The 72,089-nt window shown below is 39.7% G+C and overlaps 2 protein-coding genes across 5 annotated transcripts in view; both read right to left on the bottom strand.

The window, feature by feature from the left end:
- Nucleotides 1-9,784, bottom strand: part of PRKAR2B (protein kinase cAMP-dependent type II regulatory subunit beta) — a 75,129-nt gene extending 65,345 nt beyond the window's left edge. Inside the window, exon 1 of the mRNA XM_041405370.1 lies at nt 9,311-9,784. Coding sequence (XP_041261304.1) covers nt 9,311-9,638 — 328 coding nt within the window. The 5' untranslated portion in view covers nt 9,639-9,784. The remainder of the gene's footprint in view (nt 1-9,310) is intronic.
- A 22,023-nt stretch (nt 9,785-31,807) lies between these two features.
- Nucleotides 31,808-60,727, bottom strand: PIK3CG (phosphatidylinositol-4,5-bisphosphate 3-kinase catalytic subunit gamma). 4 transcript variants are annotated; one of them, XM_041405475.1, is made up of 12 exons: nt 60,490-60,636; nt 57,298-59,313; nt 53,101-53,166; nt 52,770-52,995; nt 48,751-48,854; nt 46,409-46,555; nt 45,139-45,229; nt 41,908-42,038; nt 41,158-41,269; nt 39,107-39,264; nt 34,108-34,425; nt 31,808-31,868 (listed from the first exon to the last, which is right to left on the bottom strand). In XM_041405475.1, the coding sequence occupies exons 2-11, from the start codon at nt 59,299-59,301 to the stop codon at nt 34,144-34,146; spliced, it is 3,321 nt and encodes a 1,106-aa protein (XP_041261409.1). In that variant the 5' UTR covers nt 59,302-59,313; nt 60,490-60,636; the 3' UTR covers nt 31,808-31,868; nt 34,108-34,143. The 4 variants fall into 4 exon arrangements, with proteins under 4 accessions (XP_041261409.1, XP_041261408.1, XP_041261406.1 ...); XM_041405474.1 differs by lacking the exons at nt 31,808-31,868; nt 60,490-60,636 and adding an exon at nt 60,656-60,727 and having other exon boundaries at nt 32,433-34,425; XM_041405472.1 differs by lacking the exon at nt 31,808-31,868 and having other exon boundaries at nt 32,433-34,425.
- Between the last annotated feature and the right edge of the window lie 11,362 nt (nt 60,728-72,089).

Below are 72,089 nucleotides of genomic sequence, written 5' to 3'. Positions count from 1 at the left end.
GAACAAAATGGCTGGAGAGAAAAAGCACTGTGAGTTCAGAACTGAAAAATAAAAACCTCAAAAATAGAACTAAAGATAAAATGATGACTGGGTCTAGTACTAAAGAGACTCATGAAAAAACAGATCGATAAAGCTACCGGATCCTAACTTCTCAATTTGAGTAGAAATTAGGCATAACTGGGGACAAAAAATAAACCTCTCCCTCCATGCTTAATATCATCAGCTATTAAGAATATGCAACTTTCAAAACTCATTCATGATGAAAAAATGGATTTATTACAATAGTAGAAAACACTTTGTTTGAAGTCTTAATAAAATTTTGATAGAGGTCTATAGCACATATTATAATTGTTTCTGACTGCAAGTGTGATGAGTATCACAAACAGTATTGTTTTGGAAGAGAACAAGAAATCTCAGGACAATTCCAGCCCTCTATTAGACAGACTTTTTCTCATGTTAACCCTTGTTAAAACAGGAGGAATACTTAAACATATTTACTAGATTTTAGACATTTATTTCCAAGATATTAAATAGCAAAAATTCTTAATAAAGGACTTAATTTCAAGGACTTGTGGTATTAATCTGAATTTTTTAGCAAAGGCAATTACTGGCCCAAAGATGGAGTTCTCCAGCATCAATGATAAGTGTGATAGCTTCAGAGAGAGGATCTAAAAGGGAACTATTTCAGTGGTAAAAATAATGGGAAACAAATTGGAAGGACCAGATCAGTGCAGTGACAATATATATTCATATGTGAGGTCACCCAAAAAAGGCCAGAGCAAAGCTGTCATGGACAGCTTGAGTTCAACTGAACCCATCTCCTGCAACACTTACAAATGCCTTACAACCCATGGCATTGAATTTTGGTTTTCACACTAGCATTACAAACTATCATTACAGTCAGATTGGGAAAACACACCAAGAATTTCAGCCTGTGTGCCTGGGCAGGCAAGTCTGGATGCTTACGCTTGGTTCCAGCTTGTATTCATCCCAACACCAAGAATTCAGTACATCTTTTATTTATAGTCTACACTGAGGCTTTGCAAGGAATGTTTTCTTTCCAGTGTTGGGCAAGGATTTATTTTCTTCCTATCTGGTATGCTTTACAATGGACATCTCTGCTAAAAAGGTACAATATGAAAACACTACCACTATTTATAAAAACATGTTTGACATCTGCATCACAGGGATTCAGAAGGGATTGACGCTGTTATAAAAATCTTTATACAAGCAGGATGGTAACTGGAATGATTGAGCAGGAAAGATCATGTTACTTCTCCTTTCAAAATCTATTTTCTACAACAATTTTCTAGACCTTCCACTCAGGAAGTCTTCATAATATTTACTAATTGTCCCTTTTAGCCCAGCTTTACAGAAACCACTTCAGTCACATAACTGAAACTGTATGTGTAAAACATCCATTCTCATTATCAGCCTGTACCTGCTCAAGCTCTCAGCTTCAAGTTCTTGCCCTGATGATTTTTTTCTTAACCTCATTAAGCAATTTAAGAGTCAAACACATAAGTGAAAAACACTTTCTGTTGTTACAGCATGCTTTTTACAACTCTACCTTCCATTATCCACAGTGTTATAGCACAATAAGGCAAGGCTGATTAAATTAAAATTTGGATTTTTTTTAGTTGTTCTATTCTTTATAATTTCCTTATTTTATCTGTGGTCCACAAATTACTTTTCTGAGCGACAATGCTAAAAGGATGCTGTTTATGGAAAGGGTGGCAAACTGCCATATGGCTGTGGTACAGTTCATTCTGAGGATACCTTGCACCTACAATCTGCATTTTACTCCTATGCACTTCAGGCACCCTTGCCTGTCTCCATCCCCCTTCATTTCAGACCTCTCCCGCTTTTGTATGACATGGTATCATTGGAAATGCTGGACATTTGATTACCATAATCTTTTTTACCTAACCCCAAAACTGTGTGTCTTCTGGGTTACTTGCTGCATTGATATAAATCTGGATTTGTCTACTACACTGCCTAGAAACTGCAAATAGAAATTCTCTGTGTGTACTTCTGCTATTTTTATCACTAAATGCACAAAAAATTGAAACAGAGCTCCTCATATTTTTTAATGAAAAACTAAATTGACAAACATGACACTTTTCTGCAAGGAAAAGTGTAATAACACCAGTCAATTAGAAACGTAAAAAATGAAGAGAAAACAAAGCACACTCAAAGCCAAATTTCACCCTCTTCAACAAAGTCTTGTTTAGTACTATGAGTGAAAACTGATCCACAGACCAAAAAATGTATTCAATAAAGACAAAGATTAAATAAACCCCAAGTTTCTAATTACATATCATGATCAAAATATCCTGTTCAGTTCCATGCAGGAAATGGGTGATCATTCCTACCCAGCATGTGGAAGGGTTAGCCTAAAAGGGTTCCCTGGAAGGATAAGGGGTTTCAGTAATAAACCCCATATAAAGCTATCCAGACATACCAGTATCATCATCCAATGTCCCAAAGAAAAGGGGGAAAAAAGTGTGTATTTTCTTTAGAATTCTCATAAGATTACTTTCAAACAATACCCTAATTGATGGATGTTTATGTTAATATATACTTATAGACAAGCTTATTTCTTTTGACAGGTTTATCCAGCATCTAGTAATTCACGTATACACAGAGTTCATCTTTTATGCACCCACATCCATAAAACAAGCAACAATATCAAACAGACTATGTGATAAATGTATCATGCCTGGTAAAATCACCTCTTCTTCCAATTTATGTATATCAAGACCTCTTCCAGAAGCAGAGAACATTGAGCCATTTTTAACGGCTCTTTTTCTCAAATTTTTCTCCCTCCTTCATTCACTTTTTAAAAATTGCTAACCTTTTTAAAGCACAGAACTATTGTATAATTACATTCACTTGAAGCTCATCATAGGATTTCAAACCTAGGTTGGTAATAGTTACACTACAGCGTGACTTTAAGGCATTTCCATTAAAATAACCACTTGAAATAACCACTGTGACTTGTATTAAGCATTAAAAGTAGGGACATTTCACCCTGTCTGTTATGTACTGTGCAACATTTCATTTCTTCATCAGCACCATCTTGGCTCTCTTAGCCATGAAGGTGGCAGCTGTACCCATGTGCCCGCTGACTTTCTTCATAATGACCACTGCTATGATTTTTGTAAAACAGAAAGTCATTGAAACTATTCTGGATCCTACATAAAAAAACCTGAGTTGAAACTTTAATGAAAATGCAAGTGTTACAAGGCTTTGGACATGGTAATATGAGAGATGACCATGTCAAAACATTTAACAGATCTCTCAGCATCAGATGACCAAATTCCCATCCATACCATCCATTGACCACTGGTTTTAGTTAAGCTCTGTTTATGCTCTTCTGAATTATATTTATAAGCCAAACAAAATTTCAGTAGAAAATTCAGGACATAAATTTGGAACAGCAATAGCTGGGTAGAAAAATAAGCTATAGCTGGGTAGAAAAATAAGGGTGGAGAATTTCATGTGCTTCCTCACATGTGCTGTCGATTCTTTTATCTTTCCCCCCTTATCTCAGCTCTGTATCTCCTCCTTCCTCTTGTTTTTATCTTTGTATTTTCCTTACCACACACTGACTCCTTTTCTTCCTCCAGGTCCTGCCTTCCACCTTGCCTTCTTGTTTCTTTCATCACTGTCCCAACAAATGAAATTTCCCAATCTAGAGGTCATCTTTGATATTTGAAAACCAGAAGTGCAGCAGCAAGCCTGTACCTTGACTAATCTGTACCTTGTGACCTAAATGTGTCATTTCCAAACCATATGTTCCAGATTTACAGGAGCAGCTAAGGCCAATAAGTCTGCAGAGATTTGACTGTTTAGGTACATTTCACACAGACTGAGGGAACTGGACAGAACCAGAGAACACAACGCAATACTTTTGCATAACAGACTTGGAATAAACCATGAGATATACAGGTAGTAAATCAAGCTTCACTTCCTGACAGATGCACGGAGCACCTCTGTGCAGGTCACAAGCACTAGGTCATTATGCTGTAGGAGTGCTTTCTAAAAACACACACTCTCTTAATGTCCAGAGATTAATCTTTATTCTCTTATCAAGCAGGGAAATAAATTGGTTTTTTACATTCACCTAAATGCATAAACAAGAGTAAACAAGGGAACAAAAAATATAAGGTTTCTTTGGGAAACTGAAATGAAGTCAGCAAGTGAAACAATATTCCTAGAGTTCCTGTGGAAGCAAGTTTTCCTTTGAAACAGATGTGATACAAGCAAGAAACTGAGCGTTGCTGTGTAAATGTTAGTACTGACATTGCTTATGGCTTATAATTCATAATGCAATCACTACAAACCCATGCCAGAAAAATTTTATGTCTTCCTATACATCCTGAATTAATGCTCTTCTCTTTTCCCAAGCTGAACAGTCAGCCAAAATTACCTCCACGTTTTTTCTTTAGCGAAAAAGAACCTGAAGACAAATTCAAATACTTTTGGTATAGTTCTACTACTTTTCTGTCCATAGGTCTTTGGAATTGTCTCCTGCTTCTCTTCAACACACTTTAACAATCTTCAACAAAATATTAGCTAGCAGAGACACCTCCACTCATGCATGCTTAGTTTTGAGCAGGGATACATAAATAGTTTTGAGTGGAGGCTGCTATCATTTCACCTAAATTATTAATATAAACATACTTATTTTTTAAAAAATGGTTGTGTCAAAAGTACTCCTTTTATCTCCAATCACAAGTGGATACACATCTGATACATTAGGCTACTAAATGGTACATATTATGACTTCATATTTCTAGTTGCTTATAATTTTGTCAAACTGAGTTTTTTGATGACAAACCTCTCAACTTGACTAAAACACCTGTGTCAGATTAAGGAATTAAAAAAAAAAAACAACATACAAACCACAAACAACTTCCAACTTGCTTGGGTTTACTCTCTAAAATAACTGTTAGCAGAAAGAAAATATTTTCGTTTGCTCCTGTCAAAAATACTGGAAACAATTATTTCAAAAATCTGAACTTTTTTTTTAAGATTTACAGCAAGGATAGAAAGCTCTGTGGTTTTGTGACTGTGTATACTAATAGAGAAGAGCAGCCAGTAACCAACCCCTGACCAAAGCCCACTGGACCAGCAAGGCAGTGAATTCTTGCAGCTGGAATTCTTTTCCCTCACAGAATCCATCTTCTTCCCAAACACCCATCCTGAACACTTAATTTACACATGTTATACTCTGAAGGACAGCAGGTATAGTCTAGAAAATTGCAAGGAGATCTGTCTCAAAGCCTTGCCAAGGAGTGCTCCAGCAATGCCATGCTCCCCAGGGACTGGTCTGTGGCTGGAAACTCGTCTCTCCCAAATTGCATCCACAGAAAGGCTGCCCCAGCCTGGCTCCAATTGGGTTTGTCCTTATAACCAGATCAACAATGCTTTATTTCTTTCTGCATTTCAAAAGATTGACCTGTAAAAATTATTAAAACTTCATTTCTAAGGTTGGCTAAGTACATATCAGATGGTAGCAATTTCAGCCGTTATCCACCATACTGCAGATTTTAGTTTGAATATATACACTTATAAGAAATTCATATGCTTTTCTAAACAGCCCCTGATTTAAGGATATCCTACAGCAACTTGTATGTATTTTTATATTGCTCCTTTGTCCTTACTAACCCCTTCACTGCTCTCATCTACCCATTACCTACACGTGACACAATTGTAGTTCTGTGCAGTTTTTTCTGGTTTCTACAGTTACCTATTTTTCAAAATTTCTATGAACAGTACATCTGTAAAGCACTTCAGACTGAATAAATGAACTAAAATAAAGACACGCCTTTAAAATTGGTATTGTAATGTAGAAGACGTATGTTTTACCTAAATGGTGATCTCATATTATTTAGGCACAATCAGAGGATTAAGCTGAGATAGAGACTTGCAATTTCTAGCTGGAGTTTTCAAAGAAGGAACTCAAAGCAACCAACACACCAACAGAAGCACACGGGGGAGGAGAGGGACAGCTGTAGTATTTTCCTGTTAAAATACACCACTATCTGAGAAAGACACCAAAACAAACGGAAGTAAAACAAAACAAAAGAAAAACACAGTAAACAGAGGCGATGTCTCGCCAAATGATACATACAGCCCCATTTTTTAGCTTAAAGAAAAGCAATGTTACCTCAAAAACTCCTCTACTAATTCATATTAAGGCTAGATGAAATACTTATTTCTATCTACGGAAAATATTTTAAAACAACTGTTACAAATTGCATAGGTTATTGCCCATCAAAATAAGTTGCAAACCAACATGTAAGTGGTAAAGTCAGAAGAAAAGTATAGTCACTGTAAAAAGAATAAATAATTTAATGAGCATTTTCAAATTTTGCTGACACAGTATAATAAATGTTAATATGCACTTCAGACCTGCTAAAAGTCAGACAAATTTTCTAAAATAGGGGTGATTTTTATGTATATTTCCTATTCAATTTAGTGTCTGCTATTTGTTTTAATACGAATTAGTTGTAACTGATTAATGCCAATACACCCATGTAGGACAATTAATTTTTTTTTTTTAAAAAAAAACAAACAAATTAATCAACTAGAAAACCTGAAAAGCATTCCCAAATTAAACCGTGTGCTCCAAAAGACATAATCTAAATGCTCTGAACATAAAGGATGTCATTTCTGAGGTCACTTAACTCCAGGTGCCAATTCAAAACCATGACACCAATACAACGAAGTTCTCCCTCCAGACAAGGTAACTGCTTTTACCTTTATGTGATTTGTGCAGCTGAGGTGATGGACACAGCAGAGACCCCAACAGAGTTTAATTCAAGGTTCACATATAACCCTTAATCCTGAGTACAGGGTTTTTTTCTTTTTAACACAGCTTATGCCTCAGCTCATCATTTCTGAAACAGGATAATGCTCATGTACCTTCCAAAATACATTTCAAGGACAAAACTAATACCGACAAAGAGTTCAACTGTAGTGCTTGTAGGTATTTATAAACATTTGGTAGGGAAAAAAATAGGTTTGGAGCATTTACAGTGAGAGCTCAACAATGCTCTGATTGAATTAATTAAGGAATACTGTCAGTTTGATATTTCAAATGTACGGCTTTAGCAAAGGAAAGATACCACCACCAGGTCTGACCTCCTTCACAGAGGTTTTCATTTTACATTTGATTATCAACTTTCCAAATTTATAGCCCTCTCCTAAGGATGCAAACAGGGCAAATTTGCCATACAGAAGAAGTTTAATAATTCATAAAGGCAAAAAAAAATTAAAACTTTCCCCCAAACATCAGTTCTTAATAATTGCTACTTCTAGAAACAGAAAGCAAAAGCATAGAAGAAAAATGCTTTTAAACTGGTATCTAAACCCATTAAACAAATATTTGAGTACAAGCCTTTATGCCTCCAGTTATTAACAAAAGGCTGAGGGGATGCATTGTTATGTTACCTTAGAAGAATATAATCAGGGCAGACATAAAATTTGAATTTAAACTACACACTCCTGCACAATGCACACATACACAAGCAAACTATTAGCAATCATTTACCATGAGTTTCTTCTTATTACCCTTCACATGGCTTCACAAATATTTTCACTTTTTGTTTCTTTTCATTAATAATTATTTGAACTGACAGGATTTACAAACCATAATACAATTAAATGTTCAAAATATGTTAGGCTTAAAAATGTGGTATTTTAAAGGGTTTTGGTCAAACAAGTAAATCAATTCATCACACTAAGAGATTCTAGCATGTCCCTTAATGAGAATATTGACAATAATGGCTTTCTCTCTTCACAATCACAACAAAAAGACTGTCAAAAGGATCTTGATTACTGGCATTCATTCAAAAAGCTTAGAAAGCTTCTCAGAGCACCCTGTAAAGTTACAGGTATGTAACACATACACATTAATAAATAAAACTACTTTTCTGCACTTCCCTCCATACAACATTCCAGTTTTCCATTTACCAATGAGATTGTTTGGTGTTAGAATAATTAATGTTTGAAAGACCACATCCAGTGTTAGTGAATTAAGATAATAATTTTTTCTTCCACATTATGATCAATTCAGGTTTTTAAGACAGTAAATTTTCAAATTTCTACTAATCTCATATAATCAGCATTAGAGTTTAAAATTGCCACATAAATCTGCAAAACCTGATTGACAGATTCCATTTCTCATTAAATACACGTGGGTATAGCTGCAAAGAACAGATGAAAAGAATGGCGACTGTCTTATGGCGTAACATGAAGCATTTTGAAAACTTACCCACTTCTTAAACGCCTACTTGTTTATCTACATTTCCTGATGAAACACACATAACACATCATTAAAAAACCCGCACTGAAACTCTTCTAGCAAAGAACTGCCTTCTGTACTCTGCTAAGTAAATCTACCTCCAGCACGACTTGGAGGGATGACTGCTTTGATGATCTGATGAGATACAATTCAAGGTATCCTCAAAAAAAAATAAGATAAAGATGCTTGGACGCTTTCCTCTTCTCCATCTAAGCTTACTGACTGACCCAGCAGTCAGCCTGCTCAAGACACAAAGCACTGTGCACCCTTCAGGCAGCTCCTACCCGTCCCATAACCCACACCAGCAGATGGATTGACAGTGTCTCTAAATTAAACCTGTCAGCCACACAAAGATAAGGTGTCATTAGCTGCGTGTAGAGAGGTGTTACCTCCAAACACAAAGATACCGCAAATGTTCTTTGCTGTCACAGCAACACTTGTTCCACAGGCCTTTCTAAATGCAGAAAAACTCACTCTGGCTTTCAGGAAAAAATTACGTTTTAAATTGTGCTCTACTTTCTAAAACACACATAAGTACATCTACGCAAAACGCTTAATCAAGCGCGTGAATACAGTAACATGCCCATGAGAGGTGGTTTCTGAGGTTTTCATTCCCTTGCACTAATTACGGAATGCACATTTGCTCCTATCAAAAGGAAACATATAGATAGACCTTCGTTAGACTATTACAGGCTCACACGCTACAAGCGATGCAGCTGCTGATACCTGTACGCCAAACACCCAGCACCGCGAACACCGGGGGAAAGCCGGGGAGGCTGAAGTTTGCCGCGGGCTCCGGGAAGCCTCCCGCGGGCTCCGCTCTTTGGCGTCAGCGCGGGCGGTCCGTGCCCGCGGTGCCGCCGCTGCCCTGCCCGCGTCCGCGCCCCGCCGCGCCCGGGCTCCGCACCCCGCGGGCCGGGACCGCATCCCCGCCGGCCGCGGGAGCCGCCCCGCGCCCCCATCCCCGGGCCCGGCGAGGCGGGGGAGCCTTACCCGGGAACTGCTGCGGTGGCGGCGGCGGCGGCGGCTGCTCGTCCTCGCCGCTCTCGGAGTCGGTCTGCATGGGCTCCTCGGCGAAGTTGACCCCGCGGGCGTCGGGGGGGCCCCGGCGCGGCGGCTGAGTGCCCCTGTCATGGCCGGTGCCCGCTCTGCGGCCGCTCGGCTCCTTCTCCGCCGCCTCCTTGGCCGTCGCCGCCTCCTCCTTGAGGCGCCCGAAGTACTGGAGGGCAAACTCCAGCAGGTCCCCGGGCTGGCTCCGCAGCACCTCTACCGTGAAGCCCTGCAGCAGCTCCGTCAGCCCCGCCGGGATGGAGATGCTCATGCCGGGGCCGGCCGGGGGGGCGCAGCCCGGCCAGGAAAGGGGGAGGGTGAGGGGAAGGGGAGAGGAGAAGGAGGAGAAGGAGGAGGAGGAGAAGGGGGGAGAGCCCGGGGCCGGGGGTCGGCGGCCCGGGGGACGAGGCGCGCCCGGCGGATCGCCCGTGGGCAGCGGCAAGGGGCGGGCGGCGGCGCAGGTGGGAGCGGGCGGGGGGCGGGCCCGCGGGGGGCAGCGGCTCTGGCAGCCTCGGCGGCGGCGCCTCCTCCCCCCGCGCCGGGGGAACCTCGCGCACATGTGACCCGGGAAACCATGACAACCTCCCGCCGGGGACTGCGGCCGCCGCGCCCCGCCCGCCCCGGCGCGGGAGCCCGCGGGGCGGCGCGGAGGGCACGGCGGGCACGGCACGGTATGGCATGGCATGGCATGGCATCTCTGCCCCCCGCACGGCCCGGCCTGCCGGGGCACGGCCCCGCCCGGCACCGGGCCCCCCGCCACCCCCGCGCTGCGGGGACCCAAGCCTTGAGCGCCTTCTCCCTGCGGGGGTATCCAGGCATCCGCCCTGGCGACCAGCGGGGATTCCCGATGAGCGGACACGTCCCCGCGCAGGGGAGGACCGCAGTGCATGTAGCGTGTCATAGCTGGTTACTGCTGTGCTTTTTCACGGCCATGCACCACCTTAAAGCTCTTCTGCTCATCATTCATACGCATGGAAGTGCTGTCGATTTGTATTCATCTATATTATTTAGGATGGGAGGGGTGATGTGGTGCTAGCAAGAACACCCTCTTTGTCAGCTGGTTGTTTAAGGTCCACGAAAAATTTAGCTGGAGAAAGAAACAATTGCTTAAAAATGGGGGAAGAAGTCCAATTTAAACACTGCTGAGTGCCAACGCTCAGCATAGACGCTCTTCCAAGCCATGCTGCAGAGACTACTTAGCACAGTGGTAAGTGGGTGCTGCTTGTCATCACCAGGAAGCTTAAATGTTTTAAGTAGAGTAAGTAGCAATTACGGGTGCCATGTTTTTCAATGCTTCACTAAACGCTTTTTGAAAGTGAAGTCCGTGGAATGCATGAAAACTGCATCGCCGCCTGGTTTGTTATCACCTCTGAACATTGGCCAGCGTTTTGGGGTTCCAGAAAGGTCTGTTGGAGTCTTATTTTTATGCATCAAGCTAATTAACTGCTAAAACGTCTAAGGCTGCAACAACACGGCTGTTTGATAATTGATTTCATTAAACATTCAGCATTGCTCAAATGGCCTTGCAATGAGCTTCATAAGGGCTTAGGGTAAGATAAGCAGTCAAATGTGAGTTTGTAGTAGCAAGATACTGAAAGACCTGACCTCGAAAAAATAAGGTGGCAGCAAAATTCAGCAATCTCTGTGACACTTTTCACACAGATAGGGATATCAAAGCCAGTTTTAAATTTAATTAATTTCCAAATGGAACCCAGTTCTGGTTGTGTATGTATTTTCAAATGGAGCTTGGTTCACAAGTTGGATCTTCAAAGTGTTACAGACCAGGTAAATCAGTGAAGTGAGTAAACCATGCCTGCGTGGGTGATATTGCTCCCCTGTAACAGGCAGGAGACACCTCTGCTAGTGGAGCTGTGGAATACCTTCAAGCAACATCTTGTGGCTTCATTTTATGCTGCAGGCCATTATAAGTACTTTTTTGAATTTAAATTCACTGTTGTTTAGCATTGTCCTGCTTGAGGAACACCTTCAAAGTCAAGCTAAGTCATCTGGGGGCAGACCACGAGTTCTCTCTGGGCTGCAGAAGGTGGTCCTGTCGTCAGGCTCTAAGAACCGCTGCAGTGTCCGGGGGGCTGCCAGCACAGCCCCACTTGTGCCGTGCCGCAGTGCTGGCATGCCCTGACCACAGCTGCCTGCTGGAAGCCCTGCTGGTGCAGCAGGCAGCCACATCCATGAAAACGGCTGAGAATCAAGTCCAGCAGGACAGCTGACACCTGTACATCACGGACCGATGCATAGCTTAGTCGCTCTGGAGGGTGGTTAGCTAGAAATGCCAGACTGGCTCATTCACAAGTTCGGGAGCTTAAAAACCTTCTCACACCACTGATAGGATTGGTCTGTTTGTGACCAGCCTGAGACATATCTAAACTTTGAGGAAGCCCCCAGGCAGAAAAGTGTTAGTAATTAGTGCCTTCCAGGCACTAGGTGTCCTGTGAGCATATAATATGCCATTTAATGGAATCTTCCAGGATTACAAGAGTTTTCATCCCTGGGGTTTTCTCGTACCCAGACAAGGCAGTCTTTTTTTTCTAGGAATTTACCAGCAGCATAGTGTCTTTTGCCATCTAATCAAGGACTCCCCTAGTTTGTCAGAGACTCTCATCCTCCCAGACTTAAAATGAGATCACTTCTCTGAAGACATCCTCAAGAGCCAGCCTTTGATGTTTTTATGCAAAACTCAGATAATTTGAATAAGAGATTCCTAAGTGGCAGAACTCTAAAAAATGCTTCTTTCTAAAAAAAGTTTCAAAACAGCCCAAAACATTTGTGTCTAGTGAAACTTACCTTGAGGTTTGTGTATCTCAAAGGATGGCAGCAAACTTTGTAGTTCAAGTTGGTGTCATCTGGTTTCCTTAGATGCTTTCTGTTCCAAAGACTTTGTGTTGATATTTAAATTGCTTTTAAATCCTCATAAGGAGGACAGCTGTCGAAAATATGTGTTATGTCTAGCAGAGTGAACAGTTAGATAGTGAGAGTATTGATTCACACCTCTCCAATGAGTTTCATTAGTTACTACTAATTTTTGTGTGCCATTCTAGTTCAGCTGTAAATATCTTCTTTAAAAGAAAGAGAATATACAACCTACAGAAATCCTTCTGGACTGAAAAACGATTAGGCAGAATATTTGCCTCACAATTCACAAGGAAATAAGCTAAAGACTTTATCTCCTTTCCTCCTAGCCAACAGATGCAGTTTTCATAACACTTTGCTTACCTGCTTTGCATGTCGTTCTTGTCCCTTCACCGGATTTGCAGCAGTGAAAAACAAGGTGATTAGAACTAACAGGTGAGAAATAGCAATTGTCTCCCACAGGACAATTCCAGACAGCATGCTTCAGACAGTGGTTGGGAATACTTTGTTAGAGCTCAGAGAATGAGACATTTTCTGATGACATGGAGGACAATGAACAGAGTGCAGAACAGATGAATGTCAGACTTACAAGCCTTGTCTTTACCAGGGTCAATGCAAATTTAGTAAATTTAGTAAACTTGACCTAACAAAGTCCATCCAACATCCAACTACAAGCTTGGGGGTTTTTTTCTGCCAGCTTTCAATGTTTTGCCTGATCAGAATATTTTTCTCCAGTCCTTCCCAAGACCTGCCCTTGAACCATGTCCCAGTGAACCCTGCTGAGCCTGCAGTGCTGCAGGTGGCGTACAGAGGGGCAGAAGTGTGCACTTAACATCAGGGGTGTGTTCCAGGGTAAAGCCCTTTCTACCCTGAGGAAAGTGACCTTAGCAAGCACACTGGTGGAGTACCAGCTTTTAAATCCTGCCCTTTGTTATCCCGTGTCAGGCGAGAGAGACTGTCGTTACTGTGTCCTTGCACTGGCTGGACAGCCAGCCCAGAAAGGAGAGACCCTGATCTCATCATCTGTAACAGTCTCTCTCAATTTGGCAGCCTAGCAATTTCCACAGTGGTTCTCCATGGCAAGAGTTCATATTGTACTGGAGAAACACATGGCAAAGCCAGGCCCTCTGCCTAATGCAGGAAAAGACTCAAGTTTGTGTTTGGAAGATGTTACTCCCTAAATTTCCTGTGTTTAAAAGAGCATTGATTTGTCTTATCTCAAATCTTTTGTCCAGGCTTTTGAAATTTTAGGTAAAGATATACTTTGCATAGTGCGCGCCATAAAAAGCTGCTCAGAAGGCATTTTCAAATCCCAACTTGTTTTATATTTACTTCAACATCTCTTCTGCTATACAGTAATGGTTTTTCTTCCTGGCTTTTGACTGAGCGATAGGTGGTTTGTAAGTTTAGAACAACCACAGTTCACAAGAATAACCATGTACCAATTTCTGATCATCCAAAATACCTTTGAAATTGACTTTATATTGACTTTCTTTTTTTTCCTTCTTGGGTCCTTCTGGCTTAGTAGGCAAATCTTGCTCACAGAATTTTTTAACTAACTGTTTTTAATGGCAATCATTCAGCAATTAATTTTCCAGCAATAATAAAACTTGCAGTTGTGTAGATCTATAGTTTCACACTTTTCTGTCCTCATTAGAATGATATGTCACCATTATTGTATTACAAAATCCATTTCCAAACCCAAACCTATTTATCAGAAAAATGTTCAGTTCTACAAGAAATATAAGAAACTTGTGCCTGTAATGCATGAATCAAGTTCTAACATATTCCCCATGATTCTTCCTCAGTTGAATCTCCTCCATCTCATACCCTTTATTCTGCCTGTGCTTATTGTTCTGTGGACCCAAACCCTTTAACTCCCCCACTGCCTACTGTAAATCTAGAATGGCAAGAACTAAGTAGCTATTTACATACTCAAGTAAAATTGTTATTTATGCCAATGAGGGTTTTCCCTGAGCAAACAGAAAGGCCAAGTTCAAAACTTGGATGGAAGGAATCCACTTGAAGAAACAGAATAGCAGCAAAGGAGTGTAAATGAAACAGCCCCTGCCACTTTCAGAATCAATTCACCATCAGTTTAACCAGATACACAGTTTGAGGAGTTTCCTAACACAAAATGGCACCTGCTAACCCAGGAACAAGTGTTCATTTCCTCTCCCGTGTATCACCTTTTAGGCACTTGTAGTGCTATGTAGTCAGTGAAATTAAATGCCTGATTAGAGCTGAGATGAATCATCATGCTGGCAGGGGCAAGAGAGCAGAAGTCATGGCTCCAGAAGGGGAGTGTCAGATTATCAGCAATTCAGATTCTAGTTGGCTTCTGTTGGTCCTGAATCCGAGTGTTCTGTCCACCTCATCTACTGAGATAATATGTTCAAAAGAAATGCAGAATATCTTATATTCTAACCTCAAGTCCCTTGCTTTTTCACTCACCCTAGTCCTTTTTAACCCCAAACTGTATTTTCCAGGGAGTATGAGCTTTGGGACTTATTACAAGTTCTGTTTACAAGTGTTGCTATTCAGTAAATGAACAGCTGTTGATTTCCATTGAAATCTGTTTTTTGTTGTCCTTGATATTCAGAAACTAGAGGATGCTGTCTCTCAGAAAAGTTCTCCTTTTTATGTGCCTCAATTTGGGTTCTCATAATCACCTGTAATTTCAGAAAAATGTGACTAGAGTTTCTAAAGTCAATATAGTGAGTGCTGAATTTGTCATTAAAAGTAAACCTCATTTTAAAAGCAATGAAATAAAATGACAGTGTGGATGTAGTAAACTTCATCTGTTTTGAGGATCTTATTTCATTTGATGCCCTACACTTTTTATAAAAATGGCACTATACACTGTTAAGACAACCTGTTAAATGGCTAACAGAGACATCTCTCCAAATAGCTAACAACGGAAAATCATCATCAGATGGAGAAGTTCCCCAGGAATTGGCAGTAGGCTGCTTCTGTTCAACACCTCCTGCAATCACATGGGAGCAAGTGTAAATGTGGCTGATACAACTTCCAGATGACACAAAACCCAGATGAACGGTGATGTCACTGAGCTCAGGGAAGCATGGAATGATCTGCATGACTTGTGCATTTAAAGAAAATCCTACTCTACAAGCTCCTTATTAAGTCATTGACTTCGGAGGAAAGAGGTTTCTACAGAATGGAAGGGCTTTAACTTGGAAGGCAGTGCTTCTAGAAGAATTTGGTGATCAGAATGAAAACATTGCTTTACTCCAATTTCTGGTGTAATTCTGCAGACAAAGGGGCTAGTGAGATTTTCACTTGATCTCAAGAGGGAGATCAAGAATAGGAGTGGGAGACCTTCCCTCTATAAAACACTCCTGAGACCAGTAAAAAAAAGTACAGATTTAGTGTTCATATATTCAAAAGAATATGGAGAAATGGAGATGTGCAGAAAAGAGACATAGGAATTATTTATAAGCTGAAGGAAATGTCTTGAGGTAAAAAGACTGGGAGAATTCTCAACATTTATCTAAGCACTTGTTACCATGCTCAGTAGAAGAGGTTTATATGATCTAAGAGATTAATGATATCAGTCTGTATAGTCTAGTAGCACCTTTATGGAAAAGAATGGCATCAGTCTTGCTTATCTGAGATGGCTCAACATCTTCTTTTGGAAAATCAAACTCTTTCATGTCACTAGAGGAACACACAAATACCCAAGGATACAGTAATTCTTAGGTCTTCTGAAATAGGAAGCACCAGTGAAAAAATCATAACATATATGTGCTTTTGAAAACCTGCAGTCACTGCCGTAGATGCTTGGGTTTTATTTAAATTAAAAAGACTGATCATGACTGAATAGTTTTGCATAATTTTCCTTGAGGGAGCTGGGAAATCTGATAATTTTTGAAAAATGAACTTTCTCCCTGCAAATCTTCTTCTATTAGTCCTGAGCTTAGATCTGAAGTCTTCAGATCATCTACTTTGGGGAAAAAACTGGGAGAAAATGAGTAGAAATAGCTGTTGGATAGAGAACAACACTACAATTCCCATGCCTTGAGTTTCTTATTAACTGTCAGTGGTCCTAAAAATAGTCATTAAGAGAATTAACTTCAGTTTCTTGGGAGCTAATTTCCAGAAGGAGGGAGTCAGAGCTGTGGAGTCTGGAAGTGATATCTTCTAGGGAAGAAGCAACTTTTTCAGTGAACATGAACTGTTGGGCTTTTGGTTTGGGTTATTTTTTGGTTTTGTGAGTTTATTTTTTGGATTTTATTGTATGGGATTGTTCCAGTTGGTCTATTTTGTTGTTTTGTTTTGTTTTTTCTCTGATAGATTTAATTGTTACTCATTATATTCTTGAGGAAATTATTAGTTTTCTTGGCAAGAAGAATAAAGCTTCTGTACAAGTATTGGTTAAAGAGGGCACCAGCTGAAATATTTCCTTTGGTTTGAGCCCTGATGTAGTGGTAATGTTCCTGCAGACTTCTGTCCTGCTGAAAACTGAAAATAGCATTAGTGAGTAAAACCACACTCTGACCCTAACATGTTTCTCAGTTTGGGTGTCTCTGCACACCTGCACACAGCTGGGCTTGGTAGGTACTGCTGGGCTGTATGACAGGCTCTTTAGTGTCCCAAAGGCATCAGCCAAGATGGGTTCAGGTGCCTTACGGCCTCGTCTGTAAGGAAAGACATGTGCCTGTAGTTGGAACAGTGACATTTGAGAGAAAAACCTTAATTCAAACTAGCAGATCTTAAAGGACAAATGTGAATGTGTCAGAGCTGTGCACTGGAGTGCCAAGCCTCCAGTTTGTCTCAGGACAGTTTGTTTATACAAACTTGTGGCTGTGCATTTGATTAAAAAATAATGAAAATGTAATGACCTTTAGAGATTCTGTGTTTTTATCTCTCTCCATAAGTGTATGTGTGTGCATGTACAAATAAACACACATGCATTTGTCTCTATATGACATTACTGGTTTTATTCTGGCAGAATCTGAATATCCCATCATATTAATCTGTCTATGAATGCAGTGTAAGTATCTTAACTCAGCTGACTTGCAGTGAATTGAGATTGGCTATTTAGCGTAGACTTATGGATAATCAAAGAAAGTATGTGATTATTTTTTATACTTTTATAAGAAACAGAAATATTTACATTTTTAAAGTAAAATTCCTAATTGCACCACATTTTCAATATTCCAACTTTAGCCCCAGGAGTGGAATATAAACTGTGCCAGACATGCATTCCCATGAGTTTTTTATCGTTGTTTTCGACACAATCTATTTTTATTCAGTTCTATGGGAAATGCACACACTTTGTGCAGTTGCCAGAATGTAATTTCCCAATGCCCCTTATTTATTTCAAAGTATGCTTTTTTTGGACTCAAGTGCTTTTGCAACAGCACTTTTTCACGTTTTGTCATGTAAGTTCTCCTTGCTCACACTGAACACATTTGGTGAGGACAGTGGTTACATGTGTGGAGCTGGAAGGACAGCCACATAAGCTGGCAGAAGCCTCCCACACTGGCCATAACACTTGGTTCTCCTTCCTATTTCAGGGTCTTCTATTATTCATGTTCACTCCACCTGAGGCCTGCATGCAGGGAGCTCCCTGGGGGCAGAATTCTTGCTTTGTTCAGATTCTGCTGCATGTGTCAGTTGTTGGGGAGATGGTGATGGCCTGCTGAAATCCCCTTCTTTGGCCCTACCTGGCAGGACACTTTGGAGGCTGCCCAAATCCACAGCAGGTTAATCCTCTAGGAGCTGGGGCTAGCCAGAATGCATCCAGCTTCGGGCTGATTTACAACACAACCATTGCCTAAGGGGCAACAGGGAAGTTCAAGCTGATGATGTACCAGAGAACAGATTTGGCAGTGGAACCTGCCCCAAAAGGACAACTTACCTCCATAAGGACATGCTCCTTGGTCAATATGTCCACTAACATTTGCATGGTGCTTTCCAGGTCAGCATAATTTTCTGCCCTAAAGTCACTTTCACTTGATAAGAGTTTTTTCTCTCATTTACTCATTTTTGTGTTAAAATCAGCTTAACAATGTCCTTACATTCCCACAAACCATCCTGTTAGATCATTGCCATAAGACCTAGTCAAGGACTCTCATGTTCAGACACAGTTGCAGTTCTAGGACAGTCCTTTATAAAGTGCCACAGACACTTCTGCATATAAATAGGGCACCACTGAAGAAAACCTCTCCAAAACTTCCTTGCAGTGATGTTTAAAGGGCATTTTAATACGTGCCCCAACCCTGACTCATCCTCAGTACAACACCACAGACCCTACACCATAACATCTGCATAAATGCCCTACTCTTATCTCACAGCGTTCTCCAATATAGAGTTCAAACAAATAGGGAAAGGAAGAAATGTGGTCTTTAGGCCAGACATTGTGCTCACTAGTCCTTCCTACTTCTGCTATATCTGCCTCAATTTATACCTGGTAGCTCAAATGTGAGTTTGTTCTTGGAGGTTTGGCCTGACTGCTTGCAGAGAGGGTTGTTAACCCCCCGTGACACATACAGCAAGGATCCAGGGTCAGGGTGCTTTCCTTGCCCTGTGGATTTCTCCATCATCCTCCTGCCATCTAGATGGTGGCACAGCTTTGTCCTACTGGAACTTGGACAAGAAGCAGATGGGTTTGGCCTGTGGCAAAGGCATGTGGAATACCATGCCAGTTTAGCAGCTGGCAAAGGCATGTGGACTACCAGGATGCAGGAAGGTGAGAAGGTTCTCCATGGGTCTGAGCTCATGGCTACATCTTGAAACCGTGGTCCATTGCTGTGGCCGTGAGTCAGGGAGAAAGGCTGCAAGGATACAGCTGTTACATGTTTTCCTTAGCAAGTCTCCTCCAATGTTTCCATTGCCTCGGCTTTTTAATTTGCAATGGCCAAAGGCAAAAATTAACCTTCTCCAGGTCTGACAACCTCACAGACTTCCAATAACTCATGAAGAAGAAACAAATATTTTAAAATTTGGCACCTGGGGGTAGCCAAATTTCCATGAAGTGGCCTGGAAAAGGAGCCTCTCAAACTGGCAGTGTCAAAAGAAGCTCCTAGTCCAGATGCTTCCACAGACTTCATTGTGACAAAAGCATCTTTCCCTGAAAGGCCAAGGACTCCCAGCAAGGAAAGGATCACTGCTGCCCTTCCAGTCAGCCTTCAAAATAATTGTTTACAAAGATTGTCTACCAAGTCAATTGATAACAAGATAAATCTACATTTTGAATAAACTGCAGAATGCATCCTTCCTCCCAAAGCAAAAACAAAAGGAAAAAGAAGTCAGTATAATCAACAATGCAAGGACTGTAGACTTGTCCCTGGTAGCATGTCTGGGCTGTCAGACATTTCTGAGTTTTGGATTCTCAGAATAAGACAAATCTTTTTTTCTCACGATTTGTATAGAGCATTTGGATAAGGCATCCTAAGACCTCTGGGCTCATATGGGTCTGTGCAGACAGGACAGCTTACAAAGTCAGGATGGATTGGCATGCTTCTCAAAATCATATCTTTTCATTTTCCTGAGTTCCCTTCTCTTGAGCATATGGGTTTAAAATCCACATTTCTCTGGTAGTCCCACTGTAAACATTCTAAATATTCCTAAAACAGGCCATTAGGGCAGAAACACTATCAGAACTTCAAAACAGCAGATCTGCCCTTTCCATAGGAAAGAAAGGAAAGTGTAATTGCCCCAGAACTATCACTCTGAAAGGTAAGAGTCATCCATGAAGCATCCCTTTGTCTATCCGTAATAACTAGGTCTTTGTTCTGATACTCTTTTTCTGTAGATGATGATGAAATAATGTAACAGGTATGCAGACACAGAAGTGTGGGGATCTTTGGGTGAGAAAATTCCCCCTGACAAATCATTTTTCTGACAGGACCAGTCATCTTTCAAAGTAAGTCCTCAGATTTTTATCCTATCCTTCTCTGGAAAGACTGCAATAAGGATACTTCACCCTGAACAGAAATAGAAGAGGAAGATGCAGACAGCAGATAGACTCTTTTACTGACATTACAGAGCCAGATTGTCCTGTGGGAGCTGGCAGCAAGGTCCAGCTGATCTTATCCTTATTTTAAAATAGGATAATGATTATGGAGAACAGAGAGATTCTCAGTGTGTGATCAGTGCCACACCACTTCCCTGGCCAGTTTCCAGTGTGATACTCACCAGACTGAGATCTTTTACTTAATCCATTAAGTGCTAGCCTAGTTTTATAGTCCTCTCCATGGAATCAATTTCACATGGATTAAGATACATGGAGAAGCCCAGTCATCACTGCAGCTGGGGTGGCAGGGAAGGAACACCAGCTGGGGTTGCACTGCTCTCTTTGGCTGTCCTGGGAGTGTCCAGATCAAGCACATCTGCAAATCTGCTCTGTGCTTAGAGAAATGAGACAGGTCTTTGTGAATCTCCACCATTTCTTGCTCTTTCAACGCAGATGCAGAGGGAAGGGAGCACCATAACACACCAGGAGGAAGGGCTGACTCCTTGCTGACCTTTTCTTTGCCTGCACCTCTGTGTGTCACATATCTGGTGTCAGCAGCACTGTTCCCTGCTTGACACTGGCCAAGCTGGATGGCAGGTCTGGAGGGTAGGAACAGGGAGGGAGGGCAGAGGAGGGCAAGCAGACAGCAGCAGACTGACCCTCCTGAGACAAAAATGCATCATATCCCAGCAGGAGCCATCCTGCAGAACTGCAGAGAATCCTGTCCTGGGCTCAGATGCCCAGATGCAGGTAGAAAATTTAGGGTTCTTAGTAACTGAGATTTTTCATGTTTAATAGCCAAAGAGCAGTGAACTTTCTGCCATGGAGAAGCTCTCAGTGACATCTCTGTGTCAGCCACTTCTCCCTGTTTTGTATCTTCTGCAAACCTGCTGGGGCTTCCCTCTGTCCCACCACCCAAGCCATCAACACAGGGTGACCCCTGGGGTGTGTCACTGGTGACAGTAGCCAAGTTAAGGGAACAGGCAAGGATTTTGTGCCTGGAAGGGTTTAATTTCTGCTGATCAGTATACAGAGATGTAAGAAGAGTTCTTCTAAAGGTTTATGGAAGGATGTACTTTATTGGAGATAGACTAATAAGTGTTAGAGTTTATTTTGAAATGTCCATTATTTTGAAATATCTACTACTTAGTAAAGCATGAAACATTATTTCATTGTAAATATATGCAGCGTTTTAAGACTTGGACTTTTAAAACACGTAGATATTTTAAAATAACTCCATTGTGTAAACTGATCCTTGCTTAATAGTGCAATGTCTTGTAAACATTCTAAATAATTTAATTGATGGCTTTTATTTTCTTTCTGTGTCTCAACCATTGGCATTCCTCAGTTTAGATGTCAACATTTCTATGCCTGGAAGCTGGAGAATAAAAATAGTTATGCTCTAAAAAAGGGGCAGTGCTGAGGGTGAAAGGTCCTGATCTTGCAAGTTCTTGCTCACATGGAAACTCAATGGTACTTCTTGGGTGAGGAGGAATTACTCACCCAGCAGAAATTACAAAATGAGGCTGAGCTTTGCTACTAAAATGGTAATAACTCAACCAAGGGAAAGATTATTCACTCTCTGATGAAACAGAAGGAGCCTGACTGTACAAATCTGCGAGTTTTAAAGAACCAACTAGGGCTGAAACTCACTGGAAATCTGTTTTGGAAACAGATGAGAACCTCCTGCTAAGCTGTTAGACTGCAGTGATGTTTCAACAACTGGGATTTTTTTTAGGGTTTTTGTATTGAACACAGATGAGCTGCAGGGATTTCAGGCCTATTTGGAAGCCAACTATGTATTCATGTCAATATTCATAATGCCATGAGCTAGACAGAAAGCTTGAAAACTATTTGTTTGCATAAATAAAAACCAGTGCATTTTTGGAGTTACTTCATTCTATGGCCTTAAAAAGAGTGTCCTTGGCACAGTAAGATGACCTTATCCTTAGAAAAAAAATAGTATTATATGTCAGAAATGTCTTTATTTCGTGACACAGCAGGACAGAAAAGCCACTTTTATTCCAAGGAATCCAGCTTGTTCATATCAAACCTGAAGAGAATGAACACATCATGACACTACAATACTGATTGTCTGACTCTTGAGAGAAGGGTGAGTGCCTAATGGCTGATTTCCAAACAAAGAGCATCAGTTAAGAACCAGGGTACATGTCAAGAAGGTTTTAAAGGGGAACATTACTCGCAGCTCTAGAGTGGTTAAAGAATATTAAATAGGCCACAGAACTTTATTTCTTCTTTCACTGCAACAAGTACAGGGGAAAAAAATTCCCCAAATCTATAAATCTTCTATTCTCTATCTATTTTCTACCTGGACCACCACCTTCTCTGATTCTGAGCACCTCTGTGCTGATCTTCAACTGAAATTTGACAGAAATGGCAGCAGCCCGCTTCCAGGATTTAGTGCCGATCCATCTGGTGTGACCAGTCCCTGCATGAGGTCTCTGCCACACCCGGAGTTTCAAAACCATTTTCAGCAAAAGGCATTTACCTTTTGGAAGGTTCATAATTCTTGATTCTTCAAAACATCTCAGCTAATGTAATTTAAGCTAGTACTTCTCAGTCTGCGAACAGGCACCTAAACTTTTCAATTGCTGGTCCCAGTGCTCTTTGCTCCTTTAAAGATATTTCTGATTTTCCCTCTGAGACATGACGATCCCATGAGAAATTAAACAATTTCCTAACTTGCTTCTTCTCTGCTGTTTGTGGCAGACACTCCCCAGCTGTAGGCTGGAAATGAAAAAACTTACCCAGTGCAAAGCCCTTAGCGCATCTTGGTTGTTCTCCCATGGAGAAGGTGATGGGCAATACAGTTGCCTTTCTGTTGTTTCAGTGCACTTGATTGTCCTTCTTATCCATCTTTTCAATTAAAAAAAAAAAAAAAAAAAAAAAAAAAGATTATCTGAACAGATCTAGTATAGCTTCTTACATGGGAAGCTCTGGAGAGATTCTTCCACTCTGTGTATGGGCAGGTCTACTTTTAATTAATGCTGATTTCCTTTCTTACTTTTGGTTGTGTCTGAGCATAATTGTTGAATTTGGAACAACAGAGCAATTACCTTCTCCAGATCTCAGTGTTTCCTGTGTTGTTCTTGGTTGTTATCTTGTAAGCAATTGTATGCCTATGGACATGCTTGGCCAGCTTTCACTGTTGGATGAAGGTCTTACATTTTATTGCTCAGAAGCATTTTCACAAATAATCAGTTTCCAGTGTAGGACTGCAACTGATTAGTTTCTTTCTGGAGGGAAAGATCAGAGGTCCTAAAGAAATGGAAATGTCATATTTCTGTGTCAGTTTAAAAGCTGTTCTTGGACCTTGTTGGTGTCTAAGCTACTAAAAACTGAACTGGTCTGTCTGACTTTACAAGAATATAATCCATCAGAAGAGATCCACAAATAAGTTGGGTTTTTTCTTTTTTCTCCAGCTTAGCTCATTTTCTGAGCAAAGTATTACATTGCATTAAATATGTCTCCCACCATTGTTCATTTGCAGAGTTGTTCTTTAAAGGATATGCTAATTTCTCTCAAATGCAGTTGATTTCTTGTGACTCACTCTGACAGCAGTGACAATCTGTTTGTCACAGAGCTATTGGTACATACCAGTTTATCTGTTAAAAGTAGCCAAAGGTGGAGCAGGCTCATAGGTGGGTTTAGAACCTTAAAACATTGTGTGAAGATTCATCAGATTACTCTCTGCTTTTGTGGGTTTTTTAAAGGGTATTCATTTTTAGCTTTGCACTTCAGTGAGTTGTCTTACAGCAGTGACTCTTACCTGGGAAAATACTGCCCTGGAATGTCCCAGCTCTGCTCCATGCCACAGAATCCAGTATGATTCTATGGCAGTGTGGGAACACATCAGGCCAAGGCCGGTAGTGGGCTCTTTGCCATTCTGGGGTGAATTGTTTCTGGCTCGGTACCATATGCCTGAGGGTGGCATGTGTCTTCTCAGGAAGGACAAATTACTCTTCTTCATGTTTGGCAAGCTCCTGCTGGCATGCCAAAGAGGGCTATATTTAGTACTGGCACTGTTTAACCAACAAGCTGGGAAAATTGTCATGATGATATGACTAGAGATTTACCAAGGCTGTTTTCCAGGAGCTGAAGAAGGTTTGGTTGAAGTGAGCTTTGAATTTCCAGTTTTGAATCTTGCTGCTTCTAGTTTCTCAGGGTCCAGTACATCCTGCTCCCAGGCCCAGGCCCGTCGTGTTGCAACTTGAACTGAGCTCATTCACTCCGACTTGGCATTGGTGAAATTCCTACCAAGCTGGCTATTCAGATATACAGCTTGGTGCCCAAAACTCTGCTCTCCTTGTTCTGTTGAATCCTGGCTGTAGCTGCTGCTGTTCCTGCTCCCCTGGTGACATGTGCTGCCCTGGCTGCCTGAGTGCCCCAGATGTGCTGAGAGCAGAGATCCAGAGAGCAGTGGCAGCTGTTCCCACAGAACCCTCTTTGCCTCTCATCTGCACTGGGCACGTGCTTTGCTTACAATTCAAAAACCTCATGAGACTGAAGGCAATATGAGCCTTTACATTCACTACAAGAATTTCACCTCCTCTGCTCCTTTTCCTTGTGAAACAGCAACATCAGGGCAATTGTGGAGTTGCTGAAGTTGATGTTGCTCCCAAAGAAATGGAGCAACACCATGGGGTTATCTTATTTCTTACTCATTTTATTTATCTTTTTTCCACCCCAAATTTGCCACAGGGCCATTTACTGTTCAAAAGAGCATCTGAAGATCATTCTTCTGGAAGGCCATGCCTGTGAAAAGGTCTCAGCTATCTACTGTTTGTACTAAGTTACAGTTACATTTTCCACTGGCAATTTACTCTATACTTAGGCTTTGCATACATAGCAGTGCTAAAAAGAGGGTAAAAGAAATTACCTCTTAAGGAAAAAAAGGCAAATATCCCAATGTAAATATGATTTTATTGCTTTTATTTAGGCTCTGCGAAGGAAGGAAAATTCATAGGGGATAAGCTAAACTAAATAGGCTTTTTATTAACAAAATATTTCAAACTCATGCTCTGCTTACAACTCAGCTCAAGACACATGAAAAAAAGATTAAGGAGGACTCAAATTCTCTAGTTTCATAGCTCTCCCTTAAAAATCCATATGACTATTTAATTATGTCTTGACAGACATTCTCATAAGCAAAGGAATTTTGGAGTGATTCTTAAAAATATTCACAAAATGTACCTTAATCCTTTGCTTGGCCATTTAAATCTTGTTTTCCATCTGAAGCAAGTGTTGCTTTTGGCTGTTGTAGCTATAGCCAAAACATGAAAAATCATCTGGGCTTGGGTTGGCTGTATTGGAATTTTCTCTTCTATATGGTAAGCAGGAAGTTCTCAGGGCTGGCTAATACTGTACATGTCTTCTCTTCATCTGCAGTTTTGGTATTGCTGGCAGGATATTGCACAGTGAAGAGCATGGTGTTATCCTCTTTCCCTGTGTGTCCCTTCTGTGTGCATAAAAATTAGGTTTTTCTGCTGATTTAATTACTGTGAGGACAGATCATCTCCTTAGGAGTCTTGTCACAATACTGACATTTCTTGTGGAAGTTTTAAGTGATTTGACACCACTTATTATAATACAATTTCTAGCTTATCTTCCAATGAACAAATGTTGATTTATTATTTTTGGCATAACAAGCAGATCACAGCTCTTTTGCTTATTTTCAGTAGTTAAGTAACCTAGGGGAAGGTCTTGACAACCCTAATTTGCTGTGCTTAGTAGATGATTTACTATTTTTGTATATTTCTCAGCTTTCCATCCATTGGGCCAGGAAAAATCTGGAGAGCAGGTTGTGCATGTCTGGGACATCCACCCTGTACAGACCTGTTAAATCCCTCAGATGTTTGTTGTTGACTATTACTTTTAATAAATTCACTGCAGGTCCCTTAGGTAGCAAACACTGCCATGTGGTAACTCACAGCTATGAACACTCCCCAGGTCATAAACTCCCTCTAGTCTACTTATCTGCCAGGGAGGTATCATCTTCCAACAGAGCCCTTTTTTCCACAAATAAAGTAGCATTAAGACAAGTGCAAGACAAAAACTAGTTGTTGGAGGTCAATACACAGTCCTCCTTTTAGCTTGGTATGTGGCTTTGTAAACCATAGATTTTAGGGGAAAAGACATGGTAAATGAACAAGAAACATATAACTGCTGGCAATTTGTAGAGTCTAAATGGCACACACAGATGTGAAAATGGACTGAAGATTGATGTTTCTTCACTGTGCACCACTCCCCTCGCAGCCTGCAAGCTTTGTGGGGCTCTGTCACAGCCTGATTTGCTGTATTGTCAGCTCCCAGGTTGTTTGATTGAGTTTGAAGAATTACCATAGTAATCAGCTATCACAGGTAATGGTTTCTCTGAGTTCAGAAAGAGCAGCTGCCAGCCCCTGCTGTGCTCTGTTGGGTGTGCCAGGCATTGCTGCCAAGCTCCTTGGGTTCCAGTTCTGAGGTTTTGGATAGAGGGAGCAGTCTCTGGCTATTTCTGACCTTTCTTGCTGCAGAAGTGCACAGCCCACTCTCCCTGCGTGTACCCTCTGAGAGGTCTCCTGAGAATCCTTCTCTGTGCATTGAGGTGTGCTGGCTGTAATGACCAGGTACTGTTTCTGCAGTCCATACTCAGAGCTAACTCTGTTTCTGCCTTCCACAGTTCTTTGGTAGCCAAGAATACTTTGTTGTTCCACAAATTAACCAGAATTACTAAATCCTCATCAAGGATGGATTGTCCTAAAAGATTCAGTGTCTCTTTGATCTCATTTTATCTTTTAGTAGGCACTGAGCAGTTTGGGGGGATTAACAGTTTCTCCAAATGTTGTGGGGTTTTTTCAGCTCTTTGTTATGACATTTTTTTCCTATGGGCTTCTGTGTTCTATTGTTCATGCAATACTTTAATGTCTTTTAAATAATTCCCTTTGTGACATTTGTGACATTTCTGACATCTACAAATATTTCTTTTCTCTTTTTGAATGGAAATGAAAACATTGGTGTTTGTTCCCTCATCTATACTAATGGAATTCTCCCTGTAAGAGTCCCATCAAGTTGTCCACTTCTTATGATGTTTAAATTGTGTTTCAAGGGTTGTGGTGTCCTTTTTTTAAGGTTTTGCTCAAAACTATGTGACATCTGCTGTATTACAACAAATCCTGGCAAGTTGTTACGAGCTGTACTCTGTTTCTAAGCCTTTTTGACAAAACAGTGCATTTAATAATTTTTCTATTATTCAGTTTCAGGTTATAATCTCTTGGTCTTGTAAATAACACTAATAAATACTTCTTGTATTGTATATTTGATGATGTTTTAAATTATTATATGGCTATTATGATAAATATTTTCCATATATTTTTTTATTGGCCTATCCCTTGTGCAGATGGTATTCCAAAGGGTGCCCCAGAAGCACTGCTTTACAGGGAGTACTGAAAGCAAGTAACTTGCTTCTCAGAAAGTGCAGGGGCTGATGCCACTAGCTAAATTGACCACAGTGTTGGACAGTATGCATACATGATACCAGGGGGGACAGCTAGATAGTGGCCCCACATCATTGCTTTTTTTGAGTCTTGGATATTCTGAAAAAGGGCTGTGTTTTGCTTATTATTGCACTTAAATTTCCAGTCAAATGTGCATTCACTATAAAGTTCCTTTTCTACCTTGAGCCCATTGATAATAGTAGTCAGGAGGGTGAACACAGAGCATTAAATCTGGGAAAGCTTAGTCTTCCAGTGCTTTGCACCTTGAAGCACATACATACAGCTTTTCCTCACTTATTTTCCTGTTTGTTCCTTTGTCAGAGTCAGGATAATCTTTAGCAAGTTTCTTCCAGTGCAGGTGTTGACAGCATGTCCAGCTACCAGTACTTTTGACACGTGGTTCTTTTGCTGACATTCAGCTGTGCATTTCCTGGCTGTAGATGCAGACAGTTTATTCTAGTTTTAGATTCTGAGGTCCAAGAAAGAGCAACAAGAGAAGAGAAATGAGGAATTAGGGTGAGGATCCTGAGGAACAGCAGGAGCTGCAGCAGCAGAAAAACAGTCATTCATATTATGGTTTTACTTACCAATTAAAAAAAAGAGAAAACCTAATGTTTTATAAACTATTTATTCTTACAGAATAATCCTGATAACACCACTACTTGTGTGGCATGAATCCCATGAAAGGGCCTTTCAGCAACATACTGTATCTGCTGAGCACACAGTTCATCCTGGCACTTAAACCCTGCCTCTACACCCGTTTTTGCCTGAGCTGCTGCCACTGAGTCCCCGATCCCCTGGGAGGGCTGCAGCCCCACGGCCACCTCTTCCCCACAAAGTTGTTACCAATCTCTGCAGGACCTTCAAGTCTCTGGTCTTGTTAGAGGCCACTCTTTACCCACACTTTGCTGTGGTGTTGCAATGACAGGACCCCAAACACTGCCCTCTGTACTGATGTACAGTTAATTAGCACCTCCCTATAATTGCCTGCCTTTGCACAAACCATCACCTTGAATCGAAAGGTCCCTGCCTGGAGGGTTTTGGTTTCAGACTGCTTTAAAGTTACTGGGAGAGTATACTGGGTGTTTTTCTCTGCAGGTGGGCAAAATTACTGTTTTACAAGATTAGGAAAATACATCATATCCTGTGGGAAGGAAACAGGTTTGTAAAACAGAGATGCTGTCATGAATGTCATCAAAATGAAGAATATCTTTGGCTGGAGGGAAAGCATTTCCTGAGGAGACCTGTTTATTTCACCAAGATTTTTCATGCAGACATTTGACAGCTGAGCAGAGGATCTGCCATCCTGCATCAGAGACAGAGTCTGTCCAGGCCAGTATCCTGTCCCTGACAGGGACCAGCTCCTAATACTTCAGAGAAAAATGCATTTCCATCATGATGGGAAATAACTTCCTCATGTGACGAGTTTACTGCCAGTCCCAGACACTTGCTGGTTGATTTGGGGAAGAAGCACTAGGCACTTTTTTTTTTCTTTGTTAATCCCAGGTTGTTTAACAGTACACACACTGAGCAAAATTCAGTTCTGGCTATATCTTAAATGTCTAATTAACTCTTTATAATGAACTGCATTGTGGCAGAATATTTCTTAGGTTATTAAACAGTCATAACCCTCTTAGCCTTTTGCAAGATAATTAGTTTTGATAAAGACAGACATATTCAAAGGCAAAAGAACATCTGGTACAAACTCTGAGATGTATTCTTAAAACTGTTTTGTACTATGGGTCATTAACATTTTTATTTTATTTCAATTTCTCCTTTCAGGGCTCTTTTCTGGGTATTCTTCATTACATAGGGACTTTTCTTGTGTATCTATTCATTGTTTATCTTATAAAGAAATGCTGCTATCTACAGTGTATTTTTTCCTTTTGTTTCTCTATGCACTTAATAAGTGGATGAGTGGATAACTCTGACCATAGGCACGAGACCAGAGACAGCTTTGAGTGTGACCAGCACTGGCACACGGTGACTCCTAATGCCGAACACCGACTGACTGCACCCAGGTGTGGGATGTGCTTGCAATTAAAAGATACAGCACTTCTGCCATGCACAGGAATCTTTTGTTAGCTAAAATTAACTGGCACGTGTTCCTGGCAGTGCTGCTGCTGTTTCCAAAGTGACAGCCTCTTCTTTTGCATGCCCAGGAGAACACCTGAGCAATGGCACGGGCTGCCTTCCCCAGCCTGCAGAGGGCTCTTGCCATGCCAAGTGCTGGAACAACAAGTCCCCATTCCAGGGGCAGGAAGGAACGGATCCTGTCCAGTGTCCCCTTGTTTATTATCAACAGGCAGGTCATCAGCACTTCTCTTGCTGGGTATGAGACCCAAGGATGCACAAAAAGCCAGGAGAAGCCATGGCCTTGTGCCTGTCTCCTAGTGTCAGCAGACTAGAACAGGTCACCAGTGCCCCTCTTCTCTAAAGAGATAATGATGTGCACACCTCACATGGGGCTAACCATGGCATTTGTATCGTTGGTCAGTCCTTGTTATTAACTGTGTAACTGCAGACAAACAGTTTGTGTTTCTCTTTTCTCTTCTCCAGCATGAATCTTACTTTCTGTCTGTGTGTCACAAGATTTCAAATATATTGGTACCTTTTTGGGCCAATTCTGGCTTCCAATTGCAGAGTGGGCTGAGCACAGCAGGAATCTTTCTCCCTGTTGACCTCTCTCTAGGAGAAGTCATTATTTCTGGAATATTGTTTTTAACATATATTACATAAGTTTAATGAGAAGATTAATGAAAACACATGAGTGTTTTGGAGAAACTTCAGTGTTGCTGGGATGCTCAAATAGCCCACCAGACCCTGAAGAGGGCATCCCAAATTTTAATTTTAATAATTTTTTCTTTTCAAGGCTACTTTATACAATCTATATTATAAAGTCATTAGCACAGAGTCTGAAATCTATATAATCCTTGGGACTCATGTGGATTTGCAGAATGCTGCCGGTAGTCAGGAGAAAGGCTTATAATTAAAATAAAAGAATCATAATTTCCATTGATATTTTTCTAAAGTCATTTGTTCATATCTGTATTTCTGTATCACTGATCACATTTTAGAAAAAAAATCTGCTAAAGATGTTAAGTCTTAATGCTCTGCTAATGATAAATTAAGCACTTCTAACAAGTGCAACCAGTGCATTCAATGAAGATCTAAATATAATCACACTGTACACCTGAGCTCCATTTCAAGTTCTCTTCCTGTCCTGGAATATAATTAGGATGGAGCCTTGGGGACACACTCACTGCTAACCAACATCTCAATGACCTTGCTGGGGTCAAAGTAGATGTCAAGTCACATATGAGGCACTGACTCTAAGAATAGATTCAAATCTCCACTGTTAGGTGCAGTCATGATGTGAATGAAACTACCAAAAAAATACTACAGATCTCAAAGACAAAGTAGTCCTTAAAATAATTTTCAAAAAAATAATCTTAAGGTTAACAGGAGACAGTGATGATAATTGAGATCTACTAAAAAATTTAGTAATTTTCTTTTTCTGCATGATGTGTTAGAGCTTCTTAAAAGGGTTAGTGGTTAATGACTAATTTACATTTCCTGGTTTATAACCCTTAAAAAACAGTTATTCTGCAGGGTCAGTGAGTTTATGCTCTTAGAGACTCAGGAAACTGTGGTTCAGCCTCCTGCTCCAGCAGTGGCATCTGTGCTAAAGCTCCAGCTCTCCAGTCCTTGGGAATGCCACTGCAGAATGGGACAGCTGTGCTCTGTCTGGGACGTGCAGATGTGTCCTTGTGTGCATCTCCTCACCTGAAAAGCAGCTCCTCTCCCCACTGAGGCTGGACTGCCTCAAACCACATCTCTGTGCTGTTTCTCCTTGTGTCAGGGCCTGCCACAAAACAAGGTCAGTGGTGGGTGGAGGTTTCCAGAGGGACACAGAATCCAGCCGATAATCAGCCGCATGATCGTGCAGCCTTTGGTAAGGAGATGCTGGTGCCCACAGCTTGCTCCGTAGGGAAAGAGGAGATTTGGCAGCTACTTTTGATCTCCCAGGAGTCAGGCTGGCCCAGAAGGCACAAGGCAGCCTAGCAGAGCCCAGGCAGCCCAACCACAGGCTGCATTGGCAAGGAAAGCAGGGAAGAGTCTGGGAATTTGCTCAGCACTGAGGTGTTTCAGGTGTCTGCAATAAACACAATTCAACACAGCACTGTAAACTGCTCAATTCAATATACATTGTAAAATGCTGATAAAAATCATCAGTGTAAGTTTAGTGCAGGACTAAGCTACTTTCTTCTGGGTGCAGATCTCTTGTAGACCTTTTCCTGCAAATAGAGGCTGCTTTAAGAGTGCTTTTTCCCTTGAAGTTGTGATTAGCATTTATTTCCCCATGCTAGAGTTAAATTTAGCACAGATCTACTTATTTTTTTTAAACTAGGGACTTACTAAAATCTTCAGATTTTTCTTCATAGAAGAAACCAGGAATGAATAAAGTGCTCTTTGAAAGTGGCAATATTCAATTCACATTTTACAATTACAATAATTGCAATTCTAGTACTATAGACTATTAAATTTCAATATATCTGACATCATACAGAGTTATTAATGTGGAACTAAAACAATTCCTTGGAGTGGGACTTTGAATATGATTTCTTACTGAGATTAGGTATTCTTTAAGAAAATAGATAAAAAATATTTACAAGTATTTGGGGCTAAGCTGCTTATTCATGAATAATAATCAAATGCATAGAACATATCAATTTATTTCAGATCTATAAAATATAAATCTAAAAATATCATTTTACAGACAATATTCACCATTTAGTTTATATTTTAGTATGACCTAAAGCCTATCTTGCACAGAATAATAATGTAACAGAATAACAAAATAGTCTACATTTTAACCATAGAGATTTCCTTAACTGGAGTCTACCATTTACATCAAAAATACTTGTGCACAGTAAACAATTAAACATCTACATTTCAAGAATAGACTGGCTACATCTCATAACTGAGACACCGATTACAGTACATTTATTAAAAATCCTTCAAGAATGCACTCAGTAGTAGCAGTAGTTAAAATCATAACAGTTCTGTGAAATGATCAAAGCAAATGATAACAGAATTTTAAAATTCAGTTAATCATTTATATGTAATGTAAAGCCCATGTAACACTACAATGAAGGAAGAAATTACATGGGCACAAGTGCAAAAAAGCAATATTATAAGCCATCTTCTCTCTTTGGTAAAAATCAATTAGCAAGAAATATACCATAATAATTCAAGTCAAAGATTAATTCAGGCTCCATGGTTTTTTTTCCTTTCCTACCTTAGGCAGACTTGATTTGCAGGCAATCTACAGTAGAGAGTTAAAATTCTACTTAACACTGCCCATTTTTTTCCTCTTTTAAGTTTAAATATTGAAATGAAAGACAAGGGTTTTTTTTTCTTTCATAAATAGCTTTTCAGTAGTATTGTTTCTTCAGGAATTTAAAAATAAATAGCAAAATATACACAACTTCAAAGATTACATTTAATTCCTTCTAGGTATATCCTGAAAATATATCACCAAGGAATAAATAACTTTGGGTTTCTCAGATATTTGGTAAAATGTCAATTACTCTTAGATAAGGAGCTTTCTCTGAGGGATAAGGAAGTACCATTGCTTTTTCTACAAAGCTTTTCCTATACAGGTGGAATTTTAATAACTTTACACTAAGAATACAATCTGTAATATAATATGGATGTTACCCATTAAACAGTACAGTAAAAAATCTTTCAAAATTAAATGTTCAGAATTTCATGTTCAAATCTGAGGAACTTCCCAGTAACTGTGAAGTTCTCCTGGCAGCCAGGATTGGTTGTCTGTGTCAGGAGGTGACAGTAACAGTAAGGCAATTCCTCCAATGGCAGAGCCAAAGCTCTTTTCTACTGACAACATATTAAAAATCCAGAAAAGACAAAATGTTGAGGAAGGGACAAAAGAGAAGGATGTAGAGGAAGAACACTCATGTCTAAACCATCCTGAGACACATAGGGGTTGTCTACAGAGACTTCACTATAACCATAGATTTTATACAAATTCTTCTGGTTTTGAAGGACTTGACAATCACAAACAATTAAGGTCATAGGGGGTTTGTAGGTTATCATCTTACTCAACCTCCTCCTTATATTTATCTGAAATTATTGCAAAAGAAAGAAAAAAAATTCCAAGCCAAAACAGCAAAGGAACTAAAAGAATCCAGCAACTTGAAGTGTCATTAGAAATAGGAAAAAAAAATCTTATCTGCAGGAAGATCTTCTGGAGGGGCAGAATAAAGTCCTTGCCTTTTTACAAGATCCATTTAAGCTGCCAGAAGAGTAAAGGCAATTTTGACTGCTCATCTATTCATAATTCAGAAATAACACGTAGATTCACTAACCTCCTATTCACACCCACAGTTAATTTACATCAAATATTAAGCAGAATGCTTTTCTACTCCTTGTTTGATTCCAAGCACAAGATGCAAAAACCAGTTAAACTGCACCGTCCAGCCCTTATCTCTGCAAACCTCAATCTGATCAAGAAAATGCTTTTTGGCATCTTCTTCACTTTTCCCTACTGTCAGTGCATCTCTGATATATTCAATATCTTCTTTGCTGGTTAATTGAGGCATTCCAGTCATCAGCATCATGGAGAACAGGATGATCAGCAGGTTTGTGTGGTGTCGGAGAGCCAAATAAGCCTTCACACATACATCCTGTGAGAGAGAAGAGTTCTTTGTTAATTGAGGAGATCAATTGAGAGGGATGGTGAAGGAATTTCACAGGACTCTCATTAACCAATGCCATTCAATCACTTGAGTGTCAGTGACAGGAAACCCAAGCGAGCTGTTCAGCTGCTCAGTGTAACTTCACTCACCACAGCTTGGGCCAACAAGAACTGTTTGGGTGCACAACTAACAGCTCTTGATACTACATTAATTACTAAAGCATAAAACCTTAGCCTCACCAGAATTCCGAAAGAATTTCACTCCCATATAACCCCTTTCTGTGGCTGTTAAAAGCGACAGCAATAATTCACTGTCTTCCTTTCCTGTAGGGATGTTCCTATTTAAAGACTGTGGCTGGCGAGTGATACTGAACAAAGCAGCACCTCCAGGGGATTGCTCCTAATTTTCTATAGATGTCTATTAGCTGTGCAGTGGTGATGGATTATTTAACAGGGATGATTTCCAGCCTTGGTGTTCTAAGGAATTTTGCTAGCTGACAGTTCTAGTCTTCAGGCACTCTGCCTTGCTGGAGGATTTCTATCACTATGCAATGTCATTCTGGATTCCATAGGCGTTTTTCATAGCCTTTTCATTTCCATGTATAAATAATCTGTGCTTAACAACAGAACTTTTAGAAGAATGACATTTCTGCAGCTTGGAAAAACATGCAATGCTTTAGAAATAATTATTTCCTGCTAAGCGACTAATACATAAACTGAAATTATTACTTCTTACATTAAATTTATAACTCATTTACTAGCAGAAATAAGAACAATACAACGAAGACATCAATCATCAATCAATTAGAAATTAGGTCTGCAATGCAGTAATGTAAAAACATGAAAAATATTTCCAAGAAAGTTGTTATTATTTAAACCACAGCTGAAGCAATGCTAATTTTAACCCAATTAAATATTCAATTCAACCTTTCAACAGCTGTATATTAAGCTTTTGAATAATATTTGGGAAATACAAGTATTTTAATGTAAACTTCCAACAAATCCCAATAGCCCTCTAGAACACAGGGCATTTTTTAGAAGATACATGTTTTTTTCTTCTCTGAAACAGAAGAAGTGCACATATACTCCTAACATCTATCACTGTTTACATCAGCAACACCAGAACACCCAACTAGACAGGTTAGGAAAATACTAAGGAAGGAAGGTGATACATTGAAGATCTGCCTGTACAATTTCTTTTTTAGTATTGCCTGGGAACTTAAATCTTTCACTCTTCTCCCAAATAAATTCTGTTCTGAAATAAGATCATATTTATGAACACCAGTGTCAGTTTAGTTCTAGCACAGCAAAAGATTAAATGCAATGGCCAAAGCACAGCTTACAATAGAAAACACCATCACCTTACCTCAGGGAATAGTTTATCTCCATTATAGCAGGAGAAAAAAAAAAGAAATTTTACTTATGTATTATCAACTTCAAACAGAGAAATCTTGTCACAGGGGTTAGTCTGTGTTTTGTTACCCTTGAAAGAGATGAAAGGTCTTTATAGTTATATCAAAGAAGGTTTTACATTTCTGTATGGATGATGTATCTCACTGCTTTGGGTGTCTGAGACAGAAAAACAATTATGCAGTCAAGAAAAACCTGGTATCACTGCATCTCAAAGGCAGTCCTTCCAGGAATTCAAAAGACTTTAAAAATCTGCATCTGCCTGTTACAGTTATTTATTCAGACAGGAACTGGATGTGGTTTTGCATTAGTATCTTCCAAGAAAAGGAATTTTTACACTTCTGAGAGAGGCGGCGAGACCCAAAAATAGCCCAGACGATAGTTACGTGTCAAGGGCATGTACATGTTTGCCGTGGGATTAAGAAGAAAGCTGCTAACTCATCTAAAGCCATAGGCAAAATGAGAGGAGCTGAGGAGAAACCAAAATCCCCTTGCCCAACAGGAAAAAAAAGAATAAACATTTTGAAAGCCTGAAACTGTCCTAATTATTATTATCCTAAAATCCAGGCATTTTTATAATATAGAGTGTTCAAGTTTTGTTACATAGGCCATCCCTTCCCTGTACAGTATACTCCAAATAAGTATTTCACAGTGATGAATTGGGTACCCTTCTACCTTTTGTCACCTTTGTTTGACAACCAAATACATGAGATTTTGTAATTAAATAAATTCACTCTTCTGCAGTGAACTTTAGTCAAAGTTATTTGTTCTTTTAACCTTCCCCATCATCTGCAATATGAGCTCTGGCTAACACATCTGTATGGACTACATACAGTGAATAACAAAGAAATAAAATTTTATAAAAGTAGATTATTAAGTTAATAAAACCACCAAAGACTGTAAAAAACAAAGGAGTCTTCTGAAGTACAAACTGTTTTAATATAGTGAAGTAATGAAAGATGTTCTTAAAAATTAATGAAGGATAAATGCTGAGACTTTACCATTAATATATGAATGAGTCAGCAGGCAGACTGAATGAATCCCTCAGTATTAGGAAATATCATGGAACAAGTCAACTGAAAAGTGAAACTACAATTTTGGGGTTTTTTTTAAACTCTGGCCATGTAATTAAAATGCACATTTTTTATAGCAAAATACCTGATACAAATCTTGCTCTGTGTTACTCTTTTACTTGTATAGAAGTATTTTATTATTTACTGGTCTTTGAGACAGAAAGGACTTTTAATGTACTACTGCAACAGTGGTATATAAACAGTAGCTACTGCAGCAGAACTATACATGAACTTACATTTTTTGGTCAGTTTATTGTTGTCTGTGCCTAAACCATGTCACTTAAAATGCCCAGGCCTCATATCACCATCACAACTCACAACAGTAAAAGCACATTAATCACCTTTTATCTGGCTAAGGACACTAGTGGAAATGGCATTGGTGCTATCACAGCATTCCTAAACTGTGCATTAGTGGGATGGCAGCAGTACTTTGAAATTAGTACCAGAGTAACAAAAAGTTTATTTTGTCAAACCCAGGACTCCATGATGGAGGCATGATGTTTTGAAGAGAGGCTATGACCAAACTTATTTCCAATTGATTTTGGTATTTGGGCTGCTGAAGTAAAGGTCAGATCCTCTCTAAAGAGCTGGATGATCCATGTATAGGAAAACAACTTCACCTCATTGCTGACACCTTTCAATTCTCCATTAGCACACTTTCATACTTCTAACTATTTTCTGCTTCCAGAACAGAAATCTTCTTTGAAATGACGTAGCTCAGACTGGTGTTTCCCACACCTGCACATAACTTAGAGCTGCAGCAACAGCATCACTGCTGTACACAGCACAGCACACAGGCTTCCCTGAGAGCATGGGCTCAGCATTCCCTTCCCATGTAGTTCCCTTCCCACAATAGTTCCAACCCATGGCAAACCCCACCCTAATATTTTTTGATCTACAAGTCCCCTTCAAAACATTTTCACTGTGATAAAGACAGTTCTGGCAAAAATGAAGGTTCAAAGATTGTGCCTGGTTCTTTAATTATTTTTGGAAATTTGGGCAGTGACTTCAACCAAAGATCTTTGGCTCTTCTTCACATGGGTCCTGTCCACCCATGGCCTCTCCCTTTTGACTGTCTCTGGTGGACAATGTGATTTGTCCTAATATAAGAATACCATAAAGTGGGAATTGCAAGAGGATCCAAATAGATCCCCATCCCTGGCAGGGAAGCCTGCCAGATGTGACCAGATGGGGAACACTGATTTTTGGATGAGTGAGTAACAGCACTGAGATGCTGCCACATATGGAGACAAAATTCTGAAGTAACTGCATATGTGTTCAAAAGGACATAGTCACCATCCACCAGGAAGAAACTTAGGTACTTAGAAAACCAGACTCCATACTGGGACTATTTCACCCATAAGGAATCCAGATCATGAAATTCAGGCTTTGGCTTTGGCTCACTCTACAGAATAATTTTTCTTTTGATATTATAAGGAATCTGCTTCCTAAATCAGAAACTTTAATCAAAGTCTATAAAGACCTCAGACATACATGTACTTTTGACCAACCATGCTCCCATTCATTTCATTAAATATGGAAACTGCATACTAAACTCCCTGTTTGACCAGGTTCTACACCAGCTCAAATAATCACCACTGCTTTGAAAGCACTCAGTTTCAAACAGAAGCAATAGAACAGGTTTTAAATGCCATTTCTTTCAGAGTTAAATCTATCCATCCACTTCACAAACCACCATCTGAGACAGCTTAGGGTCACTACAGGTTTTTAGTCAGATGCAGCAGTCCAAGCCCCAGAACTCGAGGGCAGAATCAGGAGGGAATAACACTGGCCAAGCCAACTGATGAATGCCTCACACCTGCTCATACTCCACAGAGGCTCTGCTTAGAGCCATGAGTTTCTTCTAATTGCACAAACACTGAAGCCCTTTGCAAAGTATTTTCAACCAAGACAAGAAACAAAGAAAGAATTGCTTATCTGGTCTGCTGCTAATGAGCTTTTCAATGTGCCTTTGTGAATGTTTGAATTCTAGCTCCCATAACTGTACAGATAATTTTTCTCTTAGCTGGGCCTAAAATATCCTGGAATCATATTACGATTCAGTACATTTTATTAAGATAATACCAAGGAGCCTAGATCTTTGAAAATCAAGGCACTAATGTTCATTTTAGAGGGTAAAAAAAAACATTAGTTAATTGATTTGCAGCTAGATTCCCATTATTTTACCTGAAATTTGTGGAAATGGAGACTTGTCTTCTTTCCGGAAGTTCCCATGACATACAGAAAATCTGGAGTCAGCACAAAAGGAACTCTCTCCTTATTAATTCCAAGGAAGCTTTTATAATTCCCAAGAATATGGCCAAAATCAATATGGAAAAGGTTACCTTCATAAAGAGAAGAAGAAGTCACATTCAGACAAATACAATAAACTGCTAGTAACACTTACGTGTATTCACAGGAGTTCCAACCCCTTTTTTTGGTATATATGATCACTCTTAAGTTCAGTGGAAAATACTATTTTATTTCTTTTTTTGGGAAATTTCTTTTTTTGTCCTCTTACAAAATTACTTTTTGTTTATCTTTGGCGGTTGTTAAAAGTCTGGCAGAACTGCTGTACTATCTAAACATACACTTACAGCTTTTCAAAAACCAACCAAGGAAAGCTTGTGTCTCATACCCGTAACAATCACAGAATCACTACATGGAAAAGGCTTGAGGGGAATGTTTCAAATACCCATGGGACTCTGGCACTACCCATCTCCTTGGCAAATGCCATTGACTACAACATGCTTTCTCCTCACAGACCTTCATTAGTGATTTCTAAACCACTCTGTGTGTTCCAAGTCTGCATTGTCATCCTTTGGATAGCTTTGAGAGAGCAGCAGGGCATCAATTCCCACAAAAGCAATGAAAACCTCTCCTTTTAAGGGTCACTACACCTACAGGACTGGAGTGTGCTGCTACTGTCCACATTACTTTATTACTTTCACTGGCACTCAGGAAAAGGATACAAGAGTATGGTTACTTAAAAACACAGATTTGTAGTAGTGGCATATTTATAAAAGAAGATAAAACATCGAATTATGTAAGATGATACTTCACGGTGATCTGTAGGTGGAATATCCTTAGACACTGCAGATTTTAACACAGCTTTCAAGTCCCCACGGCCTACCAAATCTGACTCTCTGCAGACCTCTCAGACTGAGATCCTTCTGGCTCCTGAGGCTCAAGGCAGATCCTGTTAAAGACTCTGAGACAAACCTGCTCATGACTACAACAGAACAACACTTCTTTCTCAGTTTTCCTGTCTATTGACCTGTGCCTCATGTTCTGCCACTGGGAACAACACCACATTATATTATATATAATGTTGACATTAAAGCTTTTATTAGTCATTTTTTCCTTAAGGGCTTCTGCTGAACTTTTTACTGTAGTCTTCAATTAGCTAATTTCTGCCTTCAGGGTACTTCTTCTCTCCAGCCTTCAACTGATAAAACTTCAATATAATCAATAATAAATATCTAGCCTTCTAACTATTTTCCATCTGGTAAGAACCAGAGATTAATTATGAAATGAGAGATCATGAAACTAAAAGTGAATTCCTTAGACTAAATAAAACTCCTCCATATGTACTAATTGTTCAGGGGTTCTTTCCATAGGTAAGTAAAATAAAGGATTAAACAATGTGCAGCTACAGAAGTAACTCCCAAAGTTTATAGTACAAAAAACCTGTTTCTTCAGGAGGATATAACCATCCCACAAATTTTAGTAGGTAAACAAATACACTCCATGTACACTTATTTCCTAAATTTTTTTTACAACAGTACACAAAGCAATTACATTCCTCAGAAGTGAAAACAGTCCAGCAACATCTGGATTCTGACAGAATTCAGTTCCACTGAACACTGTGAGAACCACAGCCACATACCAGATAGATGAACAGTTGCCTGCTTTATAAAATTTTTTGGTGTTCAGACCTTAGATGTAGACAGTAAAAAAAAATTTGGTTTACATTTCTAATGACTTAGTTTGTATCAAACTGCTCCTTGGAAAATAATGGCATTCTTAATGATACTTATCTCCAGCCTGTATGAAGGCCAGCTGGGGTGAAAATACATTTCAGTGTTACAGAGGACTTGACCTTGTAAGCACCACTGACAGAACTGGTTTGTGTCTCATCATTCATTGTTAAATGCATTATTTATTAAAACAAAACATAAATCTAGTGAAGTATAGACAGTCTGCACATCTATGAAATTCTCAAAAAAACAACCCACCTGTTTCCGTAATCATGATGTTGTCATTGTGCCTGTCTCCTATTCCAAGTACAAAGGTTGCCACACAGTATCCAGCACAAGAGTAAACAAATCTTTCCACAGCTGCCTGAAACTAAAAATAAATCTTAGAGATATTAAATGCTTCAATGCTAGACACTAAATACAATCATTCTCAAAGTTATGTACCTTTCTGTTGAAATGTATCTACCAACAGTTAGGCAAATGTCCTTTTGTGTGCTGGGGGTGTTTTCTCCCAGATTTGCCCTAATCCAGGACAGCAAACTATCTTATAAAATCACCACTGCACAGCAGACATGAAGATCACAGCCCTGCATTGCACCCCCTGTGCTGGCTCTATCCCTCAGCACAGAAAAACAGCACAGAGCAGCACACACATTCTGAGGAAAAGAATGTGGCAGAAAGCTGTAGTAGGTCAGTGGATGTACACAAGCAAAGGCGTTGTGAACACCCAAACCTGCACCTGAGTCCTCTAAAACCACATTGCCTTTCAGAGGACATAGATGTCCTCTCAACCTGCTCCTCGTGTATCACCTCTAACTTCCATTGATAAAGGAGCTTGGCTGCCAGCTGGATGCTAAAGGCTCATTCACATACACCTGCAGCTGAGTGCAGGGAAAATGAATGGATTTTTCAAACTCCCACAAGTAACAAACACAAACATACTGGCTCAATGCTCCTAAATTAGTAGGGTGCAATTTAAAATCCTTCCTAAAAATTCAAATAACTCACCTTCTCTTCAATCATGCATCTTTCCTTGAGCCACTGGTTTAGTATTTCATCCTTAAATGCACCAGTGTTCCCAACTGTACTCTGCTGAATTTTGGCAATTGTTGTAGCATCTTTCACAATTTCGATCATTCCTTAAGAAAATAAGGAAAAGTTTAGAAGAAGTTATTAATTTTTTTATTAAAGCATATTAAAAAATTTCAAAATTAAATTTTAAACTGTGTTTAAAAACCCACTGTAGATCTTCATAGGTTGTGACCAGAAATTCATCTGACAAGGAGCAATGGTTCCTGTTCATTCCCAGCTGAAACCAGCTAGAGTTCATAAGGAGCCTGGCATCAAAACTCCTCCTCTTTTTTGTAATGAATGTATCACATGATGAGTGGGGACTCACTGCATAAGGCTTTTCCCAAGGAGAGGAAATATTCTTGTCCTGATCCCAACTCACATTTTCCCCAGCTTCTCTCCAACTTCACAAATATGAGAAGCTGAAAAAAAGCTTTTGTTTTGCTGCAGTCTAGGGATGCAAGTATTGCCAGGGCTGTGACAGAGGAATAGAGCTGGCCCTCCTGCAGTAAATCCAATTAAGCTTAAGTGTGCATATACACAGAAAGCTCAGAAATACCAGTGCACAGCGAGGTACAGCAGTGGGATTGCTGGTGGAAAGCTCTGGTTGTCAGGGCCATGGGGTCTGTCCCTAAACTGAACAGACCCTTGCCAAGGCACACTGGCACATCACAGCAATATGGTGCAGAAACAGGGCCTTGTCCTGTTTGTGCCAGCATGGCATGTGACAGAGAGGAACCTAGAGGGAAATGCAGAAACAGGCTGCAACACAACCCTGCACTGTAGCCAAGACTAGCAAATGCAGTCCAGCCTGGGCATGCCTGTATGGGGGAAAGTCAGATTTTAATTGAATTTATTTGGTAATTAGAATTTTTTTTTCCTCTTGTTCAACTTCAACAATGTCTTCTAGCTTCAGCTCCAGTTCAGAGATAAGCAAGCAAACAAAAATACCCATTTCTCTCCGAAGCCATTCAAAGCAGCTTCTGAGTTGGTTTCAATTTAACTCTGTCTGAACCAGATAAATTTCTTTCTATTCATAATCCCACCCTTTTGCAATTCTAAATTGTGTGCAAATTTTCCTGTAACAGAGTAACAACACAGAAATCTCTTCCTGCCCTCTCTGCATGGCTGAATTCATGGCTGAATACCCCCTGGAGATATTTTCTTCTGTCTTTACAGTGGCCTGGATGTGTTTGCCATAAAACTATTGTGGAAATATGACCTCCAAAACCCACCACCAAGACCACCAAATTAAAAAGCTTTGCACATTGATCTCTGCTTGTCAAGCTGTTGTTTTTCTCCCGGGTGTGAGCTCCAGCTCCCATTCCAGCTGTTGAAAAAGCTTTCCCTGCCTGTGCTCACAAATCTCCCTCTGCCGGCCAGCAGCTCCTTGATGGCGGGGGAGCAGAGCTGGCTCAGGAGGTGCCAAGGATAGCAGCTCTCAGCTGGGCTGCATTCAGCGAGGAGGGAGTGCAGCAGGAAATGCACCAAGCAATGTGTTCCTGGGGCTCTGTGGTGACTCTTCCAAGAGGCAGCTTGAACCTCCTCATTTCGGCAGTGATGCTGCACAGTAAGTAGTGGTAACTGCCTCACAGAGCCAGGAACATGTGGACATGTCAGAGGGAGAGAGAGCAGAGTATGACCTTTTACCAGTGACACAGAGAAGAGAAAGTTCATCCTACAGAGGTATGCTTGGCAGCAGCAGTGGAGAGGACAGATGCTTCCAAAATTACAAACTGCACTGGATGCAATGTCTTTAACAGAATGAGAATGCTCTGTGCAGGAGGAGGTGCCAGATGTAAGACACTTGTTTCCCTGTGCTCAGTGTAGAGTGGGGTACTGTCCTTGTGTCAATACACAGAAACTGCCCAAGTTCCATGGAAGTATTAAGAGGGAGGGAAAAAGCAGCCTGGAAAAAGACCACATGTGAATACTGTGAAAGAACATTTGCATGCCACTACTCTTTGGTTCTGTTCCAAACAAGCATAAGCTCTACATCAAAGTGTGCCACATTGGGCATTACCAATTTAGGCTGCAGGTATTCTCAGCAAACCAAGCAGCAGTGTTAATATGATTAACCATGCCCCTGCTGTGGTGCTAAAAGGATGCTAAATTCTTACATCTCTCCCATGCCCATAGGAAAATCAAATATTATTTCCTTGAAACAGAAGAATGGGGAATCAATTAAGATTTAATGAAAGAATAACATAAATCTGTAACTCAAGTATGAAAATGCCAGCATGACTGGCAAAATTCCTCCTTCTTCCTTCATTTTTTCTATACATTACACTGTCTTGAGATAATTTTAAACAAAATTAAATCAGATCCTGAAAAGCTCTCTAAAAAATTAGGTTTAACACCTCTAAAGAAGAGAAACCCCCAGACTTTCCTTATATTTATAGTTAGTTAGCATTTTGATGTACAATTTTCCATTTCCTTTATTATTAAAATTCTATCAATAAATATAATTCAATTTTAAAACATTATATTAGGAGAAAAGAAACTATTCTATGTCATGCTACCAGGTATTTTATCAGAATTTGGGTTTTCTGCATTGCTGAGATATCGTGAAATCAAAAGGTTGTTAAAAATTTTATGTGGCAATGGATTTTAGAGAAGAAGTAGATTACATAAGTATACTAAAGAGTTATAAAGAGTCTTAATTTTATTGGGATTTCTTACTTGATTTCTTTTACCACAATTTCTGAAAAATTTATCATCTCTGCTGCAGGAACTAATGCCCAGTGAGAAGGATTACCTGAGCATCCTGTTAAGAAATGTTGTTGCTTATGTGTGGTATAGGGTATGAAGCTTTAGGTCAGGAAAAAAGATAAATGTTTTGCTCTTTATTTTATTCCTATCAACATATTAAAATACATCTTGAATAAGTCACTCACTTTCACTGATGTTTCATACTAAATATTGTTATTAAAGAGGAGCTTGCAGCACAAGCCAAGGCATTCCACAAGAATCACAGCCAGTAAACAGCTGTGCTACAGCTCAAGGAAGGGCAGAAAGCACTGCCAGAATGCACCTGAAGGCTGCTCACAGAAAGTGTAATAAAGTGTTATTCACTTCAGGACTACAGCACATGTTAGAATAGTTCTCCCAGATCTTCTGTAAATATGGTATTTTGAATTTCTAATCACAGTAAGTGTGATCACATACCTATTTTGTTCCCTGTAGAAATGCAACCATATGGCAACAAACAGAGGTCCAAGGATTCTGCTTCCCAAATGGATTCCATAATTCGAAGAATCTAGTAAAATCAAACAGATATGCTAAGCTATTTCAAATTATTTGAACACTACAGATTACTCATACAAATAACACTTCTAAGATGGGGCTAAACTTGCTATTTGATTAAGAGATAAATACAGAAAATGTGCAGCCATTCAAGATAATCAGTTATAGAACCAGGGTTTATATTTCTTCATCTGTTCTGCAACCAGGAAATCTTTACTCTTCTACAAAGTATTAATAAATATATTGTATGATTTCTACATAAGGTGAGATTGAATGTGTTAGCAAGCATGCCCGCTTTTCCCCATGAATACCTCCAAAAGCCCTTACAAACCAGTTGTCTGAAACTAGAGTGACTAGCTATTGATTTTTCGTTTGTTAACTTTACCCATTACATAAATAAATTACAAAAACACTTCATCAGAGAAACAGGCCATCTTGCACTAAGTAAGATTCCGTCTCTAGAACACCAAAATGTGAAATATGTATGGCATGTGGCAGGAAAAGCCAGGGTAACAGTATGCACTGTGTCTGCTTGGGATGAAGCTCCTTTTCTTCAGAGCAGCTTGTACTGTGCTGTGGTTTAGAGGGTGACCAAAGCAGGGCTGGGAACACGCTGATGTCCCAGTGTCCAGCTGAACAGTGTCTGCTGAGTGCCAAGGCTGCCAGTTTCTCACCACCTCACTGTGGCTAGACTGGGGTGCACAAGAGATTGGGAGGGGACACAACCAGGCAGATGATCTGAACCAGCCAAAGAAATACTCCATGCTGAACAATGTCATGTTCAGCAATCAAACAGGGAGCAAAAGGTTATGGGGGTTAACCATCTTCTGTGCAGGGACTGGTTGAGAACTGGTCCACCTATGGGATGTGGAGTGACTGCCTTAGCACCACTTGTTTTGTTTTCTTCCTTGGTTCTTCCACTTTGCTTACTAAAGCACCTTTAGCTCAACTCACAACTTTTCTTGCTCTTCCTCTTCCTCCTTCCATCCCACCAGGGCTAATCCATAACACAGTATGACAAAGATGATCCAGTGTTGATGTCAGCCTTGCCATACAGAGTTTTAAATACAAAAGACAACCTTGCATTTCATATGGACAGTGAAGACAAGGTATACACACTTTGAAAAAGCAAAATTATTTTAAAATATTTTTAAATATTCATGTTATTCTTTACAAGTTTCAGCTCTCATACCTGTAAAATTAGCATGTCCTGACGGAGGTCATCTCCATGTTTGAAAATGATGCCTATGGTTTCATTTGACAGAGCTGTTGGATCTGCACATTTAAATTCAAGCCAGAGGGGCTTCTTCTTGGACGCCATTACTTTACATTTTTCTATCTGTGAAAGACACGTTTACTGCTTCCTGATGCCAACATCAACCCAAGAAATCTTTTTAACAGAATAGCTTACCAGCTTCCACTCAGCTATACCATGAGCAACACACTGAAAGCACGGAGTTCAGGTGCCACACAAAGCCTCCCTGAACCTGCACAACTTTTAACTACTGTCCATGATAAAGGCAAAAGTGTATCTTGACTCTCCAAAACTGGACTTAGCTTGCTTCAGACAAATTTAAAACAGGAATAGAGATTCTGACAAAACTGGAAAATAGGGACCTTCACAGCAGCACTTTGACAGATGCTTTGCAAAACCAGAACATAATCATTGTCCAATGCAATTTACCACATCATCCACCCTTCTGACTTCTAGCAACTACATTCCAGATTGCTTTATTCAATTCCCTTAGTAAATTGTTCAAATTAATGGGGGAAATGGCATTTTCGAAACTAACGTAAGGTAATCATTCATAAGATAATAGATTCCCTATTTAGTTTTATTACATTTTCAATACTGATAAATTCAGAACTGAAACTGCAGTATTTCAAATGTTTTTTTCAGTTATTATGGCTAACACAACTGTAGTAAGTCTTATTTTCTATTCTGGAATTCCTCATTCATTATTCAACATTACTATGTACAATAAAGCCATCTAAAATTTAAAAAAAAGCAAGGGCACATCAGTGTTTGAGAGCAGATAGAATTCATAATATAGGAGTATTTTAGTATATTCATGTTTCATCTGCTGAAATTCTGAGCCTGCAGTTTAAAACAAAATAGTTTTTACCATCCTCATTTTCAAAAATGAAAGAATTTTTAAATCTTTGAATTTATTAGAAACTCTGACTTTGCTTCTAATATTTGGTTTAGACTTAAAAAAATTTAGGTTTTGAAGATTATGGACAAACAGTACTTGTTAGAATGAACATTAAATGAAAGCTTAGTTTGTTTTACCAAGTGTTTTTATTCATATAGTTTGGAAAAAGAAAAGCTAACCCATCGGTTTTTGGACAAAGCTGCCTTCCTTCATAAATCTACTATTTTGTTCATCTAGGAAGGTCCTAGTAGGACTGAATATTTCCTAAGTGAAGGAAAACTAGAAAATCCAGAGAAATCTTTTTTATTTTAAAACCTACTTTCTGTGAAGCTGTTGATGATTTCTGTAAAAAATTAAAAAAAAAAAAAAGGCTGAAGAGAAAATAGAAAATACTAACAAGAAAATAGTATTTAAGAAATCACAAATTACTTCTGAATAAGAAATGTCTGAATTGGCTTCTGTGCTGACAGTGCTTCAGCCAAGCTCACCTGAGAGATGTTTCATTCACTCAGCTTGAAGACAGACTAGCTCATAGCCTGTCTCCCCAGGCACAGGTTTATTTAACAGAAACATGGCCATATCTAGACAATGCCTGAACATGCAGCAATTCCTAAAACTGGATGGTTTGTTAAGGGGTTCTTTCCTTGTAGGGTCCTTGCTGCACATGAAGTGAGTCCAAGTATCTTGACTGTGCTTCTTTACCCAGACCTCACATTGCATTTTAGATGCATGATCCAATTTCCTCTCACTACACATCTGCTGATCTATGAATCTTTTTTCAACTCTGAGTCAACACACACAATTGCAATCTCACCACAAAACTGAAGGCAGCAATACAGAAAAACCCAAGTGTTTCTTAATGTATTTCTAACAAAATCATAATGTACTTTCTTACAAAACCAACACAGAGATACTGAAAAATCAGAAACAGCTGAGGTAGACGTTTTTGTCAGTATGATGAAGATCTGGGACCAAACCTCAGTGACAGATCTGAATCAGGGTAAAAAACTGGAAGAATGGAAACTGAATATCCCACAGCCCCTGAATCAGATAGAAGTTTTATACAGTTATTTAATTTCAAAAAAAGAGTGAGTTACCTAGTTAAATCTTGTATTCAACTAATGGAAAAAGTATAGCTGTCATTTAATGATTAGAATTTCATGGATTGTTGCAATTTTTTAGCACATGGTGGCACGTTATTACATTTAGAAAAATAATACTAGCTCTGGGAACAAAAACCTATGGAGTCCATGCAATGTCATTGTATTCACATAAAGATATGACCTCTTGACATATTAACAAACTTTTTACCAAGTGACACATACTTGCAAATAAATTCTTTAAAGAAATGATTTGTAGAAAGTCAGAATATACTTACCACTAGTGCTCCTGCTCTTAGCCCAGGATCATATGGAACTCTAAAACTTTCTGGAAGTTTGCTGCCCTGTAATTTTTCAAGCTTTTGTCTCAGCTGTGCAATAACTGCAATTACAAGAAAGAAAACACAATAAAATTAAACAGGTCACAAAGGCAAAAAGGTTATAGGTAATCAAACTTGTTGAGCTTTATACTTTGGCTAAAAAGCTCAGTTTAGCTGCCATTTTAAATTGCTTTCCTCCTGAATCTCCTGATTCAAGGAATGGAAGTAAACTCTTTAACTTACACTATCAATGGCCAGGGTTCTTTCAGATACCTAAATGTAAAGTCTTCAACCACCTCAGAAGTAATGTGCCTTCTCTGCAGTATTAGAAACACTGCACAGGAAGAGTTTACATTCAAATGTCAGCTTTCGCTTAAAAATCAAAACACACAGAACACACCAAAAAGTATTTTCCCTCATAACTGACAAGAAATGCAGATGGACTCGTGGCTTTTGAATTCCTGGAATCAATTACTCTGTAACCATAAGGAGACAAACTGCAGAGACACTACTGAATTTCCTGTCCTCCTGGAACTGGTTTCACAGTGCAGCCTTCTAAATCTCACATTCCTGTAAGAAGAAAATTTGCCATACATTTATATGAATAAGAATTTTAATGTTCATACCTGAGCACAATCTTTTAATTAATAAAACCTCAAGCTCCTGAATCTTCAACTCAGAATAGTACAGATTATACAGTGCATGACGTATTTTTTTCACCTCAGCTAGTGAATGTCAGCAGCATAAGCAATACACTGCTGATTACCCTGCATTAGGGCAAAGACCTGAACACTGTCCTAAAAGAAACTGTAGCTACACAGCAGAGGATGTTTATACATATAAAGTAATTTTGGAGATAAAAATTAAAGAGCAAAACAAAATCATACTGATAAAGCTAAACATGGACCTGGATACTTAAAACAGAATCATGGATTAGTTTGGGTTGGACAGGACCTTTAAAGGCTATCTAGTCTAATCCCTCTGCAATGAGCAGGGACATCTTCAACTCAACTTGCTCAGAGCCCCATCCAACCTGACCTTGAATATTTCCAGGCATGGGGCATTTCTACCACCCTACACAACCTGTTCCAGTGTGCCAACACCTTCATCAAAAAAAAAAAAAAAAAAAAAAAAAAAAAAAAAAAAAAAAAAAAAAAAAGAAGCCTTCCTTATGTGTAGTCAGAATCTGTCCTCCTTTAGTTTAAAACCATTAGTCCTTTTCCTATCATTACAGGCCCTACTAAAAAGTTTGTCCCTCACCTTTTTTACAAACTCCCTGTAAGCACTGGAAGGCTGATGTTAGGTCTTGTGAGCCTTCTCCAGGCTGAACAATCCCACCCCTCTCAGCCTTTCCTCGCAGGAGAGGTGCTCCAGCCCTGCCATCGTGTTTGTGACTCTCCTCTGGAGTCATTCCAGCAGATCCACGTCTTTCCTGTCCTGAGTGGCCCAGAGCTGGATGCAGTATTCCACATGGAGTGTCACAGGGGCCATGGAGAGGGGCAGAATCACCTCCCGTGACCTGCTGCCTATGCTGCTTTTGATACAGCCCAAGACACAGACTTTTTGGGCTCCTAAGTGCACATTAGACAAAAATCAGGACAGTTCAAACACTGCTATCAAATTAAGAAAGTCAAACCAAAAGAATTGGCTGAAAACTCACAGAACATAAATGTTACACCTGTCTTAGAGGGTTTTAGAAAAGAACTACTAGCAGTGCCTGGTTACTGACACGGTATCTCTTATGGTAAAAAATAAATGTGGCAGCGATATCCAGGAGCTAAAAAGTGGACTTTAAAATGAGACATTTAAAAAAAAAAACCCTCAATAATCCCAAACCCAAACAAACAATAACACAAAAACAAACCAATGAAACAAAAAACCCCAACAACTCCACTCTGCCCCCTCAAAAGCACCGAAGTTGTAGTAACTTGGATAATGAAACAGCTTTCTGTAATGTAACTATAGATTTCCTAGACCACTAGGTATGAAAGTTACTGTTTATAGTTTATTGTTACAGTTTACTCTTAGCTCAGTAAGTCTCCTCATTGTAATTTGAAAACTGTAAGCAAAGCAACCCAAACCAACTGAAGCTGCAAAAGATTAGGAATGGCTGGTTTTAAGACACAAGTAAAGGCACTTGCTAAAACCACTTTCAAGTTGATCTGGCTTAAGAACAAGGTACTATGCATTTTAAACGATGAAACAGCTGCATAGACACATTCTTGGGAAACAAACCATCTAGCCCAGAGGGTGATGAAAGCAGATAATCCCATACAAGATGTAATATTGCCATCTTATGAATTTATTTAATTATTATTATTACTTGCTATCTTCAAATATAAGCAAAGAGATTACAGTGAAAAGTGAAAGAAACAGTTTGACAACGTGCTTGCTACTGGAATAGTATGGACCTAACAGGAAGGGATTTGTTCTTTACAGAAACTCCACAAACACTGGAGAAATATATATACAAGAATAAGATGAGACTGCATGACAGAATGAAATGAAACACGATAAAGCATTCAGACTGAAAATATGAACAATGATGAACTTAGAAATGTTGGGATAAAAAAAATGCAATAACCTACAGAATAAATTTTTGGATATACATTTTTAAAAATATAAGAAGTAGAGGGTGCCTGTAGAAAAAATGATGTCCTCAATAATCAGAGAATAAATTTACATTAAATATAACATTATTAGGACACTCCACAGTTTCAGGAAGCCTTATTCAGTGAAAATGTCAATTATATAAGTCATCTTTCAGTGTTCTGCTGTACATTACATCCAAAGATTCTTTAACTTCAAAACCTGGTGGGTGTTAATATGATTGCTTTCTCTTGAAGCTTTTCTTCTTTGCCCACATATCCTTCAAAGATAATGTATTATGGAATCCACTGCTCCTATAGAAATGTACATCTTCAAGGTTGAATAGTTTCTTTCTAAAATACGTAATTCTGACTAAATACATTTTGGTTATAGAATACTTTAATAAAAATTTAGGAAGTTTTTTAGAAACACTGTTTTATATGGGGCTTCAGTAAGTCCCTTAACTCACACTATGTGGTAACATAACCGATTTTACAATATATATTGAAGAATAAATGCGTATTTTGTTCAAATCTCTTTTGAAACACCACCACAGTCACTTCTGCATAACCAGAGTGGAAAAGCTTTCCCATCCAAGGACTTGCTGGCCTGGAGCATACCAGGCTGAACATGCAGGAAAAGGTAGTCTCTCTACAGCTTTTAGAATTTTAATACTATCATACGTCCTCTCACACTTACTCCCAACACCAAGCAAGTAACAGGAATGAGGATAAACAAGCTTTTAAGAAAGTTGGGGGTGGGGGGAAAGGCAGGAAAACCCAGGGATAAAGAGGCATTGCATAACCCTACTGTGGCTTCCAAAGCAGTGCTTGCAAGAACTGGAAATAACAATACAACATCTGTCTCACAGCACTCCTCAAAGCCACACCCTGTATATTCAGGCCTGATGCACCAGCTACTTCCATGGCATAGCAGAGGCTGCACTGGACTCCTCCCTGATCTTCCTGCCAAAAATCTTCCAGTGAGAATTTAGAGAAAGGCTGTATTTCTTGGCAAGTGTTACTTTTAATTTCCAGTTAATATTTGTGTCTTTTTTCAGCACTGGCATTCAGCTAATGTACAAGAATTATCTGTTTCCCAGTTGGCATGGCTTGAGGTTCAAGAAGATAAGCCAAAGCTTGGGAAAATACTGGATGACTAGAACATTGATATTCTTTCCCTTTTGGGGTGAAATGAGCAAACAAGTCTATTACTGGTTCAATCATTATTAACTTACACTCACGTTTTAAAGGAAGTAAAAATGATGCCCTTTGACAGCAATTTATCCCCAAATTCTCTTAATGAACAATACAATTTGCTGCCTAGTTTTTCACACCTAAAGAGAAAAAAACAACATTAACAATAAAGAAATGCCTGTTAGCAAATACCTTGAGAAGTAACATCATACTTTTCTGCAGAAACTGATTTAATCTCCATTGTGACTTTATGCAGCAATTCAATTACTTGAACCTGCTTCATGAAATCGTGCAGCATTGCTTTTCCACAGCCCCTAAGGTAGGCTTCAAGGATGACTGCAAACCTCTGTTGGTAGTGCATGGACTGGGCAATTTCGCTTCTTAAGAACCAAAACAAGAAGTGACCAATTCTTTTGTTCTACAGGTAAAGAAAAACAGTACAAATTAGCATTCATTGCTTGAAAAAAGGTTTTAATAGTGCCAGAAATTTTAGCATAAGTTGGGTATATTTTGAAGTACTTACTCTCAAACCACGTTTCAGCAAAAATCTGGCTAATGCGCTGTCATGATATGGCTCAAATTTCACAGCCTGAGTGATACAAACAAAAGACATGTTGTTAACACATTTAAGATCCCACTGCTTACACTTAACCAGTGACATCTAGAGAACACACGGCTGCAGGAGGAGAAAGTGTGTAACAAACCAGATCTTTTTGATGCTTCTCTGTCTGATTCAAGAAGCACATTTTGTTTGCAACAGGCTCTTTTCAGGTTTGTTACTAATGTGACAATTCCCTAACCAGAGAGTCCAACCTGGACATATGCACAAAGCAACGTCATTCTTGGCAAAAACCAGCAAGATCAGAAACCAGTTTGCACTACGACTGATACTGAGAACGCTTGAAATGATTACTGACAGATGGAATAACGTACTTGTAATAGCTCTTAAATAAAATGTTTCAATAACAAAATACTGGTTTTGGTCAACATCCACTACTTTGAGACTAGGGCACCAGGATTCACTGGTGGGCTCTCCAGAAAAAACAGAATACAAGAGCAGCTTTTCAGAGCACTTACCTGGCCTTTACTCCATAAATGAATGACAGAATAAAAGCTCTGATACACATCCTACAATAATGAAATACAATTAAGAGGAAGACTTCACCAGAGCTTTTTTTTTACTGACTGTGAAAACAGATGTATTTTTTCTCCTTCCAAAGCTGCTCCTCTCCACCCAAGCCCGCAGACATTTCCAAGCTACTGCCAGAAAAGGGGGTGGGAAGAGAAAGTCAACAACTATTTTCAAGTGCCAGTATTGGAATTTTGTTTTTGTTATTCTTCATCATAATAACCAAGTGAATGGTCTACCAGAAAACCATCACACTTCCAGATTCTGGGTAGTACCAGGAAACCTCTCCACTTCAACTCATATTTCCAACAGCTTCTTTCATATTGCTTGAGGAATTCAAGCTTACAGAAGGTTTGTATTCAGATTAATGGTGGAAAAAAGCATGCACTTATATCCAACAGCAACAAAAGAGAAATAAGAAGCATACAATCTATAAATCAGGGTCACAAAATCCCTGCCATGGACTGAGGGGGTTGGTGAATGGCTTCAGGTTCTGGAAATAGAGTGCCAGGAAGCAGACTGCAGGGAGATTAGGGGAAAACAAAGGGATGTGCAGGGAGCTGGGTGCATGTAGTGTGCTCAGCTTTCAGAAGCAACAAAGTATGCAAACCTCTAGCAATAGTTATTCAACAGAATATAATGGCTCTTTCAAGATCACTGTGGTCTGCAGCTTGCAAAGAAGCAACCAAGCCATCAGCAAAGGTCTGCTAAATTCATCAAACAAATCATAGTTTTATAAACTCTTACAAATACTGTGGCACATAGTTGCACTTTTATTACTAAAATATCAACACGATTTCTGAAATGCAAATCATCTTATGGGTTTAATCAAAAGAAAAAAAAAATTAAGTCAACTTACAAAAATGTCACAAAGACATGTTCTTTCTAGCTGCTGGCTAAGAGACAGACAAGAAAGTTAAGCACCAGACAAACAAAAAAGCCAAGCACCAGACTTGCCCTTCTCCTGTATCATAATTCTACAAGAATTGTCTTGACTGTCTGCAGTACTGTTTTATATCCCCAAACAACGTCATCGTATTTAGGAAAGACAACGAAAATTTACAAATATAACAATATATAGATCCTTTTACTTTGTGTATGAGATTATGAGGTATGAAGGGTTTTTAATGAAAATTAATTTTCACTGCAGTAAGGTGCCCAAAAGCAATAATTATCACATAAATTCAAATGGATTTTCTTACAGTTCCAAGAAAGCCTATTATAAACCTCACTCTGGTATATACTATGCCTAATATTCACATAACCTTGAAAAACAAGTTAAGACTGAAACATAGCCAAACAACCGACCATTACTTCAAAACAAAGCCTCCTTATTGAACTTGCAAATATATTTTAACATAAAACAATATTAAAAAATGCATTACAACCATCCTTATTGAGCTGACGCTTTAGATAATTATTTTTAACAGTCCAGCCCTTTTTTCTTCACAAAGTCAAATATCAACTTCTGCACAGCAACAATAAAAGCTGGCCATTAAAAAATGTCTGCTGGCACCGACCTGTGTGTACCTTTTCCTTGTCAGTTCAGCAGAAGGCCTTTACTCACTGCCATATACATGCAGTACAGCCATCAGTGTTTATCTTACAAAGAATTTGTTGCATTTTAACTATCCTATCCATGGTTTATCAACTGTACACAGAAGAGCAGACATTATAAAAAGGTCAATAGGTTGATTTATGGTATAGCTGCTTCTGTTAGAAATAACCTGTGGGAAAATAAAATACTTGATTTCTAACTCTAGAGAGGATAAAATGGGAATATCCTGTGCAGAGTGAAATAAGCCATAAAGCTTTCATAAAGGTGTGCCTTTGAAAAGTGACAACCATTTGCAGAAGAGATGTGTCCACCGGAGCAGAGGAATGGCCGACATCCATTCTCTGAAGAATGCAGATTTTAAATACACTGTCACACCAGAACTTTGCTGCAGAATGCTGACAGCTTATGTTCCATAGTTAGCTAAGAAATAAAGACAGGGAAAGCAGCAGAGAGGTAAAAGTTGGAATCAAGCATGTTTTTCATTTTTAAGGATGGTAAGGATTGTAAAACATCTCTTACTGAAAATGACACAGTGAAGTTAAGGCACTATGATTTTATGCTACAATGTTTTATTTAACTGTTAGAAAGGTTAATTCTTTTTAAAACTCACCAGATTTGTACTTCCTGAAAATAAACAATTAAATAAAAAACCAGAAACAACCGCAGTATTTCCCCTATTTTCTCAGGCATTTTGATAGCAACCAATCATCATTCCAAACTCCTAATTTAAATACAAAAAAAAAAAAGTGAATAAAATTGCTGAGCCACATGTAGACAGCAAAGCTCACAAGCCAAGCACATATATAGCAGCAGCTACGTGGGAGGCCCAATGAGGTAACCGTAGCGACTCCTTTGGTTAATGCAGAAGTGCATAAATTCTGCCTGATCTTCAGACAAGCAAAGACAAGGCTAGAAAAGCTTTGTTTAAAGCACTACCAATGTGCAGCAAAATCTGAAATACTAACTTCATTTTCCTGGGATTCTGAGCTCTCTCTGAACCTGCAGAAATAAAAAGCTGCTTCCCCAGCTGCAGTAGTTCCATTCTTTTTTTTCTAAATTTTGAATGTTGTCCTCTGATTCTTTGAAAAAAAGCATTTCCTGCTCTGAGGGATACCATCCTTTCCATGCAAAACAGAGCCCTGTTGGGTGCAGGAGCCAGGCAGCCCCAGCTGGCTCCAGGGGCTGTGCTTACCATGAAGAACACAAGGTTACACCTTCCATCAGGCACCAGAGGAGACTTTGCCACTGCCAAATGATGGCATCATGTGGAGAGAAAAGCAACCAAACCAAGTTTCTTGTGTAACTGATATAAACATTCCCAATGTTTGATCTGGCAGATGCACACACAAAGTGCTTGAAATCTATACAGCAGTGATCCCTTGCCATTAGAACCCCAATTTTGTACACAAGTTCCCAGAAGGACTTAATCATAGTATGTAGTCCTATCAACTCTTGAACTGCTTTCAATATTTTGGGGGGGCAGTTTCTAGATAAATTTGCTTCCCTTAACAGCACAAGATTGAAGTCGCCGCAACACACTGTGGCATTACACTGGTGTTCGTGACCTAAAACCCAACCCCAGATTTTCCTTCAGACCTTGCCCATGTCAACAACTACATTTACTTTCTATCTACACTCCTTCTAAACTATCAGTAAAGTCAGTCAACAACTCTTCAGTGCTGTATGATTCCAACCCAACATGAACAGGATTACAGACAGCACAGTTAGGATTTACTCCCATCATAGCTGTGCTGGAATAAACAATTTCTAGAAAAAAATTACTACTGTAAACACAAGATGCAAATTGTAAGATACAAGGCAATGGTACCACAAAAACGTCAACAAAGGCAAAAGACAAAAAGTAGGAAAGTGTATTTTACATTAATCTGGTTACTACCACTGCTTTGCCTAAACGTTGAAGACTTCAAAACTAAGGAATACTAACAAGACCTACTAAAATGGGAAATGCAAATTATGGGGTAATGCAAATGTATTCCTGGAAGGCAGAGCTCAGGAATGCAAATACACCTTACCTGCACAAGCTGTAAAAGATAATGAAGAACATCATCATCTTCTAAACTTTCCAGTTTTTGAACTGCCATTGCTCGGACATTTTCATCTGAAAAGTTACAGTCCAGAAGCTGCATTGTGAGTCCAACGTCTAAAGTGCTCTGATCCCAAGCCTCTTTTTTAGCTAGCAACTGGTATGTTTTGGCCACTATTTCTTGTTGTCCCCATTTCACAGAGCTAAGCAGCTTAGGATATGCCTTGGGGTGCTTTATGCTCTCATATCTAAAGTGCCACAACAGTTCTTTGTCCTCAGGAGAAAGTGGATTAAGTGGGTCAGTTGCTATGATCTCTTCAAGTTGCTTGCGAAGCTGGTTGGGCATTTCAGCTCGGGTCCTGTCCCCCTGGGGGTCTGATGATATCCTGTGCTTGGGCAAGGCAATTGGGTGACAGTATTTGTCCAGCACAATAGAGATAGCCATTGAGTTTTCTTTATCTGGGTTAGTTGCTGATGTGAGTTTGTCTGCATTTATACTTCCTTGTTCTTCCCCCTTACCTGGAATTTTCCACATGTGGAGTACATACTCTCCACTTCGTAGCAAGAAACGGTGATCTATCAACAAAAGATTTACATAATAGAGAAGCTGGGTTTTGCATTTTGCATCAGAGTTGGAGGATTCATGTGACTGAAGGTTTGTCTTTGCAGATGGTCCCTGTGCTTTGCCACAGTATATCTGAAGATTCAGAAGTGCTCCTTTAGGCAAATCCTTGATTTTGATATCAAATTCTAACCAAATATTCCACAGAACCTCCTCAGTAAAAGGCTTCGATGAAGTTCTTCTCTGTGAAAGGAGCTGCTGCCCATGTTGAATGTTAGCCTCTACAAACACAGTAAGATCAGTATTTCTTGGTAAAACTGGGATATCAATGCCAATTATTTTCACTCTGAATTTCCTATTACAATCCCACAAAGAGATAGTGAAGACTCTCTCATGATCTTTGCCATCTATTGTCAATTGTTCATGATACCCTGTAACTCCTGTACAGTCATCCACCAAGGGCCATTCTTCCTTCTGAACCTCATCCTCATTCGGGTCCGGGGGATTGTCAAGGACAAGGTGGATTTCTTCCCCATTCTTAAGGCACTGTCTTATCCAGTGAAAATCTCTGATTGGTGTCTCCCCAGTAATGTACTCATCCCTGCCACAAATCCTGAGAACAAAATCCAGTTCACTGTGATCTTCAGGAATGTCCATCAAAGACTTTTTCTTTGCCATTTTTGTGAAAAAGCTGTGGAGAATCATATCTGGAGTGTCATCTATTGACACTTTAATTTTCTGACTAGTCGTTCCTCTATGTATGATTATGAAAATGTTATTATTAGTGATCTTTTTAAATAAATATTCTGGGAGTGGCTTAGATGTAGTCCATGGGTGCATTGCATACAATTTAGGATCTCTGCAGGCTACCTCTATCATTCGTGGAGTGACTAATCTGCGCCGGGTAAATTCTAGTTCATCATCGTGTACATTGCTTACATCAGTCACATCATAACCAATCAAATCATTAAGTTGCTGCTGAAATTCCTGAACTTCTGCTGATGGTTTTTGTTTCTGGACAACATAGATCTTGCCTACCTTCTTCTGTAACACCTTCCAGTACAGTATGCAGTCCAGTGTCTGTAACACTTGATGTTTATCATAAATTTCATACCATTGCCCTTTCTTCTGATACTGCAGAATAAACTGATCTGGGGTGAATGCATGATAGAAGTCTGTGGTTTGACTCGTCTCTATTGCACGCATCCAAATCTGTGCCTTCATCTGCTCAACTGTACAGTTGCCAGCTATTTCAAGTAACATCACTTCTGGTGCTTTAGTATGTTTATTGCTTGTAGGTAAAATGAACTCAATGGATATCAGTTCCATTGATGAAAAACTACTCGATGTGCAATGAGGTTTCATTCTTCTTCTCCTTCGTTTGTTTTCGTCTCTCATAACAACAGGCTGTTCATGATCCCCCAACTCCATGCCAGAAGAAATCTAGCAAAACATAAAATTAGTCCATTACTTTCTCATTTACATTTATCTTTACTCTTGCTTTTTAACTTTTCATATACATTTTTTATATTTCCACTTCCCCTTAATTTCTGGTCACAAATACTTAATTTACATGAACCACTTCAGATGTAATCTATTCAATTCAATATCAAATATAAATAAAAAACCTCCAACCAACTCTCCAGTGATTAAGTAATTAAAATAGAGGTTTTAAACATCCTGCCCAGATTTTGCTGAGGATAAGCAGTTTGAATGTGCAATCTCCATATTGATTAGTTCTTACTTCTATTTGATCAAGCACTGATTCTTCTGCTGCCTCATCTGTTTTGAGGCTGCTGGTGTTAACATACATGGGTTTTCATAGAAATCAAAAGACATACTCCTGTATATTAATAGAATGCAGTCCCACTGAGCTCCAGGAATGGCAGAAAGCAACAAAACAAGCAATTTATTTGCAGTCTGGACAGACATGAGCCTATTCCCAGTTTTCTCTGCCTCTCTTTTTAGTGATGAGGAATCAGGACTTTAACCTAAAAAAAAGCCCTTAGGATGTAAAAGTTAGGGACTATTGCTGAAGATATATTTAACGTGCATCTAAATTCAAGGCAAGTGTCCTTAGATCTGCTTCTTTTAAATAAATCAATTCACCAGACTGATAATATCCATCCATTTTCAAAGTACACACTGCCAATATGAACTATTAGTTTGTTACAGAAGAAAAATCTCCCAAGCTGATGCAGATTTATTACCCTATACATCAAATCACACCTAAAACACCAGTAAAACAATATTAAACATGAGAAGCCTACCTTATCAGCATTCAGTAAACAAAAAATATTGTTTCTCAGTTAATCTCCACTGACCAATATTGAAGTGGAAATTATTCAGCGATGATTGAGAGCACTCACACAAGTCAAGTTACAGCAACAGACTGAACTTCTTTACCAAGCAAGACTTTCTACACATAAAATCCTTAAGTGCTGGAGAAAAGTAAAGCCAGTGTAATGATGCCTTAGCAGATAATAAAAGAAGCAAATAAAAATATGAAAGATTAAATTCAAACAACATAGCATGCTAACTAAAATTCTTCTGAGATCCAGAAAGCAACAGCTGTGGACACACCACCACTATAACTGACAAAGTACAAGGAAATATTACCTGCTTATAAAACCAAGGCTGAATTGCTGAAGATTATTCATTTGTTTAATTTTTGTAGTTCCTATTTTTTAAAGGAAGATCATTCACACAAAGATTTCTTTGTTTAAGCTGTTCTGCTTTTCTTGCTTGCTCTCATACCCAGATGCAAAGGAAGTGCTGCACTTACCAGGAAGGAAGTTTTAACCAAGTTGATTATACATATGATTGCTCATTTTAAAAGAAGTCAGAATGCTTTTCCTGTTACAACAGTAAAAACACACCAACAGTACATAAATTTAACATACACGTATAGAAGACATATTTAGAACCTTTTGAAAATAGCAAAGAATCATCTGAGCAATAAATTTAATTAATTCAAATAAGATATTTAAACAAAATATATTTTTGAGAGATTACCTCCCAAAAGAATTGAATATAGATAAAAGACAACTAAATGATATTTAAACTAACTATATTTTTGAGAGATTACCTCCCAAAAGAATTGAATACAAATAGTAGATAAAAGACAACTAAATATGCAATGTTGCATTATTTTTATTTGCATGGTGATAGCCATTTGAGGACTCCCAACTTAAATTCACTAGAGATTTGTAAGCCAGTCTCCATACAGGCATCTCATAGAGATTGTATATGCCAAGGGTCTTGCATGGGAACCTCAGCAGCAGAACTACTGGGCAGCCTTACCCCAAATATCTTTAACTGATTCATTTATGATTGCAAACACACAGTGAAATCCACTAGAAATGGTGACTTTACATTCAGGAAGAAATTAAACCAGAGACTTTCAACCCTAATTCTTGTGTTTAACTATAACCTGAGGTGCTGCTCTTTTACTAAAAAAATAATTCCCACAGAAAAAAAATATTATGGAAAACATGTACAAAACAGAAAGAAAGGACAGAAAACTATCTAATTTCATCCTTTTTCCTCATAACTTTTACAGTGAAATACTGATCTTTTGAAGAGCAACCAGCAGTAGAAATCCTACAGTGGTAGATATCACGCAAAGTCTTGAAAATGATGAGTCTTGAAAAGGAGGAAAAAATATTAAACAAAAACTGGAAGGTTGTCCACTAACAGTGCAGTGCCTTTTTTTTAAACATATGCATGTTTCCTACTTATAAGACACATTTTTATAAAATTGTGAAAAATTTTTATAAAATTTGTGAAAAATAACCCCTCCCTCTGTATTGGCAAAAAAATCTGACAGTATCTTACCTGCCTCCAACATGCCAAGGTTGATTCACACTCTGCCAAGGTTAAAAAGCAGAAAATACCCTCCACCACTGACACAGCTCTTCTCTCTTTGAGCATCACTCTGCTTGTCAGCTAAGATCTTTTCTTTTTAGAGGTTATTTTTCCCAAGAAGTCAATTTGGGGGAAACACACTCTGTCCCAGATCCCTCTATCTTTTAAAGCCAGTATTTGAATTTTCTTAAGGTAGTGGTGAAGTTACCCTGAACATTTTGTTGCTGACATGAAATCTACCCATCTTGGCCAAGACACCTCCTCCACCCACATTCAAACTGTCAGCATTCATCAGCCACAGCCTTTGTGGCATCTCAGCACTACACACTGTGCTCCTCTCTCATCTCAATTCTAAAATACAATGTAGTTATATATTTCTCTTCATTTAGACATAAGCAACTAGCATTAAGGTTTTTTTCATGCCAACAGGCTATATAGATTTTTTGCGGAGTCCTTCCTCTAAAAGTCATTGTGCTGCCCCATTAACTAAACCTGGAGTCATTTCAGTTCCTTTGGGTTCTGCAGATCTAGGAAAGCTTCCTGGTTTAAAATGTCCTCAGCCTGCTCCCTGAGTCATAACTTAAGGATTAATTCTTCAAACATACACAGAAATAGCTCTTCTACCACTACTCCATAGATCAAGACCATCAAGACAAGTAAAGGTAGCATTTCTCCCTCATGCAGCAGAGAACTAACCTGTACATTTCTCAGTGAATGCAATTGTTTCACTCTCTCATCAATTTATAAAAGCAGATAGAGCAACACTTCTGTGGGTTCAGATATCCCCTCACAAATTGCAAAAAAAACCAACACAAAATGCATGGGACTTCTGTAGCTGCCTTGCCCATACAAGGCTGTCTTTTCTCCTGCACTCATTTGGGCTGTGACCTGTCATGTCTAGTCCATTCCAACCCAATATCCATCCCCAGTTCTGCTCTGACCCCTTTTCCTCAGCTTCAGAAGGCAGTTCTTGGAGTGACAGTTGTCTCTCACCTGTCTCTGCAATGACCCATTCTTATGGTGACACCAAATTGTATCCACTTCCTGCTGATCCATGGCAAAACCATATTTCCTCATGCACATGAATCATAAAACTTTGATATTTATAATGAAAAACCATTTCACGTTAAGTTCCTAAAACCTTAGTCATGCCTAAGCTTTACTTGCAGTATTGACACTTCAAAAACTCTACTGCAACAACACCCCAAGAAAAGGGAAAAAAATCTGTTTTATTTCTAATTCTAATGAGTATCATCAACCCTGACTATCCCTGTATTACAAGAACTGTCCTACACTGGTCTAAAAATCCTGATGGGGTCCAATGGAGAAGGAAAAGATGGGCCGGTAAAAGTAACTAAGAAAAGCAACCAGTCTTGCCTTTGTCTCCTGTTGTGTTTCTATCTCATCACTCAGGTCAGCAACCTGATCATAATAAAACCAGCAAAAAAAATTGGTTAATTTTCAGCTGGATCAGGTCCTTTATCTAACTCAGCACTTGCAGGAGTTGTTGGACAGTGATGGAAGAGAAGGAAAGGGAATGGAGCCAGCACAGTTAACCATAACTGAGACTGAAACATGATTCACAGAAGGATTAGGAGATACACTAATGAGTAAAGTGTTAAATTATTTCAAAAAACTGCCTGAAAGGCATTTCATAAAAAGACAATGTGGTATTACGATGTATTACTTATTTGCCTACAAAAAATTTAGGACAGCTGTCAATCTTGACTGCTCTGTTAAGACTATGTTAGAACTCTACCAATTACTATCATGCTTATTCGATATTAGCTCCTGCTTCTGTTTTAATCCATCATGCAAAAACCTTATTTCAAAATGATTCTTTTCACTTTAGTGAGAACTCCTTCACAAACAACTCAACTTTCAAGAAAATAAGCACTCTCTATCAGAGTAAGAATTACCTTGTGCATGCATTATGTAAATACAACACTAAAGCTTACTTTCACAGTTTTAGACAAAGCTCACTTGAAAGATATACTTAAAAAACCAAAATTACTATGACAAAACTCAATGTTTTCCAAGCAAAATACTATATCTACTTGCCCACGCTGTTGTGTAGCACGACATGACTTTCCACTTGCTGGACAGGAGTACATCCTCCCCACACCTGCAGTGATCCAGTGCTGAACTTCACAGATAAGACACAGCACTAACATTTCAAGTGTGAACACAACAACAAAATACCACTTGACTCAGTTTCTTTGTCAGATCCTCTAACAAGTACAAGCTCTAATGGGAAATAAATCAGTGCAGGTTCCCATTAGTAAGTCAACTTTACAGGTAATGCAGCCACATTCCTCATCAAAAGTGTATGAACCAGCAGAACGTGGTCAGGAGGTTGGGGAGTCAATCAGACTGCAATTACAGCCGTAACATTTTCAGGATGCCCTGCCTGCACCACCTTTAGATTCCATATGAGTTATCTGTTTGGGGTTCCTGGAACAAACAATAACTTCTAGCCAGTTCTGTAAATTTAGGTAAGAACTTCGGCAAAGTTCTCGTCAACTGGGGTTACACAAGTGATGTAATACTAATCTCCAAGTAATCCACCTTGGAAGCAACACTTCGAGGAGTTTTAAAACCCAGAGATCGCTGCTATTGTTCCTGCCAGGACACACTACTTAGACACTGCCTGTCAACCTGGAACCCGGTTTTCCAACACTGATTGTTAATTGCGTGATCTAATCTACACCAGCAACCAACTCCCGAATGCCCTCAGCTATTATTTCAGAGGGATTGTGGTGTGGAAAGGTTTCATGTATCAATCAGATAGACACAAGAAATTTGTTGGATGAGGAAACAGTTACTTATTGTTTAAAAGCCGTGTTGTAGCAGAGCTGACTCACTGATCTCGAGACTCGAGAGAACTGTCTACTGTGATCCTTCACTTCGCATTGTTTCATTCAACATTCCAACAGCCTCCTCAGCGGGTTTGGCACCAAACTCGTTAACTCCTGTTCGGGCCATGACGTGAGGCGGGACCAAGGCCGCGAGAGACCGGGCAGCGCGGGGGGCTCAGCAGTGCCGGCTGCGGCGGGGCGACCCCGGCCAGCCGCACGCCCCCGCGGGAAGGGGCTCTGCGCACTGGACACGGGAGGCGGCGGGACCAGCGGGCCGGGGCCGGGCCGCCCCGGCACCGGCCCCGGCTCCGGCTCCGGCTCCGGCTCCGAACAGGTGTTTCCCTCAGCAGGAAGCGGCGCGGGCCGGGGGCTGGTGGGGAGGCTCCATAGCCGGCGGCAGAGGCAGCTCCGGAGCCGCCGCCAATCACACGCCGGGCAAAAAGGGAACCGGCAGCGGAGCCTCCCCGCCCCGCGGCGGCCTCGGGCACCCGGCCCCGGTCCCGGCCCGGCCGCATCGGCCGGAGCGCGCACAGACCCTCTGGTGGGGTGGAAGCACTACAGCCGCGCTGAGGCTTAGTCGGCAGCACAAGGCACGCAGGACGTGTCCTGGTGTCAGCTCCGGCAGCAAAACCTCCCTGGGCGCAGCTTCCTGAGGTGCTCCTGGCCCAGGGCCCCACAGCCGCCTTGCCCATGGTGCTCCTGCAGCGACCCCCGCCTGCCCGGCCAGCCCTGACAGCTCCTTCAGCCCCACACCTCAGGGCAGGGACAAATTAGTTCGTCTAAACTGCCCTTAAAAACCCCTGGAGATGGCAACCTACTCCAGCGCGGTGGTCTTCTGCGTAGCAAAGGTTTTCATGCTGTCTGATTAAAATTCTTCTCCTACAGACTGAGCATCTTCCTTTTCTTATTCCTCTTACTCAGTTTGGGGGTTTTCTTCCTCCCTCCCCTCCAGCTACTTTCTTGTTTGAATTTGCTGTGTTAACTGTTTTTCTACTATTTTTCCACCTCCAGACGGGCAGTCCTTGATCTCCCTTTTTAGGTCATGTTCCTTAGACCTCTTGTGATTCCTGTAGCTCGCCTCCGGGTTCTTGCCAATTGGGCCACTTTGTTTTTGGAAAGCACTGCTCAAAACTGGACATAGTAGTATTCCAACTAAGGCCTTGCCAAGGCTGCCCACAGCAGGAGGATTAATTCATCAGTGCCAAACTCCAACTGCAGCTCAGGCATAACCATTCACATTCAATTCAAACAAACAAACAAACAACTCCCCGTCACCACTCTTTCCCCATTCAGGCTGCTGTCTGTTTGGTTCTGAATGGAGCTGAGTGTTTCTGTCTCCACAGCTCTTGTTCAGAGTGAACAGCAAAACTCTTTCCATGATTATGTTGAAACATTTTTTGACCCAGATCTAGCAATGAGATTCACAGGTGAACTCTGGATGGCACAGAGTACACACACTTGCCCTGAAAGCTATGCTGACATAAGGTTACATCTTCAGGGAACATTCCACAAAGACTTTAAAAATTATTATGATTTTTCTAGATACACATTCTTAACTTCCATAGAAAGACAGTATCAGAAGGAAATTACTAGTATGTTACACATACATATGCTATTATAAAAAGTTGGATAATTGTTGTTATAGCATGGATGGATTCTTTTGACTAAAAAAATCATTTGTGTGGTGTTAAGAATCATACCAGTCTGAAGCAGAAAAGAGAAACTTCTGTTTCAAAATGAATATACATTACAATGAGCTGTGTCTGTAAGGAATCATAATAACTGTACTGGCCTCAAGTTCCCTTTTACGTGAAAGCAAAGCAAAAACCTTCAACAGCTTCCATGTGATGTGTGTGCAGCATAGGGGAAACACAGGGAAGACTCACTTCATGCTTGGTTTTGCCTGGTACAATGGATAATATCTGTCGAAGCAGTTCAGTTTTGCACAGCATTACTGAATGCTTTAAAAGACATTTAGAAGCCTTATCAAAATAGGAAGTCTTTTTTTGTTGTTTTTGGCTGGATCCCCAGATGGATCACTCCAGGAATACAAGTGTAGCCAGTTTGGTGACTAGTCGTGTCAAAATCCGTGGACTTTATTTGGGGATGCACAAACATATGGAGATTTGGGCAGCTGAATAAAAAGACTGTCATTTGTCAAAAGACAATTATAGAGGGGATAATTTACAGCCAGAGCAAATGACACGTTTCATGTTGATTTCAGCCAGAATTGTATAACATTTTTAAAATAGCTATAAGTCTATGTAGTGTTATTTGCAATGAAAGAATAAATTATTGTACTTATTATATTTGAGAAAGGTTGGTAAACTGAAAATCTTGCTCTCTTCAGGATTTAGTATGTTAATAAAATATTACATTTTAGCAGTTAATCTACAGCTCATCTATGTACAGTTTATTTTCTGTATTGCTTTGTCTGGCAAATAAGTAATACAAACTTTCCTGTAGGCGAGGATGCTCTCCTTATATGTTGTATATTCTTTAGAAGTACACATTTTAACATTATTTTATTCCTGTTCATTTCTAAATGTGACTTAAAACCTTTCCCATAAATTATCATTTGGTTTGTTGGCTGTTTTTTTTAGTCAAGAACAGCCTGCACATTAAAGTGAAATGCATATTTTACCATATCAAAACCAGAACTTTAAAACAGTCAGGAATACCATAGCTTAATGAAGAAAGGTGAAGAACGCAATTTGATATTTAAATGAAGCTGATTTAATCAAAATTAGTCATGCAAAGACGCAATCATTTTGCTAATATAATCTTGTGGGGTGCAGTCAAAATGCAATTATTTCCTTTATCTACCAGCTGTAATAAAAATATGACAAGAAATTGCTGTCATGATTTTAAATGGGACTTTTGGAGGTTGAAAAAAATGTAACATGGTATCTTTTGTATCCTCTGCACAGTCAAACATCAGTTTTTATGTCATTTAGTGGAGAAGGAGCGATAAAGAATAACAGCCACATTAAATGCTCAGCAACAACTTTATATACTGACATATGTTGGATGTAAATGTTCTGTTATCATTGACAAACTGGGTTCATTGCAATTTAGGAAATAGTATCTAATACTTCAAGTTGGTTTTTCCTATATTGCCAGTAGAGGACAAAAATTAAATGCAGAAGCTTTGTAGGTCTTGTAACAACAAAGTCAAAGCCTACTTGCCTAAATACAGCAATAGCTATGTTCAGTTTTGTAATTGCTTCCCTATGTAAGGAAAATGGAAAAACCCCATCATATGATACATTGTCCATCCTGATGGAATGATAGGTAGCCTTCTCCTTTCTTGGAGAATTTATAAACTGGAATTTTCTAATTGTGTTGTAAACTCATTGTGATGCATTCAGGGGAAGATTTAAAATAAATTGACAGAATCCCTTTATTTCACAGCTCTGCTGTGAAAACTGATCACGTAAATATGTGATCAGTTGTATTAACATCATTGTCATTGATGTGTCCATATTCACGATCACATGTTAACTTTGGTATCAAAAATAAGCTTTTCTTCTTGCTATAACTTGCCAACAAGCAGAGGAGGAGTGAGCTGAATTTTAGTTTGGCTTTTGCATCATATTCTAGGTGTGGTAGCTGCTTGTGAAAGGGGTGTAAGTGACAGATAAGTGTTGCCTGCAGATCTGTCCTCCATTCACAGCTTTATGTCATGGGAAAGGCAGCTCTACTGATGCTGGTTCTGGGACATTGCTTGGGAAAGCAGGAGAATGCTTTGGAGAAATAGGGGGATCCAGAAGAGCAAATTAAGGCTGGGCTCTTTCTGCACCCCTCTGTAGGCAGTGAAGTCCTCACTGAGATGTCTCCTACGTGAGCTTGGTTCCCAGCTAGAAGCTTGGTTTAGGGGAATCTTTTAAGATCTGCTGGGCATGAAAGAAGCCTTGTGGCCTGATCTAGAAATGATTGCTGTGAACCTCTGTAGGCAGAGCAGAGTCAGGAAACCTCTAACAAGGAAAAGACCAGTCTTTTCTGTCTTTTTCCCATCTCCTCCAAGAAATACCCACTCTTTCTTTTCCTCCTAATAGATTGGTGCTCCTGGTGATTGAGATTTTACACTCAAACACCTTAAATAAACACCTTAAACGTGCAAACAGGAAACAGCAGGTTCAGAAGCCTTCTGAGATACATCTGCTGAAGACTTTGTCTCCCATTCTACTGATTTAGGCTGTTATACTTCAGAATAGGTATTTAAAGCACAGGGGTGGGAGTGCAAGCTGTTTCCTCTGTACCACATGCATACACACTTCGGCTGAGATGTAAAACTCACATAATACCTCTTACTGGCCTGAATGCCTTTTTTTTTTTTTTTTTTGTCTGTTCACACGTGTATGAGTTTGTCAGAGATGCAGTCATTGTGGTAACAGAGTGTGTGTAAACAGATCTTCAAGATCACTGGTTATTCTTAGGGGGTGGAGAAACCCACAAGTTTTTATGGCTGCTGACAGAGGGAGGTCTCAGTATTAGGTGGTGATGCAATATTGCATCACCTTGTGGTGTTGGGACATGACAGAGGAAATGAAAGAGGTCAGAAATAGAAAAATAAAGAAAAGGAGTTCTCAATAACAACAAGGCCTCTAGTCTGATAGCATTATATTAAGTGCTCTTTAGTATAACGTATGGACAAGAATTCCTCAGTCTCTGAAATTTTCTGACACAGAAAATAATGAGTCTAATTTGCTGATACTTTATGAGGTTTCTCTAGACAAGTTCTCTGAACTGTGTTGCTGTGCTATCCTTCTGTCTTGATATTTATTGCTCTTAATCTTTGAAAATTTGCTCAGCTGTATATTCATTTGTTGGTGCAACCTTCAGTCTGTGAGGAGGTAAATATATTTGCATTACATAGGAGTTATGTAAGGCTAGACTTTTGTCAGAGGATTTCTGTATTTTTGTTCTCGTAAATGAGTAATGTAAAATTATTTCTCTTTAAAGTACCTCATTGCCTCTCTCTGTATATTAAAGCAACATATCCTTTAGACAGAAATATGTTCCTTACCAGAGTTTCAGGCACCCCACAGGCTAATTGATCAGCTGTCATAATACTCAGGAATACTAAAAATATATTTAAAGAGATCTATTTGTCCACAGAGTTTAGTTGAATACAAAATTGGCTACAAAGAAAGCTCCTTCCCCACCTGATCTTTTCTGGAAACATACCCTTAATCTTCTCCAACAGCTTTAGACTTTAATAGGTGGCCTTAGCAGAGTGTCCAGATCACCACATCTGAGGGGATTTTGGGACTGAATAACAGGATTTCATTCCAATTCATTCCATTCATTTCATTTTCATTCCAAAATGCTGAATCCCTTGTACAGGAAGCCTGTGGGCAGGTCTGTTCCAGGAGGAGGCTGGGGATCCTGTCTGGGAGCTGGGAGTCCTGTTGGGATGCTGGCTGCACATCTGTGACAACACTCCATACACTGGGGCTGGTACCTCATCACAGTGGTAGCTTTGCTAGATAAACACCTGTCCTCAGATTGGAATATAGAGCTTCTGGCTTTACAGACAAATCAAAGCCTTGCCAGACAGCACAACCATGATAAGTAAAAGCCACTTTCAGTCCTGCAACTTTGTTTATTTTCTTCCTAGAAAGAAAGCTGAGAAAAGCTGTGAACCAAACTTCCACATGGGAAGCATCAATCCTTGCACACAAAAGGAGGACAGCATTATGCTGTGGATATTAGTGCTTCCTCGTGTGTCAGTCTGGTCTGTATAGCTGGCTGTCCATTTTCTATGTCAGCCAGAGGTGGTTAAAGACAAACACAGGAAAAAAGCCTAGATAAAACAGCTGGTATTGCCAGACATCCCATGTGTTTTAGAATTCCCTGAGTTACCGTTACAAATACTGCATTATCTATAAAATGGATATTTTCCTGCTAGCAGTGGAAAGCCAGGCATCTCCAGCAAAGTCTTGCAAAGCCTCTTCAGTATTTCACAGCTTGAAGCCTGAGCCATTCAGCAGGGGAGGTCGTGGTAACTAAGCCCAGTTTGGGTGGGATGTATCCCAGTCGTTTGTGAAAGGCAGCAACTGCTGCAAAGTGCCAGTCAGAGCCTGCTCTTCACACTCTCCACAAAGTAAGATGTGCTTTATTGTCCCTTGATCTACACTTTGGGTTGCAGTTCTGCACCCCAAAGCTCAAAGGGAATGTATTAATATCAGTCTTTGCACCATGATTCAGAGTCATGCTACCTCACATGGATACCTGGATACCTGCTGCACTACTTAGGTGTGATAGAAACCTTTAATGTCTCCTATTGCTGAAGTTAAAATATGTCAGTTGGCCAGATCATGTTTTCCAGGGCATGTAGAACACTGACCCCAAATATGTTGGTCAAATTAGGCCAGCTTGCCTGCAGCACCTGTGTGAGTGAAAATGGGCAGGGCATTGAGCTGGATCTCTTTATAGTTGTTCATCTGGCTGTCAGTCAGTGACTGAACAGACATAGCCCACAATAATCATGAACAACATTACATGCAGAATTTCTTTGATGCATTTCAGAAGCTACTGGAAGTCTTCCTAAATTCACATAACGAGGCAGACATGTAGGAGCCTTGTGTTTCATCTCAGCAGGGAGCAATTGTTCTTCTCTGGGAAGCTGATGTTCTTTCCCAGTATGTTCCCCTTGTGTCTCCAACAACAAAATGTTTTAGCTGAGATGGTGTGATTTTCCTTCTTGAAGAGAGTAACCTAGTCCTGGATAGAACAAATGCTGCAGTCTTTCCAAAGTACAACAGTACCCTAAAAGGGTGTGGTAGGTTGTCATGAATAAGCGTATAGAGATGAGGGACACATGGGAGGATCCTAGGATGGTATTTCCTTTCTGATCTTAGGTGATTTTAAATACTCCACATTCACTTTGGACTCTTCTGGATTCCATTCAAGAGAAGAAAATAAAATAAAATAAAATAAAATAAAGTAAAATAAAATAAAATAAAAGTGTAGAAGGTCCCGCTATATCCAGAGGAAGAAAACAAGACCACACCATAAGAGGAATTATTGATATTAGGGATGTGTAGCAAGCCCAAATGAATGAGTGACTTTGAAGACTGCATTTTGAAAATCTCTCCAGAAGAGTGACTACAAAATGATACATAACAGAGCTTGTTTTTGGCACAGAAGTTGCTGGTATTGGGATAGCAGGCACTGCAGGGCGTGCCCCTGAGGAGCGGCTGCAGATGTGGTGAGAAGATGGTACTTATAAATGAGGATCAATGCTACAGAGCTTCCCTGTGAGCAGGGTGACCTGCTGGCACAGAACTACATGGTCCTTTGGGCTCCAACACGTGTGAATGGGGCTTCTTAGACTTCTATGAAAAAGTGAAGCCCAGAAGAGTTTAGTGATTCTGTCATCTTGACAGGCTGAGCACTGGAGGTGGCAACCACACTTGGATTCTTACTTTTCATTGGTTTTGCCGCTGTTTCAAGTAATTGGCATCACAGTGGTTGTAGATGAAAGGG

Source organism: Onychostruthus taczanowskii, unplaced genomic scaffold (genome assembly GCF_017590055.1).
Source record: "Onychostruthus taczanowskii isolate IOZ18803 unplaced genomic scaffold, ASM1759005v1 scaffold23, whole genome shotgun sequence".
Classification (NCBI taxonomy): domain Eukaryota; kingdom Metazoa; phylum Chordata; class Aves; order Passeriformes; family Passeridae; genus Onychostruthus; species Onychostruthus taczanowskii.
Note: the sequence above shows the minus strand (reverse complement) of the source record. Positions and strands in the feature narration are given on the sequence as shown.

What these genes read in the sequence shown, in the direction of transcription:
- PIK3CG (XM_041405474.1), bottom strand. Translation starts at nt 59,301, where the DNA reads ATGGAGTTGGGGGATCATGAACAGCCTGTTGTTATGAGAGACGAAAAC. An exon ending in ATCTTTTACAGCTTGTGCAG is followed by an intron (nt 53,167 to 57,297) that starts GTAAGGTGTATT and finishes TGTATCACTCAG; the next exon opens with GCTGTGAAATTTGAGCCATA. An exon ending in CATCATGATTACGGAAACAG is followed by an intron (nt 39,265 to 41,157) that starts GTGGGTTGTTTT and finishes CTCTTTATGAAG; the next exon opens with GTAACCTTTTCCATATTGAT.